The sequence below is a fragment of the Equus quagga genome, chromosome 8 (genome assembly GCF_021613505.1).
Source record: "Equus quagga isolate Etosha38 chromosome 8, UCLA_HA_Equagga_1.0, whole genome shotgun sequence".
Lineage (NCBI taxonomy): Eukaryota > Metazoa > Chordata > Mammalia > Perissodactyla > Equidae > Equus > Equus quagga.
In genome coordinates, this window is record NC_060274.1 from 65,858,116 (window position 1) to 65,930,204 (window position 72,089).

At 37.7% G+C, this 72,089-nt stretch overlaps 2 protein-coding genes across 3 annotated transcripts; both read left to right on the forward strand.

The window, feature by feature from the left end:
* The first annotated feature begins 16,329 nt into the window (after positions 1-16,329).
* Positions 16,330-17,064, forward strand: LOC124243313 (nascent polypeptide-associated complex subunit alpha-like). Its single transcript, XM_046668930.1, is given in 1 exon segment — positions 16,330-17,064. A coding segment is annotated over 1 exon segment (735 nt).
* A 3,728-nt stretch (positions 17,065-20,792) lies between these two features.
* C1GALT1 (core 1 synthase, glycoprotein-N-acetylgalactosamine 3-beta-galactosyltransferase 1) lies at positions 20,793-54,221 on the forward strand. 2 transcript variants are annotated; one of them, XM_046670109.1, is made up of 4 exons: positions 20,793-21,061; positions 38,192-38,428; positions 41,935-42,602; positions 49,074-54,220. In XM_046670109.1, the coding sequence occupies exons 1-4, from the start codon at positions 21,055-21,057 to the stop codon at positions 49,287-49,289; spliced, it is 1,128 nt and encodes a 375-aa protein (XP_046526065.1). In that variant the 5' UTR covers positions 20,793-21,054; the 3' UTR covers positions 49,290-54,220. The 2 variants fall into 2 exon arrangements, with proteins under 2 accessions (XP_046526065.1, XP_046526066.1); XM_046670110.1 differs by lacking the exon at positions 20,793-21,061 and adding an exon at positions 21,174-21,603 and having other exon boundaries at positions 49,074-54,221.
* Positions 54,222-72,089: the final 17,868 nt, after the last annotated feature.

Sequence of the window (72,089 nt, forward strand, 5' to 3'; positions counted from 1 at the left end):
ATCTTCATTTGGTTATATGGAAACATCTTCGGGGGGTGAGAAATGGTTGCTTTTAATAGGTTTGATATGATGTGGGGTGGAGCCAACGAAGGAAGAGGGTCTGAGTGGTGCTCCTCTAACCCAGCTTTCAAGATTCCAGGCTGGTGCTGTTCTGCAGCCTCCCCAGACTTCTCTGCCACAGGCCATGTACAAGAGGCCTTTCTCTTCTCCAGAGCCACATCCAATTATGGCATCTCCATAAGAGGCCTGATCTACAAAGCCAGATGTATTTACTTCCTGTTTACTTACTCATAGCTACCTTCCCCCCAGCACACAGCAGTTCTCTCTCCCTCTTGTCTTGTTCTCCCGATCCAAGAAAAACCCCATCTAATGACACTGCCTCCATGTTTCCGGAGGTACCAAGGAGCTGTAACTAATCAGCTTGGCAAGTTTAAGATTTATGTCAGCCAAATATAAACATAAATTAGAAACAGGAGAATGTTATACTATTTATAAATCACATTGAATGAATTGAAATCATGCAATGCTCAGGAAAACAAAATATAAGGTAAACATTAAAATTTACATTTCCATTGATAAAAGATGTATTTTAAAGTTTTTTTCCTGTGATTTAGTTCTATATTTATTGATAACAAAAGATGATCAGGATATATTTAGTGAAGAAGACTACAAAACAATATGACCATATGATTCTAGTTTTGTTTTAAACACTAGAGTACATTTGTTCAAAGAATGAAGACGACTAAAAAAGAGAAGACAAAAATGTTTGGAACTGATAATAGTTTTGTCTGGGTGATGGAATTATAAGTAAAGACTTTTTTCCCTAATTTTTCTATAATAAACAAATTTTTGGTGTAAATTTTAAAAGTTAATGAAAAAAAAAGTTATGGCCCAGTCTTCAAGAAACATTTTACTATGGGATACAGAGAACAGGATTAGTTTATTTGGGGGGCAGGAAATGAATAATGCTATTTAAAGATTACACTTTGTCAGTGAATGAGTTTTTAAAGAGAGCTTCACCAAGCATCAGAAAATTTTGGATCCATCTCCTGGCTCATCCATGGGCCATTTGTGCATCTTGAGCAAATTCACTCTAAGACACAGTTTATTCATCTTGATGTAAAAAAATTTTTCCAGAACTAGTATTTCTTGATTTCAAATTCCTAGCTCTCTGGTACTTGTAATATGGATGGCCCTTTCCTTTCCCTATCAGGTATATCCTGAAATTCATAAATTTATTCTTTTACTAATGTATCCATCTATCTATCTATTTGTTCAACCAACATTTATTGGCAAGCTATTATGCACCTGGAACTTAGCTGAAGCATCACCTATGATTCTTTGGTGGTCTGAAGCTTGTTTTCTCAGGCAAGAATATTCTATGAGTTCTTGCATGTTCATAACTGCTTTGTTTTTCTGTAGCTTTTATACTTAAAAGCAAGTTTGGATGTGTATAAAAATTACTGTTTCATATTTTCTTGCCTTAGTGTCTTAAATATGTTGCTCTATTGTCTTACGCTATGGATCAATCTGAAGGAAATATGATTTTATTTTTCTTTTATAAGTGATTTGGTCTTTATGCTTCCAAAGAGTTTTTGCTTTATTATCCAGTTTTACTAGAATATGTCTTGGGGTTGACAATTCTGGGTTCATTTTCCAAGGTGAATGGTGTGCTCTTTCAATATAGATGTTCAATTTTTTTACTTTTAAGAAAATCTTCTTGCATTGTGGATTTTTGTATTTGTCTTGATCTATTGCTTTCATTTTCCTCCTCCAACATAAATTACACTTATGTTGGATCTTCTTTTCCTGTCTCCTATATCTCTCATTTTTCTCTTGAATCTTTTTTTCTTTCTTTCTTTTTTCTTTTTCCTCCGTTGTAATCTGTATTTCCCAAGTTCTATTTCTGACAATGGTGAACTAGGTTGTTTCAGAACAATGTGAAGGTATTTGAAGAATCCTCACTCTGGCAGTGAAGATTTATGGGGAGCTGATGCAGAAAATAAGAGAATCACAGAGAGCTGAGCCTGGCATGTGGCATTGCTTTCAGTTTTTGAGACATTTGCCTACTTGAGAACAGCCGCTGAAAAGATGAGAACTTGAGCCAAACTTTTGATAGAGTCAAGAGGTTAGGGGAAAATTGGAGTTCAGAGCCATGCAGGGAAGAGGGGAGCTATAAATTTCAATTGGGATCAAAAAGGGACATACTTTATGAGTAAAGGTAAATTGGAAATAGACCAGCCCTCACAGTAACGTAAGCCCAGTTCTGAATCATCTCAATCCCTGACTGATGTTTAGCCGTCTCATTTCTGAATATTCTAGTTCTAAAATATGCTGTTCTTTTATAGTTTTTATTTTCTTAAGTTCTTTCAGATAATTCCATTATTTAGTTTTCATCTGCTTTTTGATTGTGTATTTTCTGGAGTGCATTAATTATTCATTGTTTCATCATTTAGTCTATTTTCTTTTTTTTTTTTGGTAATAGTGTGCTCGGTGTTCAACAATATTCTTTTCTGTTGTTCATGTATGAACAAATTCGAGTGTTCTGTGCTTTCAGGAAGTGGCTCCCTTGTAGGGGATTGAGATGCACCATGGTGGCTCTCCTACCTTCACTGCTTGAGAGCTCTCTGCTCTATTGTTATTATAAAGAACATAGGTAAAGATACAAACATAGACGTAAATAGCCTCTGCTTAGTCATAACCACTTTCTGAGATCTGCTTTCTCTGGAGTCCTACCTCTTCCCACAGGGTTTGATCCTTTTCTCTCCTTTGCCCTCAGAGTTCCTGTCCTGCTCAATTTGAATTCTCTTTAGGAAAGGAGTTTTATTAGATATTTCTGAGTTCTTTGAGCACTTAACCATTGCAGTACCTTCTGATCTCTCCTTAGTCCCTTAATGTGTAGCTGGGCTCTTTTATTCCACTCACCCTAATCGGAGGCTGGAACCTTCTTCTTTACACTGTTATTCTCACAATATTCACTTGCTGAGCAAAAAGGATTCCATCCAAGAAGGGACTGTCTCTTGTTGAGTATTTTTTGGCAATTGCTGTATTGCAGTGCTTGTACAACCATTAAAACTCTCTTTCTCTCCCCACCCCTCCCCCTGCATAGCTGCTAAATCTAGGCATGTCATGCATGGGTCCTCCATCGTCTGTGGGTTGGGCGAGGCAAAACCTACTGGTGTTCTGACATTCATGGGCATGTCCTGTTAGTTGGTTTTCTGGAGGATGTTGTAAGTAGAATTTTTCTTTTGCTAGTCTAGTTACTTAGTGTGTTTTTAGGAAGGGATTGGAGAAATTAAAAAAACTATGCATCATGATTTGTCCTGACTTGAAATCAAGTTGGGCTTATTTTTAAATCATGAACCTATCAATCAAGGTAACACAGTCACTGATTCTGCATAACCCCATTGTTATGCAGTTATGCTCCTAAGATTATAGTTACTTCCAATGTAGTTTTTGTTCAACTTAATTATTTATTAGGTTTCTTAAAGATGTTCTTTTCAAGTATACTCAGCCTCTATCTCAGAGTTGCCCACATTCTGATATTGCTTACATTTTCCTCACCAACTCCCTTCAAATTATAGCTTCCTTCATTAGCTAGCCTCAGTTTTAGAGTATGTACATATGTGTTCAGAACAATTTTTTCCATCAATGATATTCTTTTTGCTTTAAAATCAGACTTTATTTGAGAACTTCCTCATGCTAAAATTGTTGTATTTTCCTCCTAGGCGTGTTTCAAGTTGGTCTCTATATTTCCGGAGCTTCAGTCAGAAGGCCTCCTTTAATGTTCAGAGGACTCACTAAATCAAAAATGGTTTCCTTGAGTTAGTATTGCATTGACTTCGTAGTACATTCCTTCCAAATGAAAATTGGCACCTTCAAGCCTGTTACTCTCACATTGCTAGAACTGACATATTTCTTTGATGAATAAAAGAAAATTATTATATTTCTATGCAATTTCATAGAGTCCCCTCTACTCCAGAACTTGTTAGAATGCCCCCTTCCTTTTCTTTAAGGAAATGAAATTAAACAGGGGGGTGGGAGTGGGAAGAGTGGTCTCTAGTCTCCAGGGATCTCTTGCAGGGCTCCGTACTTGACCCTGTTCAGTTTAACTCAATCAGCATTCTAACCTTCTATGAGTACCTCCTATGTGCTAAGTTTCATTTTGAGTAGAAAAGATAAATAAGAAATTGTCCTCCAAGGGGACATTGAAGTTAGATGTGGGTTAGAATCTTCACCTATTGCTCACTACAGGTGAATGGAGATAGTTATTGGATCTCTCTGAGCCTCAATTTCCATATCTGAATCTAATAAGTCCCACATGATACAGCTGTTATGAAAATTTAATATATATATACTTTTATATTATATATACTTTATATATTATATACAGACATATATTTGTATACGTACAAATATATACGTAGGGGAGGAAGACAAATCCTCTACCCTCTCTACGTCCTTCTTTCTGGGCTATGAATTAAACTCACATGAGACAGAATAACAGCAGAAAATCAAACAAAGCTTTATAACATGTATACATGGGAGATACCCAGGAAACTGGGTAAATCAACAAAATGGCCAAGCTGCCAGCTTACGTATTTTCTTCAGCTAATGGCAAAGAAGGATGTTGGGGGTGGTGGTTTGGGATTTCAGAGGGTAAGAAGACAACTTACCTGGAGAGGGAAATGCAAATGACTTTTAAACAAGATTTGCTGGGCCAAAAATGGGCTTGTTGGTGCCTTTCTATCACACCTATTTTATGTTACGCTATAGCTATCTTATGGTATTAGCTCCTTCCTGGAACACCTTTTCTACGTTAAATTCTTTTAGGCAGTTTGAGGGAAGGTCAAATGTTCTTCCTGAGTCTTCTGAGCCTTTATTGTCTTCAGCTCAAAATAATCCACATACCAGAGTGGTGCATCTTGGGGCGGCCTGCTCTGAACCCCATCATATACATCTGAACACAAATATACATGCATTTATACATATTATTGTACATAATTTTTACAACAGCTGTATCATGTAAAATTTTATACATGGGTATGTATGTAGTAGGCAGTGCTCAATAAATGCTTGTTCTTTTTGAATAATGTTACAACCTACTTGTAATTTTTTTTTTCTTTAAAGATTAGCCCTAAGCTAACACTTGTTGCCAATCTTTTTTTTCTTCTTCTCCTCAAAGCCCCCTAGTACATAGTTGTATATGCCAGTTGTGAGTGCCTCTGGTTGTGCTATGTGGGACGCCGCCTCAGCACGGCTTGATGAGTGATGCTAGGTCCATGACCAGGATCCAAAACAGTGAAACCCTAGGCCACTGAAGCGGAGTGCGTGAACTTAGCCACTCAGCCACAGGGCTGGCTCCAATCTACTTGTAATTTGATAACATTTCTCCCCCTTTTATCTCTCCAGCCACACCAAATAGTTCTTATATAGTCTATTGATTTTCTTAACAAAATGAATTAAAACTGATTATGTATTAAGATATTCCTATCTCAAATTGTGTGACATTTCTGAAATGTATTGAGACAACCAGCAGGGTTCTTGACCTAAGATCATAAACTCCTAAAGGGCTCAAGGAGCTTTTGAACCTTCTGAAGCTGTATGAGAATTGAGTATGTTTGTGATTTAGGCATTTTTTGAAGGAGGCAGTTCATTGCTATCACCAGATTTTTAATGGGATTGAGAAACAAACAATAAAAAAGTTGAGAATCATGAGGGTGTTATAAAATCACAGCTGGGACTCACAACAGACTGTATACTTTCGGAAGTCAGACACTATCTATGTAATTTCCTTTTTATAATGCTTAGCACAGAGCCAGGAAAAGGTAAGAGATTAAACTTTTTTTTTAATGAAAGTAATAATGACATTCTTTTCTCTACTAGGAGGGTGGATATAAAAGCAAGAGCTCAAAGACAAAAAGGAAGACATTGAAAGGAGGCAGGTCAAATACTGAAAGCAATGAAAGACCAGGAAGCAAAGAGAAAGGAGAAGAGAAAAACAAACAACCCCCCCACCACACATACACACAAAAAAAGAGAGGAAGAGGAGGAAGCACAGGAGGAAAGAACTAGATTGGAAGAGAAATAGAAATGCAAAACGGAAGAGAGAGAGAAAGAAAGGAAAAGAAACTAGCCTGGTTGTTGGACTGCGGTAGCTTGGTCCTTTCCCGCCTGCACCACCCCCTACCCAAACCCCAATAATCTCTTCAAGGCAAAGGCTCCTTAGAGATTTAGTAGAAAAAGAAGTTTTACAGACTGAATGAAGGTGCATGAAATTCTGCTTAGCTTAATTTGATCATAACGCCTTTGGCAAGTCACTGTTTTACCACCTGAATTGTCTTTATCTGCAACACCTAAATAGTTAACATTAGTAAACTAGAAAAAGTCCCCTGTCTCCATGTGAGCTGTATTCCAAAAATTCATTTTAAGGTGATTCAGTTTGAAGTTAGAATGTATTTTCCTACAGAAAGTGTTAAAACAGTATAACAACAGTTCATAAAAATATATTTAACAGGGCCAGCCCTAGTGGCCTAGTGGTTTAGTGTGCTCTGTTTTGGCAGCCTGGATTTGGTTCCCAGTCACAGACCTACACTGCTCTGTTAGCAACTGTGCTGTGCTGGTGGCCCACATACTAAAAAATAGAGGAAGATGGGCTCACGGTGAGCCTTCCTCAGCAAAATATATATATACATATATACACACACACATATATATACACACATATATATTATATATACAATTAAGATACAATGGAAGAAATGGGAACCAGTCTTTCAGTCATCAGCTGGGAGCTTGGTAAGCTGGAGCACAGCATCTCGTCTCATTTCCTTTCTCACAGTCTAGGGAGCTTTGTTCTCAGGATGTTGATAAATTAGGGGATGTGTCTGTACTTCAGAGACAAAAGGCAGTAACACCACAAGTGTCCATTGTACATGAGAAGCAAAACTAGTCAAATTTCATGATCTTTATTTCCTCCCTCAACTCTTTCCTGACCCACAAAAGTGTTCTTCTTGTCTCTAGTGCCTCTCCACATTTTATATTGGGTACAAATTCCAGTTTTCTTGTAGAACTGGACTTCTGGTTCTTTTGACCTCTGGAAATTTCTTTCTATTCTGTTTCTGTACACCACCTTCACCTTCCATCTAGATTTTTCAGGCTTGAACTATAAAGTGTTACCTCCCTGCTCATCAGCCTCCACCTTCTACCCTCAACCCCTACCCCTGCCATTTTCCCCCATCATCTGTATCCTTGACAAAAGTCTAATGTGTAAGTGGATAGGTAATATTATCTTGATTGACAATGCTCTAATACATATATTAAATGGTTGAAGCAGAGCAGGGAGAGAGACAAAATGCTACCCTGTTTCTTATGAGAAAGATCAGACTCCTCTTCTCAGGCAGGAAGTAGAAAGATGCATGTAACGACAGATATTTAGAAGGGAAGGAAAATAAAGATCTTGTGGGTCTGCTAGCCTAGATCCACTCAGTAAAAGAGAAGGGAAGTCCAGCTCGAAGTAGAGGCAAACTTGACTCTAAATTGGTTCTAAAGGATGGACATATACAAGCAACTCATTCTAGAGACAAAAGATGAAACAGAGGGCACATGTCCACGAACACATCCAAAGATGTGAAGCAGCTACAGAATTGTATCAGAGAAACGAGTCCCCAGGAACAATATTAACAGATGACAGAGGGAAAGCAGAACTCCTCCCTTCTGTTTGGGCAGAACTGACCTCACATACAAACACGGCACTAATCAGCAGAAGTAATTAGTATTGAGAGAAAAATAATGAGCCATAATATAAAATCAACTTAAATACAGTTTAGGTAATTGTAAGGCTAGGACAATATAATGGACATTAACTTCCACTTTTATAATAATTTAATCATTATTGACTATTTTTGTACTGACAGGTATTTTGTACAAACAGCAGTATAATGGATTGAGAGTCTGAATTATTTGCAAGTAGACTATTAGTCGAGAGGAGTCAGAACTAGAGTTGTGTTGACATGCAGCCACCCTCAACAGAGAATTTCCAGAAATAGTTCCTTCTATTTTTGGAGGGTCATCTTAATCCATAGTCTTATGAGGCTTTAAACACTGAAAAAAACCCTTAGAAGTCACTTAGTCCAACTCCTTTACTTTAGAGATAATTACCCCTTGGATGAAAATCACTTGTGCACATTTCAGTATAGAAATCTTTACAGTGAACAGCTTTGTTTGCTAACAATATTTGATACTAGGGGACTAAAAATTTGGCAACACACGGAAATACTTGTTGAAAAAATATTTCCTTTTAAAATTTTTGGTCAATCCACTTATTATCATTATTATATTTATTTATAAAATAGCAACCATTTACTGAGTACTTGTAATATGGTAGGCCTTTGTAAATATCCTCTCATTTAACCAACACAATCACTCTAAAAAATTGGGCATGATTATCGCCCTTTTACAGGTGAGGACCGTGAGGCTTAGAAAGTAGCTAGTAACAGAGCCAGGATTAGAACACATTTTATCTAATACCTACTATTGTATCAGGTTGTATCACCATGCAAACATTTTAAAAAGGATAAGCAGATAGGAAAACATGAATACTTTCTATACTTTTTCTAGCATGTAACCCTTCAAGTCTCCTTAAAACATGTATACAAGTACAGATCCTATTGAGGTTTACTCTGAGGCAAAGACGGTCATAATGAGGTGATAAAGAGGACCGACATACTAAAAGTATTTCAAAATTTTACCTCTGATTAAATGTAAAAAATCCAAAAGCTTCAGTAATTGTCCAAATTACCATGGAACAGCATGGTGAAATGATTATGGGCTCATTTGCGGGCAGAGAACAAGTCTGATAGGTTGCACTGGGTCTATTTCTCTTCATTTCTCATGTGGAGCATTGATGTTAATGAATGAAGAGCTAACTCTAAGTAGGCAGAAGTCACTCAAAATTATGTCACCTATTGACTGTACACACTTTAAAAGGAACTTGGATTTCAAAGGGCTTAAGAAATAGCTCTTCTCTTGCTTTAGGATTTGTCATAGGCTGGGTTCCCCAGAAAACAGACTCTGAAACAGAGATCAGCATGCATAAAGTTTATTAGGGAGTGCTTTTGAGATCAATGCCTGTAAAAGGGAAGAGAAGAAAGCAGGATAGACAGAGGGAAGTTGAGCTATGACGTAGTCTTAACAAGGGCCTTAGTCAACCACATGGGGAACTCTGATGCTGGAATGGCCCTAGAGCGTATCACAGATTGGTGTTGGGAGGCTGGGTTTTCATACCCTTGTATTGATCACTTATTGGATGTGGGTACCCCTAAAGGAGGCATGACCTTGAGCTGAGTCACCTTCACCTGAGGCAGCTCCCTGAGAGAGCTGGCAGCCGAGGGTTGTCTGCTGGCAGCACTCTCAATAGCTGGGGGAATATATCTTTCAGTCCTGAAGAAGGATCAGAACAATGCATCACAGTGTCCACCTCAGTTTGCCGCCTTTGATCACATACATGTACACTATCATTTGAATTAAGATGTATGGGGCGAATCATCATAAAATGATGCCCCAAACTGGTGATGATTAACCTTGCCTGTCAACTTTTTGGGGCACTTAGGTGTTTCTTTTAGATCTGAGACCCTCAGTAGAAGGACCAAACAGTGTCTGGGAAGTTAGAACTTAAAGAGTCAGGCTGGTGTTTTTCTGTAAGCAGGACAAGAAATCACAATAACCAGTGAGAGAAGACGGCAAGGTAACTGAAAGAGAGAAGCCACGTTAGGAAGGAGCTCAGACCAGGTTGTGCCCACCCATCAGTATAAGAGAGTGGTGATCCTTGTACAAGCAGGTCCGGGACTAAATAAACTCTTTTATGAGCCCGATTTAGTCAAAATGCCATAGTTTGCTGACAGTCGATTTAAAAGATTAGCATTAAAAACATGGGTTCAGGAATCTGGTTGGTTTCATTTGCATTTAGCACAACAAGATTTCTATCTGTGTGACCTGGGGCAAGATTATAAAGCTCAATATCCTCATCTATTAAATGGATGTAATAATGGTACATCTCTCACAGGGTTGTTAAGAGTAGGTGATAGTTCAAGTTAAGCGTTGAGCAGGTTGTCTGGCACTTATCAGGTATTCAGTAAGCAAATTTTGGAATTGTTATTGTTGTTATATTTATTATCACATTAAGATAATTGAATATTTTCTGTCAAAGCCACTATTAGCCTAAATTTTGGAGGCAGGAGAATAAGAGAATAGTTCATGTGAGTTGTTAAAATTTTAAAACAACAATCAAGGAGAAAGTTGTACAGAGATTCTTTGGACTATTCTTGCAAGTTTCCTGTAAAGTCTGAAATCATGTCAAAATAATAATCGAAAAGAAAAAAACAAAGCTCTTTGACTTACTTTGCTGGTATTATTTGGGATAGAAGCATGCATCCAGGAGCCTTGACTATTTTTATGCTACTTGGTTTTATGTAATTATAAAACCTTTATAGAGCTTCTTAACTTGTCCTTTAATTTTTGTGAAAACATCGCTCTATTTCAGCCATGCTATGAAAATAAGAAAAAGAGTTTGTGACCATACTTGGATTAGAGAGAAAAGGGGAACACCATATCCCCAGGGTACAGAGGAGATTCAAGCAGGGGAAATTAAAGTGAGAAAGGTTTAAGAAGAGGTTAAAAATGCAGGAAGAAAGAGTCCAGGAAGGCATGTACTGCTGTATTTATTCTCGTTTCCTTCTTGGAGTCACTTCTCTCCTGGAGAAAAATAAATGAATATTTATAAGCACCTACTGTGTGCCAGGCACAGTACTAGGTGCTTTCACATGTTATTTACTAACAATAATCCTGTGGAAAAAAAATTATTGCCATTTTAGAATAAGAAAAACTGAGACTCAGAATAATTAAGTTTCCTAAGACCACACAGTAAGTGATGGAGCTAGGGAGAGAGTGTAGCATGGGTTAGGGTCAGAAACAATCGGGTTAAATGTCCATCAGCAGTGACTGGCTACAAAAGTCATGGTATCACTCTTATAATGGAATAATACTCAGCCATAAAAAGGAATGAACTATTGATAAAAACAACTATTGTTAAACACAACAACATGGTTTAATTTCAAAGTAATTATGTTGAATGAAAAAAAAGCAGCACACATTGTATGATTCCATTTATATAACTCTAGAACATGCAAACTAATCCATAGTGACAGAAAGCAGACCAGTGGTTGCTTGGACGTGGAGTAGGGTGGGTAGTGGCAAGAGAAAACTTTTGGGGTGAAAGATATGTTCACTATCTTGATTGTGGTGATGGTTTCATGGGCATATACATATGTCAAAACATCATATTATATAATTTATGTATGTATAGTTATTTCACATCTATTACATCTCAATAAAGCAGTTTTTTAAAAAAACTGGGTTGGAATTCCTGTTATTCTACTTACAAGTGCTTAATCTCTGAGACTAGTTTCTTTGTCAGTTAATAGGGTTGATAACACCTCCTCAGATGGTTGGTGCGAGGATTAAAAGAAATCAGTGAGTTAAGTGTGTAGCATAGAGTCTCATATAATAGTTGTAAGCAGCCGAAGTCGTATAAGAAGTCCTAGAGTCTGAGTTCTTCCTTCTTAGAGCTTTCTGCACTTTCATTAATGTTAGTCATTGCTATTCTTATTTATAGCTATAATCCAAACATACCAATCTTACTCCAAAGCCCAAGATCTTTCCACTAAACTGTGACAAATTTTATGATTTGAGTTAAGGGAGATCATCCTCCAATGAGGGAGCAGGTCCAAGTCTTCTGCATCACAGCCATTTTGTCCTAGAGCCCACAGTTTGCCAAAGTTGTGGTTATTGTACTCTTATGCTCCAGAATTTCTATTTAGTTCTTTTCTATTTTTTTCTCTTTATTGATATTCTCATTTTGTTCATACATTCTTTTTCTTTAATTCTTTGACCATGTTTTCCAGTAGTTCTTTGAGCATATTTAAGACAGTTGTTCTAAAATCTTTGTCTAGTAATTCCAATGTCTGGACTTCCTCAGAGATGGTTTCTACCAATTTATTTTGTTCCTTTCAATGAGTCATACTTTCTTGTTTCTTTGTATGCCTTGTAATTTTCTTTTGATAAAAAACTGGACATTTGACTATTAGAACGTGGTAACCAGAAGTCAGATTCTCCTCTTTTTACAGGGTTTGCTATTCTTCGGTTGTTGAAGGCTGCAGCAGTTTATTTAATGTCTTCCCCAAACTATTATTGCAAAGACTGTATTCCCTGTTGGTGTGGTCATTGAAGTCTATTTCTTAGCTTGTGTCCAGCCAACGTTTGGATAGAAATTTCCTTGAATGCTAGGAACCTCCCAGTCTTTGCAAACTGGCCCTGAGCCAAGGCCCTCCTTCAACCTACCAGGCTTGCACTGTGCCAAGGGCTCAGCCCAAGGTGAAAGCCTAGGGTCTTCTCAGGTGTTTTGTGAGCATGTGTCTTTCCCTGGGTATGTACATGACTTTCTAAATTCCTCTGTATACACGGTTGCCTGTGAATGTTCTAATTTCCCAAAGAAATTCTTCCCAGCTTTTGCCTTAGGCAGTCTATTGTATGTTTCAACCATAACCTCTGCCCCAGGTGTCTGAGGGTTAATTTAGTTTGCCGTGTTTTCAAGCTTTTTCATCTGAGTTCTGAGATAGGCAAAACAGAGAACACCTTGCGTCAGTCCTCCAGGTCACCCCCTGTATTAGTCTGCTTGGAATAACATAACAAAATACCACAGCCTGGATCGCTTAGACAACAGAAATGTATTTCTCACAGTTCTGGAGGATAGAAAGTCCAAAATCAAGGTTCCACCCAGTTCGGTTTCTGGTGAAGATTCTTTTCCTGCTTTGCAGACAGCTGCCTTTTCACTGTGTCCTCACATGATGGAGAGAGACAGCTCTGAAGTCTCTTCTTCTTATAAGGGCACTAGCCCTATCAGATGAGGGTCTTACCCTTATGACTTCATTTAACTTTTATCACCTCTTCATAGACTCTGCAGTCACATTGGGGGTTAGGGCTTCAACATATGAATTCTGGAGAACACAATTCAGTCCATAGCACCCCTAGACAGAACAGAATAGACATCACAATAATCTGTGAACAAGGTCAGTTTTGCTCTCTCCAGAACCGGGAACAGTCTCACACTGGGAACACACAGGCTGCTGCCACTTTAAGATTGCTACCTCTTTCAGACTGCTGCCTCTTTATGACTACAGCAGCTTTATGACTACTTCTGCTTTAAGACTGCTTTAAGACTTCTGCTTTAAGCCACTTTAAGGCTACTGACATTATAAGACTGTCCCCATGCAGGAAAGGGGGTAGGGGAAAGACAAGTAAAATCACCACAAAATCTTCCTACTGTCTGGAAGTGCCTTTTTCCTGAGTCAGTGCTCACTTGTTGGTGCAAACTTTTAACTGTTCCAGAGTTCTCACAAAACTGGTTCTGACAGGGGCGGACCCTGTGGCCAAGTGGTTAAAGTTCCTGCCTGTTCCACTTTGGCAGCCCAGGTTTACCAGTTCAGATCCTGAGCTCAGACCTACTCCACTCATCAGCCATGCTGTGGAGGCATCCCACATACAAAATATAGGAGGACTGGCACAGATGTTAGCTCAGAGCTAATCCTCCTCAAGCAAAAGGAGAGGAACATTGGCAAGGGATGTTAGCTCAGGGCAAATCTTCCTCACCAAAAAAAAAAAAACCTGGTTCTGACAGTTTCTGCTTGTTTTTTAATGTTTCTGAGGGAAAATGAGGGCTTGGAGCTTCCTACTCTGCCATTTTGCTCTCTTTACTCAAAAGACTAAGTTTTGTATGCTTTTCATAAGCCTTAGGCTGTTCCTCAGACCAAAGCTTTCAAAATGCTTTTTACTTCTTATAAATGAAAAGAACTATTTAGATCTCTCTTAAATGAAATGATGAAACACATTTGTAAAGAATGGAAAAGTTATCCATTCAAACTAACTTAAAAGAAAAGTGTAATTTAGTATAAGAATACAGTGCAGGGATTCATGGAACTTAAGAGCAGTCAGGCCATTTGCGGGACAGAGGCCATGGGAAATCCGTGAGAAGCAAAAAAGTGACTCTCTCCCCTTTCTTTCTCTCTCTTTCAGGGAGCATCATAACTCTGGGCCGTTACTCTTCTCAGATAGTCTGCTTGATTTCTCTCTCTCCCTGCAGAGCAGGTACCCCTTATCTTGGGTTTACATGTTTGGGCTACAAGCTCATGTTTGGCTTACAGCTTCAATGTTCAACACAAAGCAGCTAAGACTTCTCTCCAAATTCCAAATTTCTGGAAGAGAAAATTTGATTGATTCAGATGGCTTCAAGGATCAAACTCTATCCAATCATCTATGACCAAGAAGGGAGAAAGGTCTCTCATATAAAGATGGCTATGGGAACTCAACCTATAGATGGGAACCAGAGGAAAAGGGATGCTTCTCAATGAACGAGGAAGAGGGTGCTTCTCAATGGATGATGGACAGAAACCCGACAAAATATCTACCACAATCCATTTTTAGATTTAAATACATTTAAATATAACTTAAAGAAGACGAAAAAATGTGTCGCATTAGGCAGCTAAAATTTGTACGTCAGTTAGCTCTTTAAGTAACAGAGGTAGCATACACATTTATAAATAATTTACTGCTTAGGGACTTTAAACTAAAGCCAGCTTCACCTATTTCATTCACAACAAATGTTTTCTACTTGTGTTGAACCACCAGGGAGAACAATTAAGGAATATTCTGATTCTTCTTCCAGGGAACTAGAGGAACACAGAGTAATTCCAGGGAGCCCAAGCTTATACGTTGAGAATATTTCTCTAGATGACACAAGTTCCTCAGTGCACACGTGGCAGTCTCTGCTTTCAAACTGATATGTTGTGAGTCATGCTGAGTCCTCTTCCCTTGAGGTTAAAAGCATTTCCTAAACTTTGTTTTTTTCTTTATCTCCTCTTCTGCTCCATTCTCCACCTTTAACCCCTTCATGTGTCAGTCAATTTAGAAAATAACACTAGCCTTTCCAACTGTCTCAAAATCTTGGTAGATTTTGTGAAGATGTAGCTGCAAGGAATAAAAACTATTTGGAAGATGCTCTCTTAGTTTCCACAGGGCAAAATTCTTTATCCCGGCAGGTATTTTCAATATGAGATGAGAAGCTCTGTTGAAAAGCACACTATCGCTGGAAAAGGAAGCTCTGTCCCTTGTTTTCTAGGGTTGTCTTCTTCCTACTCAAGTTAATAAAGTTGGTAGGTAGTAGGAGTCATCTACAACCACAAATAATCTGAAGTCTAGTTAAGCCAGTAGATTCAACTGATTTGGAGTTGCAGCTGAATAGCAGAAAGCAAGAAAGCACAACAATAAAACAATACCAGGGAGTTTGGATAATTCATCCACCACATAATTAAGACTGGAATCTTACACTGAGGTTCTATCTTACTCATCCTCATACACTCACCTCTGGAGTTAGCCATACTACCAAACTGTGCACAGTCGATAATTGCATAATCTCTACCTCTGATGCTCCACTGTACAAAGCCTTCCCCTGTGTGCCCAACTCCTCCTTCTGAAAAGGAAAGACATGCATTCTACCAATTATTTCCTTGCTGTTGGGTGTAATTGTGCTCTAAAATAAACTCTTACTCTCAGACCAAATTATTGGTTAAATGAATGTTTATTACTAAGTACATTTAACTATCACTGTTACCATAAAGAGGGGCACACACCCAACCACAATCGTAAATTAATCCATGAAAAGAAAAAGGAGCCAGTCATAATTATGTATTCTTTTCAAAGTGCAATAAATTTTCAGCAGGCTAATAAAATGAGATCTGACATATAATAACCTATCATTCTGCCATATTCTTAAATCTTAACTGCTTACAATGAATGATGCTAATATTTTACAAAGGTACACAGTACAGTCAGTAATAAGTTATCATCTCTGGAAAGAAAAGTCTTCGCGGTGTACTCACCTAAAATATTTAATGCATAATTGCTTAAAAATAAAATAGGATAGACTTCATGAACCTAATGTAATTAAAAGAATGTTAATGCTTTACAATTACATTGTCACACATAATTTCATTGACCACCTTTTGAGGCAGGTTGGGATTATTTTCCCTAATCTATGGATAGGGAAATTGAGATTTAAAGGGTTTAGGTGACTTGCCATGGGCCACTCAGCTAATCAGTGATAAAACTGGGAGCATTATTCAAGTCTCAAAGGTCCCATTGCTCTATTCACTACATGTTTCTTCCAGGATTGTTGATGTTAGGATCTCAGCAAGATTCACAACTGATCTCTCCATGATCATGTCAGAAAACCCTTATATAACACAGGTGTCAGAGATCAAAGATAATACCATCATTGGCTGTTACCCTTTAAAGCGAAAAAGACAGGTTCTGCATTTTTTGCACAAAATGGAAGCCACAGAAACCGTTCCTGCTATAGAGCAAGAGTTGCCACAGACCCAGGCTGAGACAGGGTCCGGAACAGAATCTGACAGTGATGAATCAGTATCCGAGCTTGAGGAGCAGGATTCCACACAAGCAGCCGACCTAGCAGCAGCAGCTGGAAACCATGAACAACCAGTCAGTAAGGCAAAATAAAGCCGGAGTGAAAAGAAGGCCCAGAAGGCTATGTCCAAACCGGGTCTTCGACAGGTTACAGGGGTTATTAGAGTCACTATCTGGAAACCGAAGCAAATCTTCTTAGTCATCACAAAACCAGATGTCTACAAGAGTCCAGCTTCAGGTACCTACATAGTTTTGGGAGAAGCCAAGATCGAGGTTTTATCTCAGCAAGCGCAGCTGGCAGCTGCCGAGAAATTCAAAGTTCAAGGTGAAGTGTCTCCAACGTTCAAGAAAACACAGACTCCAGCTGCACAAGAGGAGAGTGAAAAGGAAGAAGCTGATGAAACAGATGTGGAAGTTAAGGATATAGAATTGGTCATGTCACAAGCAAATTTGTCAAGAGCAAAGGCAGTCTGAGCCCTGAAGAACAACAGTAACGATATTGTAAATGCTATTCTGGAATTAACAATGTAACCATCTGAAAACCAGGACCTTTTTTGGTATTTCAAAAGAGTATCTGTAGCTTGGTTTGAAATTTGTACTGTTTTATAATTAATAAAGTTATGGCTTCTTGGATGAAAAAATAAAGTGAAAGGATGTATTCTACTTTATTCAATTGTTTATTTATTCAAACAACAAATAATTAAAAACCTACATATGTGCCAGGCATTGGGCTAGGATCTATTATACTCAGCTGTATTAGTTACCTTTGCTGCATAACAAATAATCCCAAAACGTAAGGACTTATAACAACAAACATTTATTATCTCACAGTTTCTGTGGGCCAGGAATTTGGGAGTGGCTTAGCTCAGTGGTATTGGCTCAGGACCTCTCCTGAGGTACCGTGAAGATGTTGATAAGGCATGCAGTCATGTGAAGGCTTGACTAGGGCTGGAGGATCTGCTTCCAAATTCACTCACATGGCTGTTTTCAGGAGTCCTCAGTTCCTCACTGACTGTTGGCTGGAAGCCTTAATTACTCATAGCATGGGCCTCTCTATAAGTTGCCTCAGTGTCCTTAAAACATGACAACTATCTTTCTCCAGCAGGCAATCCCAGAGAGAGAACAAGAGGAAAACTGGCATATATTTTATAATCTCCCCCAAGAAGTCACACTATGTCATTTCTACATTCTGCTCATGAGAACAAGTCAGTAGGTATAGTCCAAACTCAAGGTGAGGGAACTTAAGCTCCACCTTTTGAAGAAAGAAGTATCAAAGAACTTATGGATATATTTTAAAACTACTACTCCAGTGAATACAATTTAATCTACAGAATTTAATCTAATCATTACAAAATGACTTGTTAATCTAATTGTAAAACTATTGGGGTATTGAAAGGGAAACTAAGTGTACTAAAGTAGAGAGTGGTCTTTTACTGTTGTTATTGCTTGTTTGTTTCCATTTTGTGCCCCCATTTTCATCTCACTCTATTAAAAAATTATACACATAATGCTAAATGATGACTTGTCCTATCTTATTATATCAATTAAGAATTCAATTCAGTGCTTATAAAAGAAAACCCAAACAATAAAACTTTAAATAGGAGGGATTTATTTTTCCTGACATAACAAATCCAGAAATGGGCAGTCCAGAGCTGGTAAGCTGGCCCTTTAAAGAAATCATGAATGAACCCAGGCACCTCTGGCTTCCTACACTATTCATAGTGTGTGGGGTTTTTGTAATTATGGTTGAAATATGGCTGCTCCTCCTCCAGCTTCCTGTCACTGTTCCAGGTAAGAAAAAGGATGGGTGCAGGTCCAACAACTAAAAGGACATTTCTTTCATGAAGCTTTGAGCCTCTCCTGGCAACATCCACTTTCATTTTATTGGAGGGTCACATGGCCAACGATGGCTTACAGGAGTCTGGGGAAGTGGTAAATATTTTTAACTGGACATACTGTCACCCTGAAAAAAAATCAGAGTTCTATTAGCAAGGAAGAAAGTATATTGGTTGAAACAACTAGCAGTGTCTACCACCCTGATCCAAGGAGCCTTGACACACATTATTCTGCTCCCAGAGTTTCGACACACATTATTGAAACACCACACCAGACAGACAACCATATTGTCCAAGGTTTATCTGTGTTTCAAATGAGAGAATCTGGTTGTTTTGAGTCCCATACATAAAGCATATTCTTTGGAGTAACCACAATTTTCCTTTTTCTAGTGGATAATGTTGAAGAATTGGCTGAGATTAACGTCCCTTCTAGGAATTTGTCCAAGGAGATAATTGCACATTGTGCAAAAGTACGTGCATAAACAAGTTGATCAAAGACTTGTTTATAATATTAAAAATTTGGAAAAAACATAAATGTCAATCAATAGAATACTGGTTAGATAAATGATGGTACGTCTACTTAATGGACATTGCAACTTTTTAAAATGATCTTATTCATGATATACTTTTCAGTGAGAAAAGAACTGTGCACATAAGATCCAGTTATGAAATATTGTATTTATATGTCTTTGTGTGGTTTTTTCCTTTATGTCTGGAAGAATGTAATACAAACTTTAAAAAATGGTTATCTGTGGATTATGGGATTTGGACAAATTTTATTGGTATTTGTTTGAATAAGTATGTAACATTTTCATGAAAATAAAAGCTATTTTCAAAAATACCCAAAAGGGCGGGAGTGGCCGATTTGATCTGGTATTGTTCATACCAACATTCCTTCTTGCCAGTAATTTTCTTAGACATGTTGTGGCTGAACTTATCTTTGGAAGGATTCCTTATCTTTTCTCAGTGGAAAAATGTTATTCATGATAAATTCCAATAAAATTAAAATAAAGTAAGGAAGCCTGAGTATTTTCGTTTTGTTTTGCTTTCTGTTTGGAACACTGTCACCTCTGGAAGAGTCTCCTTTCCTTGTTTTACAGTGGCTGTGGAAGGGAAGAGGGTCAGGCCAGGCAATAACTATACACAGGTTGGGGAAGGAAGAAGAGGATGGAGCTAGGGAGGTAAGCGAGAGCAGTCTGGAGGCATGCGCCAGGGAAAGAGTACTAACCTGGACATCAGGATACTTACACTTCTCTTTTAGCATAGGCCTATCAGTTTACCTTTCTGACCTCAGTTTTCTGATCTGAAAAATGAGAGGTTTGGATGAGAATCACTAGATGTGTTTAAATTCTTTTGGAAGATTCTTTTGGATCTATTAATGGCATATCACAGCAAACTACACTAGAACTGAATCTAAACAAATTAAAGGAAAAATAACAATAATAACTTGCATACATGGTTTATTTCTCACAGGCATGTTAAGTAAATTGCCAAGGTTACACAGCTAAGAGGCCGATGGACCACGATTACAGCCAAGAGCCCACACTCCTAACAGCTATGCTGAAAAGCACTAAAGAACTGCCTGAGGAGGGCATTTAAAGGAAGCTGGATAGCTTTCCCACCCTCAAGCTAGGCCTTGTGGATAGTGGTTAACGCCAATAAAGTCAAGACCTTACCCCTACCTCCTGATTGATGTGCGGTTGCCTCAACGGCTCGCAGGCTCCTCCCTCTAATCCAGCGATAGCTTTCTGATTCAAAGTCTTGTTAGTCAACTAAAAGGGAATGAGTTTTACCAAGCCCTGAGGAAGCTCTTCCTGCCATTGCCTGACAGCACTGAAGTAATGACAGAACCAAAGATCACGTGTGCATACAGGAGGCTTTGTGGTATCACCAACCGGGTTTTCAGTCTTTCCTGGTTCACACATCTGGTTGCCCAGCACCCGTTCACAGACCTCATCCTGCCGTATTTCCTTTCATTAAGGCCAGAGAGACACTGAGTAAAGACAGTAGAGGGCAGGGAGGAGACCAGGGAGAAAAAAGAACGGAAAGCAGGGTAGAGGCCAAAAGACTACTGCACGGTTAGAGCCTGCCCTTCAGACAAAGGTCTATAAGGCACCCCCAGCCTCAGCCCCTGCTGCTTCACTGCTTTTAGTCCTTCTCAAGATCCAGAAGTTAACGCAACACCCTGTGGCAGGACACGGAAAGCAGATTCCGGCAAGGAGGAGCCGCAAGTGGGCTGTGAGTATCGCTCCTAGAAGACCAGACTTCCCAGACCCCTTCGCAGAAAGGCGGGGCGTGCGCCCGACGGCCAATCCCCGCGTCCGCACGTCTCCGTAGCCCCGCCCCACCCTGCCCCCTCTCGCTCCGCCCTTCCCTGGGGCTGGTGCGGCGGCGGCGACGTCAGCGCTAGGAGACCCCTGGGTGGCGGCTGCGCCGTCGGCGGGCCGCGGCCTGGACGCGCTGCGGGGAGGGGCGGAGCGAGCGGGCGGGAGCGCGCGCTGGGCCCGCCTCGGCCGCCGCCGCCGCCGCCGCCGCCGCGGCTGCTGCCGGGGAATTATCTGGGCGGCAACGGGCGGCCGGCTAGCGGCTACGAGCCACTTCTGCGGCTGCTAAGAGGAGCGAAGGTCGCCGGTCTCGTGTCGTCCCCCTCTCCGCCCCCAGGAGGGGCGAGAGGGAGCCGCGGCTGATGTCAGGTACGGCCGGCGGAGGCGCCCTCGGGCTGCGGGTCCAAGGTCTCGGTTCCCCCTCTCTCTTCTCTCGTAGTGTGTGTGGTGCGGGGGTTGGGGGGGCGGGAGCGTGGAGGGTGGAACCCAACCCAGGGCGCGGCCAAACAGGTGTCTCGGGGTCGTCGCCGGGGTTGGGACATGCCGGCTCCCGAGGGAGGCGCGGGGCACTTCCTGCTCCCGCAGTCTCGGCGGAGTGCCGCTGGGTCCGCCTGCCTCCCGGGCCGCTATCTTGTTGACCTGTGGTCTCCTCTTCGTCGTGGGTCCTCCCCCTTGCCCTCGCGCGCTGGCCGCGGTCGGACGGCGGCGGTGAGGCGGGCTGCTCCCGGGGTCACGACCGGACCACCGAGCAGTCCTGCCCGCCGGGCCCTCCCCGCTGCCTCCGAGCTGCGGGTCGGGCGGGACCGGCGCTCAGGTGTGGGCATCTTCTGCGGGAGCCGCAGGGCTGCCGCGCCGCGCGAGCGCCTGCCACAAGTGCTGGGGGCTTCCTCGGGGCTGTCTTGGATCATCAGGTTTGTCTGTGGCTGATTCATATTTTAAAATCTCCCTGCCTCTGGCAGAATGAGCAAGCCAGGTGTGTTTGGGGCAGTTGTTGCATGGAGGAGGAGGCAAAGTTTTTTTTCTTCTCTCCCCCCCACCCACCCACCCAAGTGTGATGTGATTAGTAGGTGCTGACAAGTTGACCATAGAGCTCTGACTTTGGGTAAATTGAATGCTCTTAAAAGATGAACGCAGTCTGGGGGGGGGGGGGAGGGATTTACTCTGCCCCAGCTCTTATCCTCTCCCCCTGTTATATTTTAGAATAAACAAAAAAGCACCACACACTCTGGAAGAGTTGACTAGATTTATAATCCAGTTCTCTAAATTCGTTAGAGGTACTGTGGTATATCATTTTAACGCTTTTCAGAATGGAAACTATTTTATGCTATGAATTGATTATATTACAAATTTAAAAGTTAGTTATAAAGTTAGAACTTTAATGCATCAGAGTGAATAATTAGGCCAACGTGTAAGGGACAGAAATATATTCATTTACTGAAACTTGGCTGAGAACAGAGAGAGCTCTGCCTGGGTGCCAGGAAAAAGTGTTGTGCATGATTTAGGGTTTAGCTCTGGTGTAAGTTTAGACGGTGGGAATCTGAGTTTTCAGGAGATATTTCGACAACTTTCCACACCCCTGTCAGATAAGTGTCAAATGAGCCTTATGCACATGATGCTGTGTATTCTAAGTATTGTATATAGTAAACTATACTTATTTTCTGCTAGCCTTGGTATATATTGATGTACAATTTAAGTGAGTATAAAGTTTCAAGTTACCAAACAGTTAACTCTTTTTACCATATGTTAAGTAAAACAGTGATTTAGTAAGGAAAGTATGACTCATTTAAAATTCTTCACAGGAAGAGTATGGTTTTTCAGTACTAGTGGAGAACTATTAAACCTCGCTCTTAAATTTGCCTGGAATTTGTGTTTTTCTGTATCTTTTTATTTAGGATTCAGCATTTAAAAAATATTTTGTGCTTTCTACCCACTTAAGGATAGGTCTGGTTTTTCTTAAATGTGCCTTTTTTGTGGGGTATAGATTATACTAGTCTGCATTTCTGAGTAAATTAATATCCAGAAGTTCTTAGAATTTTATTACAAACATATTTAGGAGTACATGTAATGAATTAATGTTCACCTAGTCACAGAAATACAAAAGCGTATGCCTTAGGCATATACTATTTACTGTTTGTATATTGATTTGTTGCTAAGATAAAAGAATTATACAGCTTATAAACTTTGTAAACTATGGTAATTTAAAATAGAATCTTTGTGTGGTGAAGTCATTGATTGGAATTCTTGCGACAGTGCAGCTATAAACAAACATTAGATGGAAAATGGATAACTTGATGCTGAAATTCAGTTCCAATTCACTTAAAATTTTAAGCTTCCCGGTACAACAAGGTTACTTTAAGATTTGTTGAGGTTTAAGAGGCTAGAGTACAAACTATAGAAAGGTGGAAAGAAAGGATGACAAAATTCTTTTACCCAAGATTCATTCTTTTAAAAGAAAGAAGAAAAAAAACCCATGGAGAATTGTCTCATACAAGAGAATTTAGCATTTTTTCTTAAAATCTAAATGTGTATCTGATGTGAACTTAAATTTTCACTGCAGCTAATTCAAATGTCCAAGGAAAAGTACATACCCAAATCTGTAATGTGTGAAAGTAAGAAGTGTCCTTTGGAGAAAAAAAAATATAAAGATGTTGGTATTTGTGAAACAGGGAAGCCCATAAGAAGATGTATTGTTGGTGCCTTGAAGTTGATTCCAACTCCTAGTGACCCCGTGTACAGCAGCTCAGAACCCTGCTGGGTCTTTTTGCGCCATCCTATCACCTTGGGCACTATATCAGACAATGCTCCCCTGCTATTCATAGAGTTTTCATGGCCAGTTTTTTTGGAAGTGGGTGGTCAGGTCCTTCTTCCTAGTCTGTCTTAGTCTGGAAGCTCCGCTGAAACCTGTCCACCATGGGTGACCCTGCTGATGTTTGAAATATTGGTGGCATAGCTTTCAGCATCACAGCAACAGGCAGCTGCCACAGTATGACAACTGACAGATGGGTGTGGTGGGTCCCTGACCAGGAGGTGAATCCGGGCCCAGGAATCTTAACCACTAGACCACCCACCACATAAGAAGGTAGGAGAAACCAAAAGGAAAATCTGAATTAATTGTCTAGAACCTGTCATATGAGCTGCCTTGCACGTTGAAGGGACACATTGAGGGCAAAGAGAGGCAATATTAAATTGGGGAGATTCTGAAACAGGAAATCTGATTCGATTACAATGAAAGCTATATATTAAGACATTTAAACTGGTGGAAGTTGAATAGTAGGAAGAATTTGAAATCATGTACAGCTTGGTGTAGTCATTTTCATTCTTGGTCATTGTATGAGTTTTCTAGGGCTGCCATAACGAGGTAAGCAAACTGGGTGATTTAAAACAACAGAAATTTATCTTCTCACAGTTCTGGAGGCCAACAGTGTGAAATCAAGATGTTGGCAGGGCCATGCTCTCTAGGTTGTAGGGGAGCATCTGTTCCATGCCTTTTGGCTTCTTGTGTCACTGACAACGCTTGGTGTTCCTTGGCTTGCAGCTATATCACTCCAGTCTCTGCCTCTCTTGTCACATGGCAGTCTCCCTGTGTGTCTCTGTCTTCATATAGTGTTCTCTCCTTTTTATAAGGGCACACACGAGTCATACTGGTTTAGAGTCCACCCTGATGACCTCATCTTAACTTGATTACATCTGCAAAGACCCTATTTCCAAGGAAGGCCACATTCATCTGTACTGGGGTTAGGACTTCAACCCCAATCTTTTTGGGGGACAGTTTAACCCATAATGGGCATATAATTTATCTTTTACAGTGTTCAGTAAATTTCTAGTACCATGTGACAGGCCAAATCAGACGATACAGTGGGAACAGAGTAGGGGACATCTGAATTTCATTTACCTATCTCAGTGCCTACTATGTGCCAGGTTGTGAAGTTAAAGCAGTGAACAGGAAGACCAAAATCTCTGTCCTTGTGAAGCTTACATTCTAAAACGTTGGTTCTTAAAGTGTGATTCATGGATCCACATCGTTTAGCATCATCTGGGAACTTGTTAGAAATCAAATTTTTCAGGCCCTACCTCCCAGACCTGTTGATTCTGTAACTGTGTTAACAAGCATTTCAGGTGATTCTGATGCAGACTCAGGTTTGAGAACTGATCAAGATGGAGAAAAGAGATAATAAACAAGATGAGTGAGTAAAATATGTAATATATTGGATGTTTTATAGGTGCTGTGGGTAAGAATAGGGTGGCCAAGGAAGACCCCCTGAGAAATAAAGGCCCAAAGGAGTTGGGGAGTGAGCTATGTGAGTATTTGAGTGTGTTGTGTTCCCAACAGAGAACAGCAAGTGCAAAGACCTCATGTATTTGAGGAACAGCAAGGAGTCCAGAGTTAGAACACAGCAAGGGCAAGAGTTAGTAATAGGTTCAGTTTATGAAATTGCTGTTTGTTCCTTTTTGATTTACAAAAACCAAATACCAGGAGGAGAGATCAGAAAGAGGATTGGGGTAGGATGGCAGATTATATGAGTTCATCTTAAAGTTTTTGCTTTGTCTCTGAATGAGACATTGCTTTGAATGAGATTGGGAAGACACTGGAGGGTTTTGAGCAAATGAGTGACATGATTTGATTTAAGTTTTAAAAGGATCACTTAGGTAAAATGGATTGAAGAAGGGAAAAGTTGATTAGGAAGCTGTTGCAGTAGTTGGGAGAGAAAGAGAGGGAGGGAGAGAGGAAAGGGGAAAAGGAGGTGGCTTGGACTAAGGTAATAGCTGTGGAGAGGTTAGAAGAGATACAAGATTAAAAATGTGGAATTATAGTGAAAAGTAAGCATTTTTCCTCTCTAGTTACTTTAGTTACCTAGTTGCCTGCCTCAAGGGCAACTGGTCTTACAAGTCTTTATATTTTCTTCCTGAGATATTTTTTGTATATATGATAAGCTAAGTTTTAACAGGTTGGTGGAGTAATTCTTAACTGGAGCTGATGTTTTTCCTCCAGCGGACATTTGGCAATGCCTGGAGACATTTTTCATTGTCACAACTAGGGGGAGTGCTTCTGGCATCTAGTGACTAGAGGCCAAGGATGCTGCTAAACATCTTACGGTGAACAGGACAGCCCCACAACAGAGAATTCCCACAACAGAGAATTATCCAGCTCAAGATGTCAGATGTGCCAAGGTTAAGAAACACTGACTTAAGGGGACTTAAGAGGTTGGGGCCTAGATGGTAGAGGGAAGAGAGCATTGTATAGGCAGGGGTGACAGTAGGAATTGAAAGCCAACTGCCGTGGGATATTCAGCGAACTGTAGATAGTTTAGGATTACTTAAGCGTAAATTCTAAGGCATGGAATACCAAAATATGAGGCTGGAAACCTGGGCAGAGTTTCCCAGAGAGCCTTTGTACATTGTGTTAATTAAAGATGCTTAGTTTTTGTCTTGTAGGCGATGGGGTTCCATGGAGGATGACCATGGCATGGTCAACATTTCATTTCAGATAGATCATTCTGGTGACAGAATGGGCTTGAGTTGTGGAGCACTGGCACTTGAGTCAGGGAGATGCAGTAGCTTAGTGGGGAGGGGGGGTCTGAAATAGGACAAGTAGTAGAAATGGAGAGGAGAAGATGGACTAAAAAAATATTTAGGAAATAAAATTGGCAAGATTTGGTAATTGGATGTGAGGTAAGGGGAGTGTTAAGAATGTCTCCCTGATTTCTAGTTTAGATGATCAGATTGCTCCTAGTGACATAGGAACCCATTGGTAGTTATCAGTAATTTAGGTAAGATGAGCAAGTTTAAGGGAGGAAGGTGAGTCACTTTTGGACATGTTGAATTCGAGATGCCTGTGGTCCAGGTGGAAATGTTTAGTGTGTATGTGGGTCTAAAACTTGGAGAAGTCTGAAAAGGATCAAGAGATCCTTTGGTGTAACAAACAGGAATTTAGTACACTTGGATTTTTCTTGTATTATTTCACTTTCTAGATAAAATGGCTTATCTTTAATTTTTGTCAGAAAAGTAGTGAGTGTGTACTTGATAAAAAATTAAAACATGAAAAGGTCGTACATGAAAAAAATTTTGCATTTTCTGCCCATGCCACCCCATCTTAGTTCTCATAGGTAGCCCTTGTTAAATATCTTGTGTGTGTATATATATATATATATATATATATCTTTCTAGAATTTTTTATATATACAGAAGCATTTTAAAAGCCAAATGCAATTGGAATCATGCTATACAGACTGTAGTACTTTTAAAAAATAACTCTTTTATCTTACACAGTGTTAAAATGAATGAGGTTGTGTTATGGAAGAAAACAAGTGAAAAGGGTAAAGTGGAGACTAATGGAGATAGCATCATCTCTTTGATGTAAATTAAAAGATGCGCATACGTATATGTTGATGTAGGCATCACTTTTCTTTGCAAGGATACATAAGAAACAATAGTAGTTACCTTTGGGGAGAACTAGGGGTAGAGATTGGAAAGAAACATACTCTTTTCTGTATATGTTTCTTTTTTATATCTGTGGTTTCAGTTTGGGTTTGTTTTGTTTCTTTTATTTACATTTCTCTGATTTAAAAAGTAGCCACTACACTTTATTAACAAAAAGTCTTAGTCTGCCAGACATGCAAAGATTTTCCTTATTAGCACATATATGTCATAGTTTTTAGCAGCTGCAGAGTATTCTACAGCATGGATGTACCATATTTTTTATTTTCCCATAACAAACAAACATCTTATGGCTATAGCTTCAGGAACATCTTTGCAGACTTTTGCATTTGTGTCCATAAGAAAAATTTCTGATCATGAAATGATGGGTCAAGCATAGTTATTTAAAAATTTTTAAAGATGTTGCCAAATTGCCCTTCCAAAAGACTGTAAACGTGTATATTGTGAGAAAGAATGCATGAGTGCCGGTTTTCTCTCATATCTTTGTCAGTACTGGGTGTTAGTAAACTTAACATTTTTTGCCAGTATGATAGGTTAAAGATAGTATCTCTTCATTTACATTTCTTTAATATGAGAGAAATATGAATATTCTTGACCATAGTATTTTCTTTTTCTGAAAATCCTTTATTTTCCTTATCTGTTTTTCTATTAGGTTGATCTTTTATCTTTTTCTTAATAATACTTTTTGGTATTGTTTTGCTGTGCAGATTTTTTTAAACATTTTATATGGAAATATACCTTTGAACCAGTAATTTCACTGCCAGAAATTTATCTGTTGAATAACCTCATACAGTTTTTCTATAGTCAGAGCTTCTGAGTTTGGGGAAGATCTCAGTTCATGATATAAAAATGTAAAAAGATGTTTTCTTCTAGTTTGTTTTAATTTTATTTTTTAAAATATTGAAATCTTACAAACATTTGGAATTTGAAAGAGAAAGGTAAAGATCTAGCTGGTTGCTTTTTATCTTTTTCCCAAACGATAACCTTTCTTGAATAAGCCATCTTTTTCGTCATTTGAAATGCTGTCTATATTATGTATTAGATTTCCATATGTACTTGTTTTTTTTATAGACTCTTTATTTTGATCTGATAAAGACCTCCAGGGATATATATATTTAGGCTTACACAGGTTAATTAACTTGCTGCTATGAGGGAGACCACAGACTAGAGGAACTGCCAGCGTTTTACTAAATAGAGAAGGGACAGAGTTACCATAGAATTTTGGAGAAGGGCGAAGTTTAGAAAAATTTAAATGAAGCAATATTTGATAGATTTAAAACACAGCAAGAATGTGTGTCAAGGGGTTAATTAACGTTGGGCCTGGGCTGAGAAGCAGATTCAGAGTCATGTTTCCTTGGAGACTACAAAGTTAAGATAAATGTGGAATGTTGTGTCTGGGAAACCCTTATCTGAAACTCTGAGTTGGAAATTGAAGCTGCTTCTGTTTCATTAATGATCCATGCAAGAGTGGGATGTTCCAATCTCACTGATACACTTTCAGATAACATAGTCTGACAGTCTAGTGGTAGAGAGAAAAGGTTTCTCAGCATTATGTTTTTAGCGTTAATTAACAAAAGGATTTAAAAAAAATTTGTTTACTGGGGCTGGCCCAGTGGCATAGTGGTTAAGTGTGTGTGCTTCGTTTCGGCGACCCGGGTTTTGCGAGTTCAGATCCTGGGCGCAGACCTATACACTGCCCATCAAGCTGTGCTGTGGCGACATCCTACCTACAAAATAGAGGAAGACTGGCACAGATGTTAGCTCAGGGATTATCTTCCTGAAGCAAAAAGAGGAGGATTGGCCACAGGTGTTAGCTCAGGGCCAGTCTTCCTCACAACAACAACAACAATTTTGTTTACAGATTCACAGATAGACGGATATGCCTGTTTTACCTGAATATCAGATTGTTTTAATTACTATACTGCTGTTTATTGTAGGTGATATATTTTAATATCTGGTAGGTCTAATCTACCCTCCAGCCCCCTCTACCCTTTTTAAGAATTTCCCAGGTATACTCACGTTTATTTTTCCAAACAACGTTTAGAATAATTTTTACCACCTTAAGTTTTAAAAATCCTTTTATTTTAAGTGGGTCTGGTAGGCTTAGTCAACCCTCCCTCACCTCTTTCCAGAAATTTCTCAGGTATACGCACATGTTTATTTTTCCAAACTGTTAACATACTTTTTACTAAGTTATTTAACTTTTTAAAGTCTTGTTGTATTTTAGTTGGGATGACATTACATATATAAATTTGGAGAAAAGCAACATCTTTATCGTTGACTTCTTTTTATTGTGGTAAAATGCACATAACAAAATTTATCATCTTAACCATTTTTAAATGTGCGGTTCAGTAGTACATTTGTTGTGCAACCATCACCACCTTCTATCTCCAGAACTCTTTATCATTTTGGAAAACTAAAACTCTGTACTGATTAGACAATACCTCCCCATCCCCCCTCCCTGTCCCAGGCAACCACCATTCTACTTTGTCTCTATGATTTTAATTAAGTATCTCATTTAAGTGCAATCACGTGGTAGTTTTCTTTTTGTGACTGGCTTTTTTCACTTAGAATAATATCCTTAAGGTTTATCCATGTTGTAGCATATGTTGGAATTTCCTTCTTTTTAAAGGCTGAATAATATTCCATTGCATGTATATACCACATTTTGTTTATCCATTCATCCGTTGAGAGACACTTGGGTTGCTTCCACATTTTAGCTAATGGGAATGATGCTGCTGTAAACATGGGTGTACAAATATCTCTTTGAGACCCTACTTTCAGATCTTTGGGGCATATATCCAGAAGTGGAATTGCTGGATCACATGGTCATTGTATTTTTAATTTTTGTGGAAGTGCCATATTATTTTCCACAGTGGCTGTGCCATTTTACATTCTCACCGACAGTGCACAAGGGTTTCCTTTCTTCATATCCTCACCAATACTTGTTATTTTCTAGGGTTTTTTTGATAGTAGCCATCCTAAAGGATGGAAGGTGGTATCTCATAGTTTTGTTTGTTTGTTGGGTTTTGTTTTTGCTGAGGAACATTTGCCCTGAGCTAACATTTGTTGCCAGTCGTCCTCCATTTTGTATCTGAGCCACTGTCACAGCATAGCCACCAAGAGACAAGTGGTGCAGGTCCACGCCCAGGAACTGAACCCAGGCTGCTAAAGTGGAGTGCATTAAACTTAACCACTAGACCACCAGGGCTGGCCCAATGTCTTGTAGTTTTGTTTAGCATTTCCCTAATGATCAGTGATGTTGAGCATCTTTTCATTCTCAACATGCTCATGCTTATTGGCCATTTATATATCTTCTTTAGAGAAATGTCTTTTCAAGTCCTTTGCCCATTTTTTAATTGGGTTGTTTTTTTTTTGTTGAGTTTTAGGAGTTTTCTGTATATTCTGGATAGTAATCCCTTATCACATACAGTCATGTGCCACACTATGTTGTTTGGGTCAATGACAGAACACGTTATACGATGGTGGTCCCATAAGATTCGTACAATATAACCTAGGTATGTGGTAGACTTATACCATTTAGGTTTGTGTAAATACATCTTTGATGTTTGCACTAGACAAAATTGCCTAACAACACATTTCTCAGAATGTATTCCAGTCGTTAAGTGACACATGACTGTAATGATTTGAAATGTTTTCTCCCATTCTCTAGGTTGCCTTTTTACTCTGTTGATGGTATCTTTTGATGCCAAAATTTCAATTTAGTATATTTGGAGGAAAAAGTTTTTAGTGAGAATAATGCAGCAATTCTCAAAGTGGTCCAGGGAAAGTGAAATCTCTTAGACCCCTTCGGGAGGTCCATAAAGTCAAAAGTAAAACTTACACTGATTTTAACAAGTTATTTGCCTTTTTCACTTATTCTTTCACAAGTATACAGTCAGGTTTTTTTTAGAAGAAACGTAATATATTGCAACAAAATGAATGCAAAGGAGATACAGAATTTCAGATCCAGCTGTCTTCTATTAAACCAGATGCTGAGATTTGCAAAAATTTAAATCAGTGCTACTCTTCTCACTAATTTTTTGGGGGAATTATAGTTATTGTCTATAAAATGTTATTTATGTTAATAGGTAGTGGGTTTGTCATTACTCTTTATGAATACGTAAATATTTAAAACTCTTCAGTTTTAATTTCTAATAAAAATCTAATAACTATAACTCACATAAACAAAAGCTAAGACCCTCACTAATTAATAGTTTAAAGGGATCCTGAGTCTAAAATTTTTGAGAGCTGCTCAAATAATATATACTCATGCCTCATTAAACTCAATTTGGAAAAATATTCTTGATTGTCCGTGATTTCACCACTGAAATTAGAAATTAGGATTGAGGTTAGACATTAACATTTTGGTATATTTTTTCTAGTCTCTTTTTTTAGGATAGCTTTTCTTTAAAAGCATGTAGTTGGAATAACATTGTATATAAAACTTTGCATCCTTCTTTTCACTTATGTTCTAACCATTTTTCCATGTTATCTAATCTTAAAGAAAATTTTAGTGATTGTATAATATTCTACTTAGTGAGTATACCTTAGTGTATATAATTTTCCCTTTTATTGGGTCTAATTTTTGGCTGTGTATCTTTCATTTAGCAGATACTTGAGGGCTTATGTGAAGGCACTGTTCATAAATGCTTTTCTATTTTTTATTAAGATAATTTCCTTAGATTAGATTTAATTGAGTCACTTAACTACACTCTGAAGGCAAAGAAGGGAATATACTAAAGAAAATCTTGTCTTTTGAGTTTTTGTTAGTGTCAGATCACATGGCAAACTGTTAAAAGTGTTAGGAATTTAGACAGCTCTTTTAGCCTGTATCATTTTGTGGAAAGATTAAGTGAATTAATTGAAAGCACCTAGAAGAGTATCCTTTGCATTGAATAATTACTCAGTGTTCCTTTTTTTATTTGCTAGATCATATTTTAGATTTGACTGTTATTTTTAATTTAGTAATTCAAATATGTGGGTGACTAACTGTGAATGTTTTCCCAGTCTCCTGACCTGCATGTCCCATAGCTTGCTCAGCATTTCTGCATCGTTGCCCTACTGGTGCTTTAAAATAGATACACTATGATATACTGAATATTGATCTGACCAAAGTCTGTCATGTCCTTAAAATATCTTTACCCATTCCCTCATACTTATGGGATAGTTTGGCTGGGCATAAAATTCTAGGCTGGGAATCATTGTTCCTCAGAATTTTGAAGGAGTTTCTCCATTGCTTTCTAGCTTTCAGTATTGCTGTATGAAAGTCCAAAATCATTTAATTCCTGACCTCTCATATGTGACCTTTTGCCCTTTGTCTGAAAGCTTACAGAGTGGTTTCTTTGACCCAAGTGTTCTGAAATTTCATGATAATACATTTTTCTGAGTCTGTTTTTATTCACTGTGCCTGGGTATCATTGAATCCTTTCAATCTGGAAACTTCCGTGACATATTTAGTTGTTGATTTCCTCCCCTCTCTTTTATCTGCACCTCTAAGCTGATCTTTAGTTGTCATTAATCTTCTCTCTTATCTTCCATCATCTTGTCTCTTTGCTCACTTTCAGGGCAATTTCTTTAATGTTACCCTGTAGCTGTTCTATTGAGGTTTTTGATTTTCTTATATTTTAATTTGTAGGAGTTCTTTTTGTTCTCATGATTTTTTTTAAAGCTGATATCTTGTTCTTCTTTTGTGAATGCAATGGCATGGCATTTTTTATCTCAGGATATTAATGATAGTTTTGGGGTTTTTTTATTTGTTTTCATCTCATTGCATAGTCTCTTCCAAATTTCTTTAAATTTGACTATCTTGGTCTTTTTCTTTCACATTAGAGGCTTTCCTTAAAATATCTGGTGATTCTTCACTGACCATGTTTTAGAGTAGATATTAAAAAAACAATTGAAATCTCTGTATACGATGTTGGGGCATATCACCAGTGGTTTTCACTGTAGGATCTAACTGGAATAATTCGTTGCAGAACCTTTTGGGGATTCCATAGTGCAAATCCAAACCAAGTGGTTTTTAACTTTCCCTATCCTAAAGTCACGGTAGCAGATAATGCTAATGCTCTATCGATAGGCCTGTATCTCCTTCCTGCTCACAGGCTCATGATGTGTTTTCACTCCCAATATCTGTCTCCTACGGTTCTTTGTTGCAGGGCTGACTTCACACTGCCAGAGTCTGCTTTACCAATGTACAAGCTGTGAAAGTGTCTGGCAAATTTGTTTCCTAAGGACAGCCCTTAACCGTGATTGTGTGGGTACAACTCTGAGATGTGGCCTATGTTGCCTCTAGAGCTACCCTGAGGGATTGAGGGAAAATTACCTTCCATGGGACTTTGGTATGTTACCCTGGCTTGGCCTCCTTCCCTTCACTGTCCTACTTTCCTACAAGTTTTTCCAGGGAATACTTTCTAATAAATCACTTTCACACAAATGCCTCGTCTCAGAGTTTGCTTCCAACTTAAGATAACCACTAATGTTTGGGCTGCATTCTCTTTGATAGTTTATTTTGGGGTGAGAGGTCACTGAAGTTTTCTGTGCTATTTTGGGGAGCTCTGTTTGTCAGATATTGGTATCAAGCTTTTACATAAAAGAAGAATTGGTTAAGTTCTGCTGCTTAATTTTCTGGAATGATTTATGTAATATAAAAATTATGTTTTTTGAAATATTGAAGTATTTTATCCAGAAGAAACCTAGACCTTTTTGAAGTCTGGCTCTTTGACAATGTTCTTTATTTCCTCTGTGGTTATTTGTCCATTTAGGTTTTATATCTTGAGTCAGCTTTGACAATTTGCTTTTTTAGAGAAATGTGTGTTTCATTTAGGTACATGTTTAATGGCTATTTGTTATATAATGTGTTCTCCTGTTTTTTATTTTATCTGTGAGTGTGGATAGAGTTTGAATCCTGATTTGAACAAACCAACTGTGAAAAAGACATTTGTGAGCTAATTGAGACAATTTGATTATAGAAACAGTTGGAGAAATTTGATTATGGGCTGTGGGTTGGATGAGTTAAAAGAATTATTGTTACTTTTGTTAGGCATTGATAATTTCATTAGGCATTTTGTAAGAAAATGTCCATGTTTTCAGAGACGAATATTGAAGTATGTAGAGATGAGATGACTTGATGTCTGGATATTGCATTAAAATTTTATAATCAGTTGAAGAAATAAATGTAAATATAGCAAATATTTTAATTATAATTTAATCTGTATTATGAGTATATGGGGGTTAGTTCACTATTATACTTTTGTGTGTATTTGAAGATTTTTGGAATTAAACTTAAAATACGAACTTTGAGTTACCCCTCTAATAAAATTAGAGCACATACTTCTTAGCACATTTTCTCCCACCCTCCACTCCATTTTCATTCACATGATATGCCTTTTCTGCCTAGGTTTCTTATATAGTTAAATTACTATTATCATTTTATCCTATGTAGCTTTTCTTTCCAGGATAGTAACATTTCTGCTTTGTTTCATAATTACCACAGACAATTACTACACAGTTTTATATTGGGAAGGGTTACAACCTTTCATGTTGTATGTTAACCCTTTCCTTGTGTGATTTCTTCATTTGTGAATTTTGATGGTTTTGTTTTCATTTGGATTTAATTCTTAGCTGAATTATGTGTCTAAGTAAGTAGTGTACCAAGGGTATATGGGGACTGAGTCCTTGCATATTTGAAAATGTCTTCCTGTTATCTTGATTCTTGAATGACAACTTGCTGAATATTTAAGTCTAAGGACATATGTTTTCCCCCCTCAAATACTTGGGTTTTTGCAGCATTTCTTTTGGCTTATAATGATATAGAGGAGAAAGTTGCCTGTATGTTTTTCCTTTGTAGTTCTGCCTGATGTTTTGCCTTTGACTTGCTTGTTTTTTCCTGTATATTTAGGGTTTTGTTTTGTTTTTTTTAAGAGTGAAGTTCAAGATGTCTCGCAATACTGATCCATCTGTATTAGGTTTTCCTGGGTTATATATGAGACCTTTAAATATTAAGATGCATGGCTTCTACTTCAGTGCATTTTCTTTTATTACTTCTGAGTTTTTTCTTATTTCATTTGTTCTGCTCTCTTTTAGGAAATAAGTTATCTCTGTTGGCTCTCCATTGTCTTTCATAACTATCATCTTCTCAGTAATTGCTTTAATCTCTTCAGTTTCTGAGAGAATACAAAGTAGTCCTATGTAGTTTAAAATTTTCTTCTTTATGGAGTAAGTGTTCAGAATGGTACTTTTTACCTATCTTTTGCATCCTATGTTTAATTTTTTTCCCCCACTGCAAGATTTTTATGTAGGTTCCATGTATTTCTGTTTATTCACTTGTAAATAGAATCAATTCTAGCTAGTCTTGCTTAAAAATTATGTAGATGGAAATCTTTTTTATTACCTTCCACATATAGGCAATTGTTTTGTGTACCGTTTGGATCTTTCCTTTAAAATTTGAGCTGGAGATTTGTGCTACTGCTGGCTGATAGTTTCTGTGTAGCCATTTAGCTACCTGAAAGAGATAAAGTGGGGATTTGAGACCTTGGACAGCTGCAAGTATGAATTCCGTCTCTGAATTTTTCTGTGATTTCTTGTTAAGACTCTAGGAGGTAGGGGGGCTTTACTAGGTTGGGAGCATATCATTCAAATTTGGTCCTTTTCCCCATTTTGTCAGGGTGAATAGTTTACTTCGATAAGAAGTTGGATTTGTTTCATGGGTCAGAACATACTTTTCTTTGCATAGTTACCTTTGATCCATAGTGACTCACCACCATTTTACATTCCCACCAGCAATATATAATGATCCAGTTTCTCCATATCCTCACCAGCATTTCGTAGTATCACTGTTTTTTATTTTAGCTATCCTTATGGGTATGTAGAGATATCTCATTTTAATTTTAATTTGCATTTTCTTAATGGCAAATGATGTTGAACATTTTCTCATGTACTTTTTTGTCATCTGTCCATCCTCTTCAGTGAAATGTCCATTCATCTCTTTTGCATGCTTTCTAACTGGATTTTTTTGTTTGTTTTTCTGCTGTTGGTTTTGAGAGTTCTTTATATATTCTAAAGAAAGGTCTTTTGTTAGATATGTAGTTTGCAAATATTTTCTTCCAGTTTGTAGCTCGTCTTTTCAGTCTCTCAGTAGGGTCTCTCACAGAGCAAAGTTTTTAATTTTGATGAAGTCCAGTTTATCAGTTTTCCCTTTTATAAATTGTTCTTTTGGTGTCAAGTCTAAGAATTCTTTGCCTACCTCTAAATCCCAAAGAGTTTTCTCCTATTTTCTTCCTGAAAGTTTTATAGTTGTATGTTTTACATTTAAATCTATGATCCATCTTGAGTTCATTTTTGTAAAAGGTGTGGGACTTAGGGCAAGGTTTATATTTTTGCTTAGGGATGTCCAGCACCTTTTATTGAAAAGTCTTGGCCTTCTTCCACTCAATTGCTTGTCTCTTTGTCAGAAATCAGTTGAGCATATTTATGTGGGTCTATTTCTTGGTTCTTTATTCTATTCACTTAATCCATGAGTCTGTCCCTCCACCAGTACTAAACAGTTTTGATTTCAGTCACTATATGATGTCTTGAACTCAGGTAGATTGATTCCTCCCACTTTATTCTTCTTTCCAAAATTGTTGTAGCTATTCCAGTTCCTTTGCCTTAACATATAAATTCTAGAATGATGTTGTCTATCTACAAAAGATCTTGAAAGGATTCTGATAGAAATTACGTTAAACCTGTGAATCAATTTGGAGAGAATTGATGGTTTACTATATTGAGTCTTCTAACCCATGAACATGATCTGTCTCCCCATTTGTGTAGGTCTTATTTGCTTTTCTTTCAACAGCATTATTTAGTTTTTAATCATATAAGCCTTGTTCATGCCTCCAATTGTTTTATGTTTTTCATAATCTTCTTTTCCTTCAAAGGGATCATTTAGAGGATAGGAGTCATGTTATAAATGTTTAGCTGACATTCAGATTTCATTTTAGACTCATTTAGTTTCCCTTTTTTCCTATAAATTCGAGTAAATCAAACTTAATGTGTTAAATCTTTAAAGTAGCATGACGGGGGCCGGCTCTGTGACCAAGTGGTTAAGTTTGCGCGCTCCGCTGCAGCGGCCCAGGGTTCGGATCCTGAGTTCGGATCCTGGGCGCGGACATGGCACCACTCGTCAGGCCACATTGAGGCAGCGTCCCACATCCCACACTTAGAAGGACCTGCAACTAAGATATACAACTGTGTACAGGGAGGTTTGGGGAGATAAAGCAGAAAAAAAAGAAAAAAAAAAAAGATTGGCAACAGTTGTTAGCCCAGGTGCCAATCTTTAAAAAAAAAAAAAAGGAAGATTGGCAACAGTTGTTAGCCCAGGTGCCAATCTAAAACAAAATAAAGTAGCATGACTACTATAATCCAAATTCTGTGAAACTGTAGCAAAGTAGTTGAGTCTGAATTCTTGATTCAGATTGCTAGCATGACCCTGGGAAAGTTACTAACCTCCCTGTGTCCTAGTTCATCTGTAAAATGGGATTAATGGTCCCTATTTGATGGTTTACAGGTAATTCATGTAAAGCTCTTAGTATAGGGCTCAAATGTTAGCTATAATTCTCTCTCCTTCCTTCTCTGTTATTCATATCTATAGTGATATTCACCAAATGTTAATGATAGTCGTTTCTGAGTAATGCGATTTGGGATGATTTCTTTCTTCTTCATGCAGTTCTGTATTGCTTGATTTTTTTTTTTTTTAAACAAGGAATAACACAAAACTGTCCCTTAAATCTCAACTGTCGAATCTGGAAATCTGCATGTTTAAAATGCTCCTCAAGTGATTCTGATTGAACCATGTTTACCCATGCTCCACCCCAACGATTATCCTAGTTACTACTCATTTATTTTATGGACTTGTCCATAATTTTAGCAGCAAATAGAAGGATAAACTCATGGATACAAGTTAAGAATGTTTTTCTATATGGAAGGAATTAATTTTCCAGTATAGCGAAAAGTTATCAGACTTTTTACTCTTGGTATGTATATTGCTTTATAATTTGTAACATCCTGCTAATTTTTTTCTTACAGAAATACACTTTCGGGAAATGGCCTCTAAATCTTGGCTGAATTTTTTAACCTTCCTCTGTGGATCAGCAATTGGATTTGTTTTATGTTCTCAGCTATTTAATATTTTGTTGGGAGAGCAAGTTGACACCCAGCCTAATATTCTTCATAATGACCCTCATGCTAGGCATTCAGATGATGATGGACAGAATCATCTAGAAGGACAGATGAACTTCAATGCAGATGCTAACCAACATAAAGGTATGATTTACTTCATTAAGGAGTAAACATAAACAGTATTTTGCAGTCTATGTAAGTGTTGAGAGAATTGGAAAAAGTTATTTATATGAATTTTGTTATATCATACTGTATCTTTTGATGAAAATGATCTTAATTTCAGATGTTAAATGATGGCTTGTGGTTTGCCTCAGGAGAAGGAAATTGCTAAAATCCAGATCTATTTAGGGGGTAAAGTATAAATTTTGAATTTAGTTTTTGGTAGAAACGGTTCAAAAACTGTAATTTGAGAAAGGACAAAACTTTTCAGATCAGATTTATTTCTGAAAATTTTTAATTTGTCTGATTTTGTTATCATGATATATATCTATGTCTTTGGTTTTTGCTATTGTATTGTTTTCGTTTTAGTGTTTGCTTAGTCCTGTTTTCCTAGAGAAATTCAAGAGGTGTATATAAATCTCAATTTGTATTTTTATCAGTAGGTAATATAACTAATAGTTTCTCCTTTTGAGAGGAATAAAGAACTGGGGAATAGAAAACTAGGAATGTGTTATAGTGACTTCATTTTCTTCTGGCTTCTTATCTCTAACCACATTTTCTTGATTTAGTCCTCTATGTGCCCCTTAAATGCTGGTTTTCTCCAAGTTTCTGTCCTTTGGCTCTTTCGTTGCCTGTGTGATATCATCAACCCCCATAATTTTAATTTCTATCTAGTCCTTACTGTCTTTATCTTCAGCCCAGTTCCAGACACTATGAGAAGACATTAACACAATTCAAACGTCTCTGCAAATTGTGGTTTATTTGACAGAAAAGAGTACAAACGGCTTGAAAGCAGTTGGGATTGTGGGATGCAGAGGATCCCCCATTAAGAGTTGTTTCTCATCTTTTGGGAGTAAATTACTTCTTCCTTCCCTCTCAAGCAGAGGTCGAGGGGCAAGATGTCAAATTCTGGTTGAGTTTTATGAACTAGCAAGCACATGCATACTGTTAGAAATTATGTCATGTTATGTGAATGTTTGTATAACAGTGATTCAGCTCTGAGCAGGTGCTCTGTATTCTTATCGTAGAGCAGTTTGATCACTGTGCACTTGCTCTGTAGCATCACTTCAGGTCTTCAGATGATCAGTTGGAGCTAGGCTTCTGTATATCTGTTAGGTACCTTCTTGTCCTGCTCCACGGCCCACGAAATGTAGGATATGCTAAAAGTCTATCTATTCATATCAGACTTAACCGTGTCTAAATCAAACTCCTTTTCTTTTCCTTTCTGCTCCTAAAACTTGCTTTTCTTCTTATATTCTTTATTTTATGCGGTTCATTACCATCTGCCTAAGTCAGAAACTGTGAAGTCATGGTAGATGTTTTCCTTTGCTTACCAATCAGTCCCATTTGTCACTAAATTCTAACAATTCTGCTTCTTTACCATTTTTCAGATTTTTTCTCTCAATCCATAGTGCCTTTTCCATCAGTTGTACTCATGTACCTGCATTCATCCAAACTTCACCATGCCTGTTGTCCTTTCTTCTAGTGCCTACTCATTTACAGACCTTTCTTCTGCATCATCTCTTATTTTTCCTAGTCTTACTTTATCTCCCCTTCTCTGTTCTACCCAAGTTCCCATTCCACTGCTCTGTAGGATTTATCAGCTACTGCTTTCTTTTTCCTTAGCACATTGAACCTTTTGTACATACCTCTATTATAACATCTCTTAGTATGTGGCAACTATTGATTGCATGCCAAGCTCCCTTACTAGACTGTGAATGCTTCTGTGGTAGGACGTGTATCTTATTCATCTTTTCATCTTTTGTACCAATACATGCCTATACAAAATAATTAATGAGTGAATAATTGAAAGAATGAGAATATCTACCAGACCCAGAAGTGGGGAGAAAGTTGTCTTGCTTTAAGTGAAATATATTGGGGATTCCTGCATCCATCATTTTCCCTATCTATCCAGGATTTGGTGTATCCATATAGCTAGGAGATTGGGCTCTTCAAGTATATGAACCATGAATGCTCTCTGACTGAAAATAGGGTCATTTTTGTCTGTTTTGAGATTGTGCATTCTTGATAATCAGAGGGGCATGAGAATATTTTTATGCCCTGCCCAACCTTGTCTTCTATTCCTTCTCAATCAATTAACTATAAACTTATGCCTACAGATGTTAATTTTTCACAGGACTGAGGTTTTGTACCTCACTGGTTGACCTTAACTTTAGAGATATGTTTCCTCAGGATTCTGCCTTGAGCATCACTACACAGAGCATGGTTTTGCAGATTCATGCTGCTCCATAACTAAATAAGTATTGAAACTGAGATTAAACAGTTAGAAACTTTTATGGTAATTTGACAGAGTAATTTCATCTAAATCTAAAAATAAAACTGATTGGGGCTCATATTTTATGTTTCTTTTTTAAATTTTATTTTTCTAGTAAGTGATCTTTAGCATATTTACAAAAGTTTAGGTCTCTAACTATTGAAAGTAAAACTTGGTCCTTCACCAAGCACTGACGTAGAATCTTAGAGTTGGACTCTTCCTCTAGACCAGTGGTGCTCCAAATGTCCTAGCCAGACAGCGTGTGAATTGTTTGTTACCTATCTGCACCCAGATAAGTAGCTTGTACCAGGATGTAAGTCAGTTAATGAAGCCCACTGCTTAGTTAAGTGGACTTTTTTGGGGGATAGCAAGACTTCCTCGATGAAAAAGCAGCATGTTGCTTTATATTCTAGTATAAATTCCGTATTTCTTTGCAAACCAGTACTTTAAAACAAACAGTGCTCTGGACCATCTTGGAAATACTACTTCTCCCTGTTCTTCTATTCTGCTTCTAACTGGTGGATTTGCATTATGGAGTGAAGTATATTACTATCAGAAGTGGTCTCAACTCTACATTAATTCTTCTTTGAACTGGGGTCATGAAAGCCTTTTTAAAGCCACCTCAGCGTGCTTGTAAAAATTCATTAACAGTGGACTCTTGTGACTTTCAAAATGAATCACCTTGCTTCAGCAGCATGTCTTTGCTGCCCTTCAGAAGTTTATTCAGAGCAGTGGGAAATTCCTGTCAATGTTCTGTTAAGAAACACGTGAAACTTTCTTTGTAGAATGAAGTGAAAAGCAGAGACTGTGTAAGGCATTGCTTAGTTTCCTTATGAATCACCAGGAGAACTTGTTAAAATGCAGATTCTGATTCAGTTGGTTTGGAGTAGGGCCTAACGTGCTCCATTTCTAACAGGCTCCCAGGTGATGCTGATGCTGTTTGGTAAATGAACCACAGTTTGAATAGTAAGAATTTAAGTCTTAGTGACAACTCTTGTTAGCTCCTGGACAAGATTGACATGAAACCAATCAATCAGAATGTCAATTCATGTTAGGTTGAGTTTTGCTTTCTTTCAGCTAAATCACTAATTATAGCGAGGTGAATAGAAGTGGGGGGGGGAGTCTTTGAAATTGTTTAAGAAAATGTCTTTTCAATATGATTTATTTGGATTTTACATCTATGTGAATATAACTTTAAAAAATTTTTCTTTAATAGATGAGAACACAGACATCGCTGAAAGCCTCTATCAAAAGGTTAAAATTCTTTGCTGGGTTATGACAGGGCCTCAAAATCTAGAGAAAAAGGCCAAACATGTCAAAGCTACATGGGCCCAGCATTGTAATAAAGTGTTGTTTATGAGTTCAGAAGAAAATAAAGACTTCCCTACTATAGGATTAAAAACCAGAGAAGGCAGAGACCAACTATACTGGAAAACAATTAAAGCTTTTCAGTATGTTCATGATCATTATTTAGAAGATGCTGATTGGTTTATGAAAGCAGATGATGATACATATGTTATACTAGACAATTTGAGATGGCTTCTCTCAAAGTACAGCCCTGAAGAACCCATTTACTTTGGGAGAAGATTTAAGCCCTATGTAAAGCAGGGCTACATGAGTGGAGGAGCAGGATATGTACTGAGCAAAGAAGCCTTGAAGAGATTTGTTGATGCATTTAAGACAGAAAAATGTACACATAGCTCCTCCATTGAAGATTTAGCACTGGGGAGATGCATGGAAATTATAAATGTAGAAGCAGGAGATTCCAGAGATACCACTGGAAAAGAAACTTTTCATCCCTTTGTACCAGAACATCACTTAATCAAGGGTTATCTACCTAGAACCTTTTGGTACTGGAATTATAACTATTATCCTCCTGTAGAGGTAAGTTCAGAAATTTTATTACTTTATAAATACTTTGACTTTTGTTTACTTTTTTAAAAAAAAACCTGGCTAATGTGTGTTTCTTTAGTACCAATAACTAGGAATCTCCCTTTGTATTTTTATATAGAGTGGCAGTTTAACAAAGTAGATGACAATAGGAGTGTCAGCAATAGTCATTCAACAAATAATGATACTGCTGTATGCTAGACACTGAGAATATAGCATAAATATGGCCAAGTTCCAGTTCTCATGAACCTTATGTTCTGGATGAGGAGACATAACAATAAACAGGCAGACTAGTCCAGAAATTATGTGATTTTAGTTAGTAGTAAGTGTCCTGAAGAAAAATGAAGCCAGGTAAGGGGATGGAGGGTGACCCAGAGTGGACCAGGGTACTCTAGTTTGGGTGATTAAGGAAGCCCTCTCTAAGGAGGCACTTTTGAACAGAAACCTGAGTGACAATGGAGAGCAGGCTGTGTGAAGTCTGGATAAAGAGACTTCTAGTCTTCAGGAACAATGCATGAAAAGACTTTGAGGTTCGGAAAGACCTACATTCAAATCCTGCTCTTTCACTTAATAATTGAATGACTCTGGATGGATAGAATTTGCCCAACTTCTGAGCCTCAGTTCCCCTGTTTGTAAAATAAACCTGATCTCCCTGTCTCATTCAGTTGTTGTAATTACAGTTTAGTATAGTGCCTATCACACAGTAAGCACTTAAGAAGCCTTAGCTCTCATTTTACACCTTAGCTGACAATCCTGAGAATTTTATCTAAAGTACACTATTTTATTAAATATTTCAGATGTACAGACAAATATTTGATAAGAATATACTATCTTATACCTACCAACCAGCTTTACCAAGTATTAACTTTGCCACATTTGCTTCAGCTCTTTTTAAAGAAAAAGACATAGATAATTGAGACCTGTGTACCCTCCCCAACCCAGTTCTCTTGCCTCCTTGTTCAGAGTTAGCCACTATCAGGAATTTAGTGTTTATCATTTACCATGCATGTTTTTATATTTTTGCCTACATGTTTGTGTATCTATAAATAGTATATAAATAATATATTATTTTTCAAGTTTTTAAATAAGTGGAATTTTACCATATGTATCCTTGTACAATTTACCTTTTTCAGACATTAAAATTTATTGACGTTAATTTATGTATCTGTCTCATTAATTTAGACTGCTTTGTAATAATCTAATGTATGAATAAACTATAATTTATCTATTCTTCTGCTGATATACATTTAGTAGGTTGTTGCCAAGTTTCTCACTATTTTAAGCATTGCAGCAATGAATGGCTAAAGGAGACCAGGAATCACGAAACCTAGCTTTTAGACTCAGTTCTTTTATTGATTAATAATACCTTTAGGCAAGTCACTAGTACTCTATGCCTTCTTTTCTCTCACCCTAAGATACAAGTAAGGCACTTCGTGCTGCTATTCTCTTCTTTACAAGCCAGTGTTTTCAAATCATCATCTAGAACAGTGGTTCTCAACTAGGGGCAGTTTTGTCTCCTAAGGGACTTTTGGCAAAGTCTGGAGACAGAGTTGGTTGTTACAACTGGGAGGTTGCTTCTGGCGTCTAGTGGGTAGAAACCCATTAGAAACGCACTAGATGCTAAACATTCTACAAGTCAAAGGACAGCCCCCCACAACAAAGAATTATCCAGCTCAAAATATTGGTAGCGCTGAGGTTAAGAACTCTGGACCTAAAACATCTGGCCCGAGCTTTAGGCAATCCGCTTTAAAAAGAAACTTTGAAACAAATCACAACTACTTCTGCTGTTAACGACTAGTGTGTTCTTGGTACTTACACAAACACGATAACTAATCCTTACAGTAATTCTCCATTTAATAGGTGACAAAACTGAGGCTCAGCAAAGTCAGGTAACTTGCCTATCCTGATAAGCAGTGTAGGCAGTATTGCAAACTACTCTGATTCTAAAAGCTCTTGTTACTTCCATCATGAGCTCTCCTCTACAATTAATGGGCAATATGCCCCAAAAAGGGAGTTAGGAGGATATATTAGAATCAATATTCTGTTGTTGGAATAGAATTCCACTTAAATAAGAAAACATTTTCAAGTTCAGCTCTATGTAATTAAGCTGTTTGAAACCTTATGCTAACATTTTATTGTTATTGTAGATGCAACAGTTTCCTAGACTATAAAGCAAGCATATTCCCAAGTCTGCCTTTTGATACTCTATTTCTGCTTTTTTTTCAGTGAGGTACTACTTTGAATGCCTTTTTCCCCCCTCCCCAAAGCCTCCCAGTACATAGTTGTATATCCTAGTTGTAGATCATTCTAATTCTTCTATGTGGGATGCCACCACAGCCTGGCGGTGTGTAGGTCTGCGCCCAGGATCTGAACCAGCGAACCCTGGGCTGCCAAAGTGGAGCACACAATCTTAACCACTCAGCCCCGGGGCCAGTACCATTGAATGCTTTTTTAATGTAAACTTTTTTTAGTATATTGTGACCCTTCCAAGGTTACTTGAGCTCTTCCCTTCCTAATTCTGCACCCCTTCCCATATAAAAATATATCCAAACTCAAGAACGTTACAAATGCATATAGCAAATACGCCTAAATGCATATCAGATTTTACTAAGGGTATCTGATACCAGGTACACATACAATAATAGCAAAGGGACATGATATTTGTCATTATTTTGTAACCAGTAAAATATCCTTTCTCTTTAAGAGTACTGCCCACAAATCTGCAAATAGGGTATAGCTAACAATATGCTTTATATGAACAAAATAAATACTTCTATAGTGCATCTTTTATTTAAATTCTAGTGGTTCTTAAAATGGATGGCAAAATTTATGTTCTTTCTATAAAGTCTATTCAGTTATATTGAAAACTCTCAAATAGACTTGGAAGTCCCAAATTGACCCAACCTTCTAATGTTCCCTCTTCTCTTTCAGAAAGTTCTATGTAAACCCAATGTGAAGTCAAACTTCTATTATTACTTACCCATCGTTTAATAAATTTTCTTCTCCCTAAGTGAGTTACTATTTTCCAAGCTATCCTAAATTTCATAAATACACTTTTTTTCTGTAGTAATCACTAGAAATAATAGTGTAGAAAAATTTTATCTAGAGCATCAGGGTGTGAGATATTCTAGTTGATCAAAGAATTATGTTCTCCAACTGGGTGTTCAGAACTTATTCTTCATATAGTTCTCTTCTCACACCACCTTCTTTCTTCACTAGAAGTGAATCTATTCCCTAAGAATAAAGTCTAACCAAAGAATTTGCAATCAGTCTTAATACAGTGGATTTAAAATAGATGTGTAAATCTATTAATATAAATTTATATATAAATATATACATAAATATAAATCATATATATCTATCCCTCTACATGTGAAATTGCCTTTTCATAGGTCAGACATGATCAAATATTATTTATTCTCTTAGTTCTTTGGTTTCATTAACTCTAATCCATCTGAAACTTACTGGTATATGGTTAAGGTAGAGAGCTCCTGGTTTTTCCAAATTTTTAACTAATTATTCCAGTACCATTTTGGACTGAGTCTTACTTTCGTTACTGATTTAAAATACTTCCTTTATCATACACTATAGCATTACTTGTAGTAGGATCAGTATCTGAAATTTCAGTTCTGTTCCCTTCTATTTGGTTTTGGCTTAACACCATATTGTTTTGAACCTTGTAGCTACAAAATTTTTAAGTTAATAATCTAAGAGTGTATATTACTCTCCTTTATTTTTCTCTCTTTTTTTCTTTCAAAATGTTTTGGCAACTCTCATGTCTTTATCCTGTGTATAAATTTATTAATTGAGGGACAATGGACATCTTTGCCCAGGATTTTTTAGGTCCCTTAGTAAAGTTTTACAATTTTCTTCAGATTTCTATTTCTTCTTAAGCATCTCCCTAAGTATTTAATGTTGTTGTTACTATTCTACCTGGGTTCATTCTTAAAACTTTTTAACTGGAATATAGGAAAACTGTTCTTTCATTTTGTTTTTGTGCTTGTTTTGGTGAGGAAGATTGGCCCTGAGCTAACATCTGTTGCCAGTCTTCCTCTTTTGCTTGAGGAAGATTGTCGCCAAGCTAACATCTGTGTCAGTCTCCCTCCATTTTGTATTTGGGATGCCACCGTAGCATGGCCTGATGAGCAGTGTGTAGGGCCATGCCTGGACCCAAACCCGTAAACCCCGGGCCGTTGAAACGGAGCACACGTACTTCACCACCACACCACCAGGCCAGCCCCAGAAAGCCGGTTTTTTTTAAAAGGATCTTTAAAATCTGACTGTGTTCTTGGATTCTTTATTTCTGATAATTTTTCATGTGAGTCTCTTGAGTTTTTGGTGTATCCGTAATCATATGCAAAGAACTACTTTGTTTCTAACACTTATAGCTGTTTTATTATCTTTTATTGCTTATAATGCTTAATAATAATAGTATCCTAGCCATCCAGTAAAAAAAGCAATAGCGTAATAGAGTGTAACATAATTAAGGCAGTAAATCTTATTAAAAATATTATTGCAATATTTCAATTGCATAAAATTGCTTCCAGAGAGGGTCAGCAATTTAAAGTTAACTGCCATTGTTCTAGTCTTTTAGTTTAATGTACTCTAGCCAGTATAGTAGCCACTAACCACATGACTGTTGAACACTGGAAATATGGCTAGTCCAAATTGGCATGTGCTGTAAGTATAAAATTCACACCTGATTTAAGGACTTAACACAAATAAATTATTAATAATTTTTATTCTTATTTATTTATTTAAAAAAAATTTTGTATATGTGAGGAAGATTTGCCCTGAGCTAACATCTGTTGCCAATCCTCCTCCTTTGTTTCCTTGAGGAAGATTAGCCCTGAGCTAACATCTGTGTCAGTCTTCCTCTACTTTGTATGTGGGATGCCTCCACGGCGTGGCTGATGAGTGGAGTAGGTCCACACCTGCAAACCCAGGCTGCCAAAGCAGAGCCCGCAGAACTTTAACTATTCGGCCATGGGGCCAGCCCCATTATTAATAATTTTTTATTGATTGCATATTGAAAAATAATATGGATTTATTCAGTTAAATAAAATATCTTCAAATTAATTTCACTTATTTCTTTTTACTTTTAAATGTGGCTACTAGACAATTTTAAACTCTATTATGTGGCTCACGTATATCTATTAGACAAAGCTGATTTAGATAATCACAAGTTGACTTATCTGTTTACTTTTCATATTTGTTTCTATTTTTGTATTCCCTAAAGGTGTAAAAAGTAGGCACCAGATAATTTTCCAGTGCCTCTGTAGTTATCCAGGAATCCCACATATCCAGTGTTTGTTTCAAAGTTCAGAGAGAAGGCCAGAGAAATTACAATGGACAATTTCTTGATAATTTTTACTGCATTGTAACCTATATACTTCCAAACATGAATTATTAAATGTTCAATTTAATAGGTCAGTATTAATCTTCTCTGGGAACTTGCATGGTTATCTTTCTCCTTAGGTCCTTGCAAAGACATTAGAATACAGTCTGAAGTTTTGTTGGAGTCACCTGGGTGCAGCATTCTCCAGATACCAATTCTGACCCCAAAATGACCTTGTGACTGTTTAATTCTAGGACCAGTTCTTTTTTTTCTGTTTTCTTTATTTTCTTTTTCGTTCCTGATAGTTTCTTGTGTTTTTGTTGTTCTTTGTGTTTTGTTTAAACCTGTTCTCATACCAACTCTGTTAGGAATCTATGAGAATTATATAACTGAACAAAGGTTTAACTCTGACCTACTTTCTGAGGGCCACCTGAATGTCATTATTCTGTCAATAATAGCTAACATTTATTGAGCATTTACTATAAGCAGAGCGTGGTCTCAGGCATTTTATACAAATTGTCTCCTTTAAGTAACCATCTTTTGCAGATGGGGAAATTGAACCTTATAGAGATTAAGTAACCTGTCCAAGGTCATACACTAGTAGGCAAAATTTAGATTCAAGCCCAGGACTCAGCACTTCTCTTAAATAATGCTGTTTGGGTTGATGTGTAGATGAAGTATTGTGTTGCAGGCACATAATGGGCAAGGGTTTGTAGTCACTGAATAATCCAAAGGTTTCTTTCTGAGGCTGAGCCAAGCAAAAATTTATAGTGAGAAAATTATGAAAATAAAGCAAAACTTGAAGAAATAGAGCTTTATCCTTTGTATAACTGCCCCTTTCCTTTGAAGAAGTCTCAAGATTTTTTCTGTTAAAACACTATAGAGTATAAGAGAATATTATCTCAGTTAAAAATACTTTAGCAAATTCATGCTTGGTTTTAAATCATTTGGAACTCCAGAAACTCTTGATTTCTTCCACAGGTCTAAAAAGTAAATGCCTCTGCTTTACCTTGCCAGCTTTAATGCTTGGATTCTCTTAAAATTGGTATTTCCTTTATCAGTATGTGAATATTGTATGTTGACAATGTGCTGTTTATTAATAATGCGTATTTCCACTACTTTTTTAGGGTCCTGGTTGCTGTTCTGATCTTGCAGTTTCTTTTCACTATGTTGATCCTACAACTATGTATGAGTTAGAATACCTCGTTTATCATCTTCGTCCATATGGTTATTTATACAGATATCAACCTGCCTTACCTAAAAATATACTAAAGGAAATAAGTCAAAAATACAAAAGTGAAGATCCAAAAGTGAAGTTGGAAAGCCTTGAAAGAAAAACATAAATGAACAGAGGTAAAATGTCTAGCACTGCACTGAAGAACTTCTGCATTTCTGATACAGAACACTGGAATCTCAGTGAGGAATTCTTTCCAAGTGAACATTCCATATTAGAAATCTTTCATATGAATGACTGTAAACTGAAGCTTTAAGTGAGCTGTGAAGTCTGTTAAAATGTGTTTTGATACAGTAATATATATGTGAAAAATTTGTGTTTTTAAAATGGTGGCCAGGCAGAAGGACTAGAAAAGAGATTTGTTACCTGTTCCTGACCACATGTATTATTTTCACTGACAACCTAAAACAGTTAAATTTGCTGAAACTACACTGCACCGTGTTAGTAACACACACATGATGCTAAACAGATCTGCCTTAAAGAAAATTTTAGAGGAAATACTGTTGCTCAGTGTTGTTCATAAACTCAAGACATGAGTTTATATTTCCAGTATGATATCTCCCGCCGACACACACATGCAGTTTTTGTCTAATGAAAATTTAGCTGTGGCTATTCGTAATTGGCAGCATTTCTTCCAGAAGAAGATAGAATAAGAATGGCACTTGTCCTAAAGTGCATTAATAAAACCACATTTTGAAATTATCCTGGGCCTTGACTGTATTATATACTTGTTCTAATTAGTAATTAATCTTGTACTGAGTCCCTGTTGTCTCTTTTCTAAATATGTTTAACCATTCTTGAATACCATTCTCAACTATTAGTATTTATTTACTCAAAACATTAATAGCATTCTGTAAACATGCATTTTTAAGTATTTTGTTCCCAAATTTACCCATAATAAATAGTAAATTTAATGCTATTTGGGGATGCTTTTCTTGTATCAGTGCCACTCTCAGGAATTACTAAGTGACATTTTTAATTGTTTAAAACTCTTTCCAACTACATAGTTATAGTTTCTTTTATTCTCATCCTCTTGAGAGATGAGAATTTGTGCCTTTCATAACTTGTTTGAAGCAGAGCTTTGAAATTCATTTTTAGGATCTGAGGTGGCTACTAGTTAAACTGGCAAAATAATTTGAATACAAGATTTTGATCAGAGTTAATTAAAAATATTAGAAAATGCAGAGTGCTTAAACAAACTCAATATGTCAGATATTAAAAGATACTGAAATAATTTATAAAGAGCCTGAATTTTGATGCTGATGTAGTATTTGGGGATGATTGTCTTGCCAGTGGATAATTCTAACAGAGCAGAGTACCTATTCAAGACTGTCATCAAAAACACATTCATAAATGATTTGTTCTACTAGTGACCCTCTATTTAAAGAATTTCTGAAAGGAAGGAAAATTTTAAATTTTTTGTTGTCTTTAGCAATATTGTTTGTATTGTAACAAAACATTTTACAGACTTTGAATAAGATTATCTTAAATGTTACAAATTTCTCTTATGTTTATAGTTATGCTAATTTTACATGGTTGTCATGCCATTGACTCTGCTGCTTAGCTAAATAGTTTATATTTATTGTGCCAAAACATGTCAAAACCATGACCTCTTTGGATGGTGTATTTGAAAGAATATTCATCTTAGTGGCTAATTATGGACTATGCTGTCTACATAGTGAAAGCTCACACCAGTTTTTATCTATTAAATTGTTTTTTGTTTTCACAATGATATTATCTGCCAAAATTTCAAGGCATTCATTCTATTCTTTGAACAACTGTTCACCTTGGTGTGGATATGAATTTATTTGCAGTCCACATATGCAACTTTTTCATACTATAAGTATAAATGGTTTATCGTAAACATCCAAAAAACCTTAAAATTCACTCATAGGAAATTAACATTGTGATGAATCCTGGTGTCTGGAGTCAGACTACTTGGGTTTAAATTCTTGCTCCATCACTTACTAGTTTTGTAACCTTGACCAATTTACTTAATTTCTCTGTGCCTCAATTTCCTCATCTGTAAATTAGGGACAATAATACTACCTACCTCACAGGATTTTTTTGAGGATTAAATGAGTGAATATTTGTATGACTTTTAAGACAGTGTCTGGCCCAGAGTATGTAACAATTAGTATAAGATTTTATTATTATTCTGTTACCTCAGAGTGTAAATATTTGTTTTAAATGAATGAAAGATCTGCTTTAATCAAATCAGATGTTGAAGGAAATAGTTCATACATTTCTTATAATGAATAATAGCTAGTTTTTGTCTGATGCCTACTGTATGCCAGATGCTGTGCTTAGGGACTCTATGTACATTAGTGTTAATCCTCACAAATTGGGTGTTATTCCCATATTATGGATCAGAAAACTGAGGCTTAGAGACTATTAAAGTAACTTTTCTACTGTCACAATGCTGGTAAGTAACAGAGCTAGGATTTATGCTCAAGTCCTGCGTGTCCTCTCTACCATGTCAAGCCTTGAGGTTAGTCACTTAGCATTATTTCTGTTTTTACTTATTGACATGTGACATCTGATACATTGGCCAGTAATAGTCAAATCAACCAGCCAAATTGTCATAGTGGTTCACAAATTTTGTTCTTATACTCCTGCCTGGAGCTTGTTAAAATGGAGATTTCAAGATCCCAATTCCAGAAATTCTAATTCTAGCATGGAGCCCAGGAATATATGTTCTTATCAGGTATCCCTGGGCAGTGCTTCTTAAAGTATAGTCCCAGCCAGCAATATCAGCATCACCTAGGAACTTGTTGAACTGCAACCTCTCCTGCCCTCCCAACCCCTGCCACCGGGCCTACTAAATCAGAAGCTCTAGGGGTGGAGGGTAGCAGTTATGTTTAAACAAGTCCTTCAGTCCTGTTCATGCTAGTTTGAGAACCATTGTCCTAAGACCTAGGTGATTCTGATGGCAAATGATCCTTGAAACACGCTGACAATTACTGCCCCAGAAGTAAAATGTCTTTCAAAGATTTAGATAAAGCATGTTTTAAATCAGCGTGGTTCAAGATCACACTGCATTAAATGTGAAAGACTTTAAAGATACTTTAAAGGATCAGTGCATCATTCATTTTGGCAAAATTCGTTAGCTTCTTCAGAGTGACTAACATGAGGACCCACAGTAAAATCTGTAATTCTCCAAGGTTAGTAGTTTCACATTGGGGCAGGAAGGGTTCATTAAGTACTAGTAAGTACATACTAATTCATTAAAAGCATAGCTAAATAAGTGTCATCAAAAATGTTCACAATTGTTAGTAAAAAATTTAAGTAGAGGTAGCAAAAAACTATTATATAATATGCAGAATGTTATTCTGCTAGTTGATATTATCAAAATTTCATCACTTTCAAGAATCAGTTGATTGTCTTATATGTCCTAATAAAGCAAAAAATTCTCCAAGTATTTGATAGAGCACATAAAACCAATTTTCGTGGTCATAATGACTTATCATCTTTTAAATTAAGATCTTTATCATTTGGATAAGTGATTTTATTGTGGTCTCAAAACATAAGACTTTTGTTATCTTATGTTTTCTGATCACAGTACACTGGTATTTTCAAATAGAAAGGTCACAGATGATACAAAGCAGAGTTTTGTTCCAGAGTTACACTTATTTGTTTTCAAATACCTTAAATTTTAGAGGAGTTTTTGTTTCTGTAAGAAGATTCTAAAATAAATTACTAGTTTTTTATATTTTTTGAAATATGGTAAAATTAGATTTGAGCATTAAATTTGCTTATAGTTATTGTCATAGTTGTTTCTTGAGTATTAATTTTTCAGTTACTTGAGCCTATTAAACTGTATTCCTACCAGATTGAGGCTTGAAAAATCCCTCACTTGATTGATTAGATCAAGTCCATCCTTTTATTTTTCATTTCAATTTTCAGTTCATTAGAGTATTCTTTGTATTTATTACCCTTCATTTCCTCTATAATTAATTTCCATTTTCTAACTACTTTTAATGCTGCCTTTACAAGGTTAATTTGGCTGTTATTAGTGATTAGAATTTGTATCACTTAGTGATAATGTTATACCTATTAACTTTAGGTTTCTCTATGAGATTGGCAGTAAAAATCTGTCCAATAATAATGCCTGCTGGCTCTCAGGATACTTGCCCTGCTTAAACATCTACAATTTTAAACTAATGCTAGATAGACTATTATTAAATGAAGTAAAGTTATTTGGATTCCACCACTTCCCTCCCTTCCCTTTTCTCAAAAACAAACAAAAAACTCAGTTGCCTCATTTCTCTACTTCTTTATATAGGCCTGACAGAAACATACTTAAGAAATCTGGGAGACAACCTGTGGTTTATTTTATGCTAAATGTAACTTCTATTGATTTTTTTTAAATGACTTATGTTTATATATTGAGTTGAAATAGAAATTTAATACAGATTAGAATAAGAAATTTTACAAATTCTCTTTAGAGAAAACACTCCAAAACTAGTTTAGAGTTAAATAGTACTCTATTTCAACTCCTTTACCTCTCTAGTTTTCAGTTTATATCAGTTAAGTTTAAATAACTTTGCAGGGCCCTGCAAATTAATAATCCATATAAAGTATATTATTAGAGGGAAACTAATCTTACTGCTAAGCAGTGTGTTATATTACACAGTGAATGTTTGTGTTTTGGAATTTTAAAATTATGTAAGATAATAGTATCATAAATGGTTTAAGAATGTCTGGTGACTTGCTTATTTTAAGTGATCACCAATAAGTCAGAAAAATGTATTTTTAAATGTTTTTTCAAGTGCCTTTGAACATTTTTAAACAATGGATTTAAGCAACCGCATAAAATAAATTACCATGTTTAAAGCTGTTTTATCTGATTATTTTTAACTGATGTAAAAGTTGCCAGAGAAACATTGTCTCTTATGGATAGTTTTGGGGTTATTTTACCAAAAATATTTTAAATTGTTTTCCGATCAAAGTTCTTTAGTTTGAATAGGCTTAAGTAGTTTTTACTACAGTGTATATTATTTTTCCTTAAAGCAATAAAATATCCCACCTCTAATTTTGAATAATCTACCTTAAAAAAATTAGAAACACCAACTCTGTAGGCCCTGTGTGTGTGTGTGTGTGTGTGTAGGTATGTGTATAGAGAGAGAGAGAAAAAGATACCTTTTCTATTTTTTAGTATATTTTGATTTATCATGTACACTGAGAAATTCATTTATTCAACTAATTTTTATTCAAATAATTTTGCCCTGCATGCAGCTACTAGAAATAGAGTGGTGAGCAAGACATACAGGATTCCTGTTCTCATAGAGCCTTCATTCTACAGGTAGACAAAAAATAAGTTAATAGATAGTTGAACAAGATATTTCAGAGAGTGGTGTTAGGAAAATAAAAGAGTGATATGATAGAGTGATTTTCTGGATGGGGTATCAAAGAAGTCCTCTGAGGAGGTAATAATTGAGCTGAGACCTGAATGACAGACATTTTATAAACTTCAAAAGTTATTTCTGTGAAGTTCTTCACTCCTCCTATGTGGAAAAAAAAGCAATGTGTTTCCACCTTTGCTTAATCATGCTTGGGCATATGTGAAGGCCACTGAAATGCAATCTAGAAGCCAAAAACTTGGAGTTTTTAAGCATATTTCACCCAGAGCTCAGGTCTATAGATATTAGGTCAGTCTAGGATATAAATAAAAATTGACGTACCTCTTCCTAAGCAAGTGACTACAAATGTTCATAAGGCCCCTGAGTCTAGCCTGTCTGCCTCAATTTTCAGTAACCTACTATCCAGTGTGTTCCTTATTAGTGTGTGTATACATATGTGTGTGTATACACATATTTATACACCGTCATTTGGATTAAGCAGCTTTAGAAAAGCTGAGGAGATAAAAACCACTTCATATTGCTTTGGTGGCAGACTTGTATGATTTAGCATATGCACATAGCCCCGTGTTTGCCAATTAGTTGTATTTAATTGTACTGCTAATTGATAAGTTATTAGAGAAGAGATTTATTTACATAAATACACGCACATTTACTACATATTTTAAGTTTTTCAAAGGAATAATTCTAGAAAGGATACAAGATTGTTGCTGAAATTATCTTCTTGCTAAAGGGAAAAGCTCTGCCTCAAACCTGTTTTTACATCAGCTCTAATAATGTTGACAATATACATTGTCCAAATAGAAATTCCGTTAGTGTTTATTACTAAATGAACATTTAACAACTAAAGTTGATTTCAGCAACTTTGACATTCTCCAGATAAATCTGTCAGTAATAGTAAAACATGGAAGTAAACTTTGTTTTGCCATGAGTTTGATTTGTTACTAATTAATGAATTTTAGTATTGCTGCCTAGAACTTTAACTACTGTAGTTCTTGAAACCATCTGTGTTGCATCAGTTCTTCTGCCAAAAGAACCAATTGTTTGTGCTAGTGTCTCTTGTATTTTGTTATTGATATTTCTTTTTTCCAGGACTAAAAATTTGTCTCGGCATTTATACTCTTTTTTCTTTTATATATTGCCTCTGTATAGGGCAGGTGAATACAGCTGATTACTTCTCAATAAGGAAATACTCATTGTCTCTTTATATGAGATTCAGTTCCAGCACCTGAGCTGTTTGGGTTTTCTAATGAATGCCTAGTGAAAGATTAACAGTACTTCTTCATTTGTAGAGCTGCTAGATGATGTGTCGTCATAGAACTAATTTGAGTGCAATATCTTAGTCTTAACAACTAATCAAGTTTTGTCAGTTTTGAATCTTTTTTCATAGAACTCACTCTAAACTGCATTATCTTTCCTCTTTCTACTCCTGTAACACTAGAATCATACTCCAGGTAGCATTTAGATTGAATTTCATTTTCCATTAATTTTGTTGTTAGATTATAGAGAAATGGTAGTAAAATCCAGAAAGTAGTTTGAAAGAGAATTAACGATTCACCTTTTCCTTTGGTTCCATACAAGGCTGTCTTCCTTGTATTTTTACTGTTTAATGGTGTGTGTGTGTGTGAGAGAGAGAGAGAGAAAGGGAGAGAGGAATAGAAATAGTTGGATTTTTAATAGTTGGATTTTTCTTTTATTAAAACTATGTCTTTTTCATGCTGATTGCATATTTATAAGTAATTTTATTCAATGAGGTGAAGGAACTATGTGCTTAGGATAATTGGTCATTGAAATGCTTTATTGTTATAAAAAGTAATTTTTACAAACCTGTTTGCCTGGTTGAATTTACCTTTACTTTTTGCCTTTGAATTTCTGCTTTTTGAACCTTCCCCTGTTCTTTTCTTCTCTATCCTATATCTTTTCTTTTTTCCTTTCTTTTCTTCTCATTAGCAGCAATCCTTTAGTTTCTTAGGACTTTTTATTGCCCCATTTTTTACCAGCAGATGTGTTTTGAAGACTTTTTTTTAAAATTACATATCTCTTGTGAATTTCAGTTCCCTCTCACCAGCTGAAGAAAGTTTCCTAGAATTAACTAAAAGGAGAAGGATGAGCTAGGACTCAGAGAATGCATGCCAGCACAATCCTAGAATTTTCTCTTCCTTGTGGAAATGTTTCCTTCTAGAACCTAAGCAAAAATATGGGTGTGTTTTTAAGTACTTAAAAACTAGTAAGAATTTGCCTTATTTTAACTTTAAATTGATGTCATCTTGTCTGGCAAAAGTAGTGCGTGAGGTTTTAAATGGCATTCATTGTGGCAGAGAGAGCTCTTAGGAATCGAATCACAAGCATTTTTTTACTGTATTTGAAACAGTGAGGCAGAGGATTCTCTTCTGGTTTGCTGTTGCCTCCTCGGACAGAACTGCTCCTCTGGGCACTGCCATCTTTTGCTGTGACTTCCTTCTCTCATCGTGTTTGGCCCTGGGGAAGGGACTTGTCCTCTCCCTTATTACCACAGCACAGCAGAAAGTAGACATTCCTGAATGTTTCAGAATAACAGAAGAAAAAAAGTCCAGAGAATATGAGAGCTGCCCAGACCCAGTGGGATCCTCTTGCCCGTCACTAAGCTGGCTTTTATTTGCTACCTCTTTCCGAGGCACCAGAGGTAGCTGAACCACCCCCACCAGAAGCAGTCCAGATAACCACCACATCTTTAGACTCTGAGCCAAATTGACATCTACCCTAAGAAAAATGAAGATGATCTCTCTTCTCCCCACTCTAAAGCTCTCAGTCCTCTCTTCCTGCTGGAGAACTGACCTCTCCCCCGGGAAACTAACAGTGAAAACATTTACTCTCTTCAGAGGAAATCTCATCTTTACCAGAGGAGTGTGGTCTGGATTTGTGGCCCCAGTGAGAAAATTGCCCAATAATCTGACATCCAGTATATTTCACAGAGTCTGTATTGTTTGTTCTTAAATAAATCATATGTGGAGCAGCAACAGTGAAACCCAGGTGAGGCTGCACCAGGCCCAATCCTGTTCCTGTTTTGTCTCACTGATTAAGGATTTCAGAGATATTTTAGGATCCAGTTTCAGCCATGGTCACCTTGCTATAATATGAACCAGCCTTGAAACTTAATGGAGTGTTACCGTGTAACTTCATTTATGTCATGTTCCTTTTTAAAAATAGCTATTTTTAAAATCAGTCTTCGTCGTTAAAATATCAAAATTTTGGAAGTGGAAGCAGAAAAAAGTCAGAGAAGTATGTGAATCACCTGTATTTTTTTAGTGATCCTAAATTAGACGTGCAATCAGCGGTCTGAGGTCCTTAAGTAATCATGATAATTGGTGTTTTTTCCATCTGTAAGTCTCGTAATCTTTACCAGGTCAGACCTTCATTCCATGTTTTCTTGTCCTTAGACCCTCTTAGGCTACTAAATCCTCAAACAAATATAACATATGGAAAACTGGTTTCAGAGGTAGAGTGACTCAGAATAAGAAGTAGAACTGGGTGGTGAAATTTAACCTGTCTGAAATCTCAAAACATGTCAAGATCCCATCTTCTGTGTAATATATACTGACTTAGAGGGTGGAAAGGGATGAAAAACTGCTGGGTGCTCATAAATTTTTAAGATCACAAATGACCTCATTTAGGGCCAATCGATTACCTTATAATAATGTAAATTAGTGCTTTAAAACAGAATTTTTGCTATAAAGCAGTAGAAATTTATTTGGCCTCTTACTAATTCAGTAGTCTTTACAAAACCTAAACTTACAGAATATTTTCTAAATTTGCTCTTTGATAACTCTAGATCACTACATAGAATTCTTTGAAACACGCTTGTCAGGATGTCTTTTAAAGAGTTCTTTTTTCCTCTTTATACCTGAAACTTTTGATGTAGAATTACCCAAACTTCCTGTTATTACTGAAACTGAAATAAGTGAAGCAAGAGAAATAGAAGCTGTGAACATGTGAACCAGTGACTTTACCCACAAGCATAGTTATTAGCATCAGATTATTTTTTTAAAATGAAGTTAAAGTGGAGTGATTTCCTTTGAACTGACACCATTTTTCTCTCGACTCCACCTTATGTGACAGGATCATAGTGGTTTCCTCTCTAAAATAGTTATTGTACTTCTCATATGTAAGAATTAAAAATTAACCTCACTCCATTGCATATCATGTTAAAATTAGGAGTTATCATGGTTACTTCCTCTTTCACTTCTCCCACAGCTATTTCTTCCCAAGATTAAACCCAAGCTATTCTGTACACACAAGGTCAGCAAACATTTGATTTCTTTTGTTAGCTTTCATATAAGTCAAAATCACACCCGGGAGGCTGGGATGTGGTAATACAGACATCAGATCTCTTAATACCCTAATTCTAAACCAGTCCACACCCTCCTTCATATGAAAAAGAATGAGAGAAACAATCTGACAAGTAACAATCATGCTGCTAGGGGCAAAGATGATTGTGGCTAAATTAAACCTGGACTGTTCCTGACATTTCAGAGCTCTCTCAGAAATACTGGCTCTTCCCCATTAACAAAAGAGGGAACAAAACTTGTTGCTCAAGGACCTCACTTTTCATCTAGTTGAACAGTTAGTTTGGATGGGAAGGGAGATGTATCTTGAGTCAACCCAAGTACAGTGACCCCATTTTCTACCTCGTTTATTGCACACAGGATAAGGTCAGAACTTTGGTTCACCGCTTTTTTTCTGCTTTAGTATTTTAGTCTTGCGTTAAGATAACTAAAGAAAACCATACTTCAGTTGTGTATTGTGATCTCCACAGTTCCTTCCCATTGGATAAAATTTAGCTGTATATTTGAGCTCTCTGCTAAACATGTGAGATGGGAGGAACATCACTGTTAGAGAAGTGAAAGAAGACCAGCCCTCTGCTCCCTCACCAGGAGTCAGGACTTTAGTGAAATCTCCCTTTTTACTACTCTCACAGAGAAGAAGTAACATACCCTTTCAGTAAGGAGAGGAGGGTCACACTCCTGTCAGTCATTGTAAAGGAAGACTGGCCAGACTGAGAGTAGCAATGAGGAGCTAGGGGAAGCGCAGGCAGAAGAAACTGCCTTGAGACAGAAGCAACTTCCCAGGGCTGAGTAGTGCAGGTCATTGCCTAGGGTTTGCTTATTCAAAGTCTTTCTCGTTAACTCTTCCCTCACTTTCCTTCTACTCTTCAGGTCCAATTCTTGTTTTCATATGAATGGCTGTTTTTCCCCCAGATACTTTGCTGTTCCTGGGGTTGGAAAGAAGAAAAGATAGAGTCCCTGCCCCCAGGAACTCAGTGTCTAGAGAAGGCTCCTCCTACTTATCTGTAACAGAGCCAACCAGTCTTTAAATAGTCAAAACGAAATGGGCAATGAAGGCTAAGGACTTAGAAGTTAAGAGCAAAACTCAAAGACAAGAGATCCCCCTTCACCTAAGGTAAAGCCCTGCCAGGTGAACTGTCCAAGACAAACAAGGTTGCTTTTTAGAGACCAAGAAGTTTTTTGTGAAATGAGAGTTTGAGGGAGGTCAGCCAGTAACTACTGTAATGAAAAGTTTTGCTGGTAGTGTTTGTCCACTATTAAGCCCGTCTTTCGAGTTTTTGGTTTCATTTATCAAATATTTCAATTCTAGAATTACCATTTGGTTATTTGCTGTAATTTCCAAATCTCCGCCAATGTTCTCAATCTTATTTTTTTTACATCCTTAAACATATTAAACATAGACATTATAGAATCCATGTCTACTACCTCTGTTACCTGCCCCGTCCCCACCATGGGTCTACTTCTATTCTCTATTTCTTTTGGTATTAAGTTACATTTTCTTGCCTTGTTATTTTTGATTGAATACAATCTTTGGCAGGAACATCGCACTTCTCAGTAGTCTTTTGAATAGGACAAATGAATCTGTGTCTCACCTTATAGGTACCATAAAATCTATGCTACCCAAAGTCCTCCAGTAGCAGTGGTGTGTATGTAACTGTCAACCCAACAACCCACTGACCTTCTGACTGGCCTTGTAGTGAAGTGAAGTTGTTAAACAGAAAGCTCAGCAAGATTGCCCTCAGAGAACCAAATGACAGAGGAGCCCACTCCCGTTCTTGGGATGCATATAATATTCACATTGTACGGATTAGTATTCAACCTAAAGAAATCCCTTCATTTTAGACAATCAAAGATGAGCAGACCCGTGTGGTCCTAGGAAGGAAGATAAGCTTATTTTTAATGCCTTAGCAGTCACACTTCAGTGGGGGCTCCATGAACTCAGAGAACAAGTACTGGGGGATTATCTTGCAGTCCTTAAGCGTTGTTGAGTCTTAGAAGAAGCAAGCTATACACTGCATGCTTAGCTGACCTAAATTTATTAAAAGCCGCCTCTGGGAGAAACCTCCAAGTCTTCATCTAGATAGTAAAGGCTGAGGGTAGGACCCTGTGCACTTCTGAACAGGTACTGCCTCAATCTCTAAAGGAGTTTCTCAAATTAAACATACTCTTAAGGGTCTACAAGTTCTCAAAGTTTAAAGTCAAGTCTTAAAATATAGAATAGATTCCAGGTCTGCCTTTTCTGACTGCAGATGTTGGAGTCAGAACCTTAATGTTGTGTATCAAGGAACTCCCTGAGGGGCTGGCCCAGTGGCGCAGCGGTTAAGTTCACGCGTTCCACTTCTCAGTGGCCCGGGGTTCGCCGTTTCGGATCCCGGGTGCGGACATGGCAACACTTGGCACGCCATGCTGTGGTAGGCGTCCCATACAGAAAGTAGAGGAAGATGGGCACGGATGTTAGCTCAGGGCCAGGCTTCCCCAGCAAAAAGAGGAGGACTGGCAGTAGTTAGCTCAGGACTAATCTTCCTCAAAAAAATAAATAAAAGAACTCCCTGAAACAGTTAATGGACTGGGACATCCTCACACCAAGTCAATAGTAGTGCGGCATACCGAGTTCAGAGAATAAGCACAGACACTGCAGCTATATTAATTTTGATTTTGTACATTAAAGCCACATACCTGATGTGCTTTCAGTTTGATAGAGTAGATTGGAATTATTCCTATTCACCACCTCACCCATCTACTACCCTGGTCTTGATCCTAGAGTGGGGAGATAAATTGAGAGCAAAAATAAAGTTACTAGTTGGGATTTTGTGAGCATTATATTAAATGACTTCCAGGAGATAATCTTACATGAAGAGGTATAAGAATAAAAACTGAGAACCGGGGAAAAGTTGAATTGCATATTTAGTTGAAAATTAGATGACATTTTAGATTCACAGCAAGAATTATGTCTCGTTCGTCTTTATATCTCCCACAGAGGTTTGCAGAGAGTAGGTCATCCATAAATATTCAACTAAAAGGATCTCAGACTGTGACATCATTATTTAAACCTTATATTGTGGCATATCTGTGTGCTTTGGTCACAGTCCAAGGGGTTTGGGCTAGATTTATCTTTTAAGACTCCTCTAGCCCTAAAGCTAATCATCCTACTATGCCAGTTTTTCTTACATTTTAGTGTGCCCAGAAATCACCTCATGTGCTAGTTATAGTGCAGAATCCCAGGCCGAATAGGTCTGGAGTGGGGCCCAGGAATCTGAATTTCTAAAATCACTCCAGATGATTCTGATGCAGGCAATATGGAACCATGCTTTAGAGGCATTGAATTATGCTGTACATCTCTTGCTTCCCGTGTTTGCTTAAAATGTAGCAATTTATATGTTATTTATCACTCTAAAGAATATAATATTTTAATCTAAGATGATTCTCTCTAAAAATGTATATTTTACATTTAAAAAAATCTTTTGAAGCCAAACTTTTACCCAAGATGAATATCACAGGAAACAATCTTTCACACACCTCTCGCCCACAGCTGGCCTTCTTGATTTTCTAACACATTTAAGAGCACCTTATGCCCTAACTCTTTAAGATTGGGCTAAGAAGTGTTCTTTTCAAACGATACCAATTTCCACAAAAAACAAAGCTATCAGAAGACCTAGAAAATGTCTAGAATTGTCTACTTTGGGGCATGAAATAGTTATTTACACACATGGATCTCACACATGTCTTAATATCCAGACTGATTCCACCTTGTGCTATTCTTAGATACTATCTGTTTCTGTCTCGGGAGGTTTTCGGATACCAGCTTAGCATCAGCATGGCAGTTCCATTCAAATTAACACTTTAAAGATCCGGGCTGGAGGTCAGCGAGTCGGGGCTCTTGCTGCTCTACAGCGGGCCCAGCCATATCCTAAGGAGTAGCTGCCTCTGCGGGCTGCATTCCTGCTAACCACTCTACAGAAGAACCAAGAGTTGAATTTGGGGAGAATTTCCTTGAGTTATTTTTCAAAACATAGTGAAGCATTCTTAAATGTTGTTCATTTGAACTTTGAAATGGCTCCATTAGTTTATGAATGTCATATCCTGAATAGCTAGCTATGGCTAACAATCTACCCCTTGTGTCAACTGTGCCCAAATCATCATAAGTCTAGTGCGTCGTTGACGGAAAGGGATTTGATATACCTACTGCTTCTCTGAATTTCTCACCTTTCCATTGTTAGCTTTTGGAACTCTTTCTGGCAGATGAAATTGAGACTTTAAAAAAAGAAAAATTGAAATTCATAGTGGAATTTTAAAATTTAATAAATTTATTTTCCAGTCATATTTTAAAACACTGGATGATTTGCCCATTCTTTCTTTCTTAAACACAAGAATGGCCACGTGTGTGCCTGTATATACTCACACACAGACACCTTCACTTTGGAGGCCTCTGGTGAACAACGTAGCCTCAATTGATGGGACTTGTTGGAATCTGGTGCCAGCGGGAGATGAGCATGCAGGAAGGTGGTTGGGAAGTGCCCTTGGGATTCACACCTATGGCGAAGTAGAGGGAACAGGTTTGTGCAGAGGTGGGTGTTGAACTGTAAGGCAGTCCTGACAAAGGCCTGAGCCAATGCCTCAGAGATACTCTGGAACTGGGATGTCCCTTCAGTCTTGTCCTACTTGCAAGGCTGCTGGGCTTTATACACGAATATTTACCTGTCCGTGGATGAGGACTGCCCAGGGAGGGAGCATGATCTTGGGCAAGTAGCCCTCTTCAGCTGAGGGTAATTGCCTGAGAGGAACTTGGCTGAGAGCCATCAGTTGCCAACTCCTGCAGCTGGGGAATGAGTGCCTGACACTTGAAGGGGGGACTGGACCACACCTACAGTGTCCAACTAGGGAATCACAGTAAAAATGTGGCCGTGAGAACTTCTGTCTTTGGGCCTTTATTTTTTTGTTTTGTTCATTTTGGCTTTTCAGGATTATCCAAACTTTCCCACTCTCCACTCTTTGTGCAGATTTTCAATACTTTTTAATTCTCCCAACTTAAAGATTAAAAATCAGGCTAAAATAATACTTGCCTGAGGACTCCTAAGAAATATTCTGGACAACTACCAGGTATACTTTCCTCTAAAAGAGTAATTTACTGAACCAATTTGGGCTTCTGAGAAAAGTCAAATTTAGTTTAGGAGTCAGGAAAGTTGAGGGCTGCCTGTGCAGCGTGATTGGAATGGTCATGGAAAAATTGCCGAGGCCCATCGGCTCTGAAATCATCTTCATTCATAACTACCTTTGAACTCTATTCATGCTTACCTGTAAGTGACACACCTGGCCCTTGAAATGAACTGCCTCCTCTTCTTGTTTATTGCTTTGTGTCTAATTAGAATTCCCAGGCTTGACTGCCTGATGCCTCTGACCCCTCAAGGTCAGGCCAGCCTGCTGTTCCTCCATGCCCATGACCAGGGCATACATGTGAATCTGGCATCATTCCTGCCCTGGTTTTTGCCTAATATGGGAAATAAATTATACCTAATGGAGCTACAAAAGAAGACGTGACAGTTACTAACACTTCACTTCGCGATTGTTAAATACCAGCTGGTGACAAGATTGAAGGAGGCATAAGAGCAATTGGGGTAGAGGGGTGCTAAATAGGGAAGTGGATGGGCAGCTGAGGTAGGTGGAATTTCTAAAATAGTCCTCCCCCCCAAAGATTTCCCATCCTAACCCCCCAGAACCTGTGAATATGATAAAATATCACTTCCATGATTCTGTTGTTATGAAGCACTGTTTACATTAAAATAAGGAGCTTATTCTGCATTATCCAGATGAGGTCAGTGTAATCGCAAGAGCTTTAAAAATGGAGAGGCTTCTCCAACTGGAACAGAAAAGGAAATCAGAATTGAAGCATGGAAGAACTTGACACACTGTAGTTGCTTTAAAGATGAAGGGGACCATGTGAGAAGCATGTGGATGGCCTCTAGGAGCAGAGAGCAAACCGCAGCTGACATCTAGCAAGAAAACGGGGCCTCAGTCCTACAGCTGCAAGAGACGGAATTCTGCCAACAACCTCAATGAGCTTGGAAATGTATTCTGTACCCAAGCCTCCAGATAGGAGCCCAGCCTGGCCAGCTCCTTGATTTTGCCCTGAGACCCTGAGCATGGAAGGCAGCCCAGCCTGCCCAAACTTCTAACCTACAGAACTGTGAAATAATAAATTGATGGTGTTTTAAGCTGCTGAATTTGTGGTAATTTGTTACTGCAGCAATAAAGAACTAGTACAGTAGCCAACACCAGAAAGTCTACTCACTGTTTTGAAAACACTGTTTCTTTGGAGAAAAATTTTTTTTTAGCATACCACATATAACTGATAGCATTCAGTATTTGTTTCTCTCTGTCTGGCTTATTTCACTTAGCATAATGTCCTCCAGAGTCATCTGTCTTGTCACAAATGGCAGGATTTCCTTTTTTATGGCTGAATAATATTCCATTTATATAAATATATACACACACCCCCCCATTTTCTTTATCCATTCACCTGTCAACAGACACTTAGGTTGTTTCTATGTCTTGGCTACTGTGAATAATGCTGCAGTAAACATGGATGTGCAGATATCTCTTTGAGATAGTGATTTCAATTCCTTCGGATATATATGCAGCAGTAGGATTGCTGGATCACATGGTAGTTCAATTTTTAATTTTTTGAGGAACTGCCATACTGTTTTCATAATGTCTGTACCATTTTATAATCCCACCAACAGTGCACATCCTTGCCACATCCTCGCCAACATTTGCTGTCACTTGTCTTTTTGGGACTAGCCATCCTAATAAGGTGTGAGATGATATTCCCTTTTGGTTTTGATTTGTATTTCCCTGATGATTAGTGATGTTGAGCACCATTTCATGTACCTGTTGGCCATTTATATTCTTCTTGGGAAAAATAGGTCCTTTGCCTATTTCTTAATTGGATTATTTGCTTTTTTGCTATTGAGTTGTAAAAGCCACTTTCATAGAAACAGAGAATAGAACAGAAGTTGCCAGGTGCTGGGGGGAGGGGGAAATGGGGTGTAGGGTACAAATTTTCTGTTATAAGAAGAGTAAGTTCCGAGGATCTAGTTTAGAGCATGGTGACTACAGTTAATAATATGGTATTGAATGCTTGAAAGTTAGTGAGAGTAGATCCTAAGCATTCTCACCACACACACAAAAAAACTATATTAACTATATGGTGGGATGGATGTGTTAATTATCTTGATCTTGGTGTTCATTCCACAATCTATATGTATATCAAATCATCACATTGTACATTTTAAATATATACAATTATATTTGTCAATTATTCTTCAATAAAATTAAACATAGATAAATAAATAATGATTTAAAAAAGAGGAGCCACCCCATAGCCTAGTGGTTAAGTTCACCGCACTCTGCTTAGCAGCCTTGGTTTGGTTCCCAGGCATGGACCTACACCACTCATCGGCAGCCATGCTGTGGCAGTGACCCACATACAAAATGGAGGAAGGTTGGCACAGATGTTAGCTCAAGGCAAATCTTCCTCAGCAATAATAATAATAATAATAATGATTGGAAAAAGAAAGCTAGAATCTGCCTCTAAAACCAATCTGACGGAAGAGGAGAGTGGACTGAGATCAAAACTTATGTGATTGCTTGAGCTTCAACTTTATGTATACCAACCTGTTTATTTTTAACACCTCTCTTATGTGGCAAATTCTATTATTATCCTAATATTATCTCCATGGGCTGCCAACTGGTGATCAGATTGGGTGATTGGTCCAGTGAGTTCTCAATCCTAGTTGCATACCAGAATCACCTAATGAGCTTTAAAAAACTATCCTGATGCTCAGGCCTCACCCCTGACCCACTGAATCAGTGAGATCCAGGCCTCTGGCACTTTTTGAAGCTCCTTGGATGACTCCAATATAACTCAGATGATGTTTGACCACCGCTGGTTTAAAGTGCAGTCCATGGACGCCTGCATCAGAATCCTCTCAGGGCTGGGGCAGACATCAATGGTTGTCTCCCTGACAGCCACCCCCTACTTCTTCAATTACAACAGACACCCAGTTGTGTTCAGGTAGCAATGTGCTTAGCCTTAGGGGATAAATCAGATGGTCACAATTTTACCCTCTAGTCGTGTTATCCCACTTCACTTTCCTAAATACCTTCCCATCTCCTTGCAGCTAGAGGCAACCAGTAACACAGTTCTGGTGAAAAACATATAAGGAGATTCTGCCCTGAGTGGAGAGTTTCTAGGAAAGATTTTGCTTCTGAAAAAAGATGAAGGTGCACAAGGAAAGCTGTCTGGTGCCATTCCTTGAACACGGTAGTGAGAGGATTTGCTGCTGGAAGCAGCAGTAATCTGTAGCCGTGAGGTGAGACGTCTAAGATGAAAGCTAACATACTGAGAAGGTAGGAGAGAAAGAGCCTGGGACCCTGATGACATCACTGAGCTGCACCAACACTGGAACCATTATTAGGAGACTTCTTGTTATGGGAGATAATTAGATTAATATTGAGTATTTTGTTACTTGCAGCTGAAAGCATTTTTAACTACACAGGCTAATTTAGAATGCTAATCATAATTTCTTATGATAATGGAGCCTGGGTTACTTGCATTTTTAACCACCACCTGATTCTTTTTTGCATTGAAGTCTAAGTGCACTGATTTAAGGTCACCTATCCAGAAGATGATAAGGCTGCTTCTAACCGGCCCATGTTTTTTCCACTTTACTTTGATGCAAATGAATGGAAAAACATCTGTATTTCCAGCTTGTTACTACGGTCCCCATGGGAAAGTTGGTATTAGACACATCAGAAAATAATAAGTAAGGAAAAAAACTAGAAAAAAAGTGTCTGCCAAGTTTTTGTTAAAAAAAAAAAAAACCCAGTCTGTAAAACCCATATTTGCATATAATTTGGAAGTAATGGTATGTAGGGAGGAATGGGAGAAGAAAGGGGGCAGCCAAGATAGCGTGTTTGCCTAAAAAGGCTTCCAGACTTCTCACTTAGAGTGTCCTATATCTTCATCATGACCTCTAGAGTCGTCTCCGATATACCCCATTTGCAAGTGATACTCTGCGTAGGAAGTTGTATGTGAGCTCCCTGAAGAGAGTAACCATCTCCGTTTTGTTCATTGCCCTATCCGTAGTCTAAAGCACAGTGCTTTGAACATAGTAGATGTCCGTCCAATGTCAACTGCAAGATCCCAAAAGACCCAGAAGGCAGACGCTTTCTTGGAAACTGGTATTTTGTAAAACACCTGGAATATATCATTAGCTCATTCTGTCAGATGGGACACAAAACACAGAAAAGCAAAAGATACTATTCTAAAGGTCCCAGAGCTAAGAAGTTGCAAAACCAGCTCTCTCTGAATTTATTCCTGTGCTCTTTCTTCCAGGTTCATTCCTCACAATGCCCAAATTACTCTTTTTTAAAACTGACCTCAAACGTATCTCCCCAATGAAGATTACATGGCACCGGGAGGTAACCATTTATCGTCAACAAATAACATTCTGCCATTTAAAAGAAAAAATTATACATTCTGGGTTTCTCTCATATAATTAGAATTTAATGTTATTGCGATAAAGACACATAACTCTTATATTGTACATTATATACAGCCTAATGACTAGTATATGGAAAGTAAGTATGCATTCACCATGTTAATGCATCAAAGCACAAGTTTTTAGACTCTTTGCTTCACCTTACCCTCTTCATATGTTCAATGTCTTGCAGCAAGAATCAACATCTGATTAAATGTAGAAAGAAATAAAGCCTCCCATTTCCTGTCCAACCTCGAGCACATCAGGGGTTCTGGTTCACATTGCCTAATGATCAAGAGAAAGACTTGAAGAAATTTCCTTAAAATGTGGATGAAATCAAACCTGGTCAAAAGAAGCTGCTGTTTCCCTATCGCCAGTGAGCCCAGATGTTCCTTTCGAGGACATCACTCAAGAGCCCCATTGATCAGTCTGGGATCCCTCCTGTTTTAGAGCAAGAAGACCCCTTCCCCAGCTCAGACAAATGGGATATCAAAGAACATACTCGGATCCTACAGATCACATTCAAGAGATTCCAAGCCAGTCGGTCCCTGCTCAAACTTTAGGGAGTTTGTCTGAGGATAGAAATAAACCAACAAGCAAGCAAACCTTACATAGCAAATAGAAATATGTTGAAATTGCTGCTTCCGGTAAATTGTATGGGTCCAAAGAATAAAATGGTCTTAAAAAACCACTCCTCTCTGTACCTCTCATGGCACTTGTTAGAACCATTTAGTACAAGTCTTATATCTTTTAATAAATAGATTGGCACATCTTAGAAGGTAGGGACTCAGTCTGTATCTTTGCATTTTGTACAATGTCCAAGACAAGGCCTTTGACCTAATATATAGTCACTAAATGTCAGTTGTCTGGATGGTTATCTGACCAAATTGGTCAGAATGGCCTTCTCCCCATAGGAGGGGCTCCCTTGCAGCCCCAGGAGATATAGAATGAACCAGGACTGCAATGGTGTAGGCAAAGCTGTCTTTAGGCGCCTGCTTGCTTAGTCCTGGGTAACTTCCTGACACTCCAACTGCCCCCAACCAGGCCATTGTCATTAATTCCTTTTGTGAAAGACCAATACAGTGGGGAATGGCTGAAATTGGGTTTCGTTCATTATTTGAGCTTTGAATTTTACCTACAATGAATAAGGCCCTAGCTACCTAAAATTATGCAAGTAAATCACTTGTTGAATGAATGAGTTTGCTGAGTACTGATTATGGGCCAGCAGTGCATGGAGACTGAGCCATCAGGAAGCTTCAAGAGAATAAAAGGGCATACAAACAGAAGGGTAACATGAGATCTGACACCATATCAGATTAAAATTATCATTTTGCGTATGTGTTCTTTAAATCCTGACTCTCAACAATCCTGGATCTACACTGTTTGCCCAGCCAGGAAGAAGGGCTGGAGGCACACATATCAGGCTTACCTGGATGGCTGGAGACCTTAATAGCCAAAGCCTGAGAAATGCCAAGAACCTAGAAAGAGACATTGGTAGGTTTCCAAATAAGAGTTAGTTCCTGAAATGATCGTGTTAGCTGGTGATGGACAAGTATGAAAATTTTGTTTAAATACAAATCAATTCTGTCTTAATTCAGGAAAGAAGTTTCTTCCTATGCCAAATAGCAAGTCTTCTCAGGGCTGGGTGTCCACTGTTTGGGATTTTTCAGATGCCTGTTGGTGTCTTCAGAGATGTTTATGTGTCAGTGATACTCTATTGCACAAATACTGTCTGGAAGAAAATATATCTCCTTAAGTACTAGGTATGTTAAAACATAAGCCTAATGGCCAAGGAACTCATCAACCCTGAAATACCTGCATTGCAATCCAAGGATGGCATTTCAGTCAGAAATGTGACAAGAAAATCACATAATTGATGTGCTGTGGTAGGCCTGTATGTTGCAACATACCTTTCCTAAGTGAATTTTTTAAACATTTTTACTTTCTGAAGCATTAATGCATATGCATCATGCAAAATTCTGAAGGAAAAGAGAGTGCAGGAAAAATACACATCTTCCTTATCTTTTTTTAAATTTTTATTTATTTTTATTTTTTCTTTTTCTCCCCAAAGCCCCCTGGTACATAGTTGTGGGTCCTTCTAGTTGTAGCATGTGGTATGCCGCCTCAGCATGGCTTAATGAGCAGTGCCATGTCTGCACCCAGGATTCGAACTGGCGAAACCCTGGGCTGCCGAAGCAGAGCGCGCAATCTTAACCACTCAGCCATGGGGCTGGCCCCTCCCTTATCTTGCTTTGATTTAAAAATGATGTGAGGGGGGAGGTACAGGGCAGTGGACACTGCACACTCTAGTAGCTTAAAAGGAGAATGTAATGGGGAGAGAATATTAAATACATTTTAATCCGCAATTTGGAAAAGACATGAACAGAAGCCAAAACTCAGTCGGCAGAGAAGATATTTAGGGGAAGTAAAAGTTAATAGTAGATTCTATGTATGACTCAATACCTAGTATTAGATGCAAGACGCCTGCATGTATTTATTTATTTATTGCACAATCATTCTGCAAGGTAGGTTTTAATTATCCCAATTTACTAATGAGGCTGAGATTAAGGTATTTTCTTGGGTGTGAATCTCGACTCTGCCTCTTAACAGCTGCAGGATCTTAGGTTTATCAAGTTTGAACCTCCCTTTCCTCCTCATTTATAAAATAGGGATAAGCAGCGTCATGAGTGTGTATGTAAGTTCGTTAGCACAGTGTCTTGACATGTAAGAACTTAATTCTTTTACTATTATTATTAAGTTATGTACTTGAAGCAATAAGATTTATGGTGGAAAACAGCAACTCAGAAGGAGCCCCACTCTAGTTTCTTATTTTCTCATTCTCGAGGTCTAACTCTTAGCTAAGCCATCTCCGTCCTCATCCTATATGACTGGAGTTTTATTTCTCAGGGGGAAAATGGGACCCAACAACCTCACTTGCCAATGTAAGTGATTATAAGTCATTAACATTTTGCTCAGTGTCCATGAATCATGATCAAGTTACAAAGAAATCTTCTTACATTACTGAAAAAAAAAAAGAAAAAAGACACCCCTCTAGTTCCATTCCTTATCTATGCTTCCTTGATTCTAACATTGTGTGAGCCTCACATCCTCCCATGCTCTTCATGTCCAGTGAAATATCAGTTATAAGCCTTCTGTAAGGTGGTTCACTACCTTTTTTTTTTTTTTTAAATAAACTCCACTAACATGTGGCCACCCAGATAGAGGAGAAAACTTTTCTAGAGTCTAGCTGTTTTCAAAGCCAGATTAAGAAGAAGGTCAACTGGGAATCTGGCAGAGGCACCAATCTATAAGGGGCACCAAAACATTTCTGAAGACATAATAAGATTAAGAAAACTGTGTTGATGGGCTGGCCCAATGGCATAGCAGTTAAGTTCAAGCGCTCTGCTTCAGCAGCCCGGGGTTCGCTGGTTCGGATCCCAGGCGCAGACGTACACACCACTTGTCAAGCCATGCTGTGGCAGGCATCCCACGTATAAAATAGAGGAAGATGGGCATAGATGTTAGCTCAGGGCCAATCTTCCTCAGCAAAAACGGGAGGATTGGCAGCAGATGTTAGCTCAGGGCTAATCTTCCTCAAAAAAAAAAAGAAAAGAAAAGAAAACGGTGTTGACCAGAACTCACCTCAGGGAGAGTACTGTGTATATAGGGAATAGTTTGATAGCCTGCT

Excerpts from the sequence above, each read along its gene's own strand:
- C1GALT1 (XM_046670109.1), top strand. Across the intron at positions 38,429-41,934 it reads AGATGCTAACCAACATAAAG|ATGAGAACACAGACATCGCT; the intron begins GTATGATTTACT and ends TTTCTTTAATAG. Across the intron at positions 42,603-49,073 it reads ACTATTATCCTCCTGTAGAG|GGTCCTGGTTGCTGTTCTGA; the intron begins GTAAGTTCAGAA and ends CTACTTTTTTAG.